General features: G+C 46.0%; 1 protein-coding gene across 1 annotated transcript; it reads left to right on the top strand.

Annotated features, from left to right (window-relative positions):
* The first annotated feature begins 16033 nt into the window (after positions 1-16033).
* On the top strand, positions 16034-19113 carry LOC119291164 (peroxygenase-like). The gene is made up of 7 exons (XM_037569876.1): positions 16034-16172; positions 16353-16495; positions 17165-17314; positions 17561-17646; positions 18197-18291; positions 18386-18511; positions 18719-19113. Exons 1-7 carry the CDS (start codon positions 16087-16089, stop codon positions 18855-18857), a joined length of 825 nt encoding a protein of 274 aa, XP_037425773.1. The 5' UTR covers positions 16034-16086; the 3' UTR covers positions 18858-19113.
* The last annotated feature ends 48502 nt before the right edge of the window (positions 19114-67615 follow it).

Genomic DNA, 67615 nt, shown 5'->3' with positions numbered 1-67615 from the left:
CCCTTCGTGCCCCGTCCGACCGCGCGCCTCCATGCGTCGCACCGGACCCGCGCCGTCCACGCCCCGTTCGGCCGGAGCTCCTCCGCCCGGCCGCGCCTCTCCCTCCCCGCCGGCAGGGGAACCGCGGCCCCGATCTCCCCGTCGGAGCTCCGCTCCTGCCGGACGCCGCCGCCGCCTTCCTTCGCCAGCGCCGCCCCGGCCTCCTCCGGCCGCCTCCCCTTCGTCTTCTCCGCCCAACTCCGGCAGAATCCCCGGTGAACCTCGGGTTCTGCGCCCCGGATCTGGATCGGAGAAGATTTGAGGTTGACCCCATTTTTTTCGTCCAAGTCCCAAAATATTTGCATATTTTTAGCTCATGTTCATCGCATCATAACTCTGTGCATACTGCTCCGTTTCGTACATGTAATATATCAAAATGTTCGTTGTGAGATGCTCTACATTTCATTCAATTGCATCATGTTCAATTGAGTCAATCTTGATGCCTGAATCATCGTTGCAAGAGTGCTATATAATGTTGTCTATTGTCTGTTAATAGAACATGTTCATTTGTCATTTTTGCCATGTTTGATGTGTGCATCCTATGAGCTTGATGTCTACATGTGTTTTGTGCTACATCATGCCATATTTATAGGGGTGTATGCCATGTATTTTTGTGATCAATGTGGTGACTAGAACAAGCATGCAAACTAGGCTTCGTGATGTTGCTGATTTCAGTCCTTGTTCTGCTGTTATTTTTATGCCATGTAAACTTGATGCTACAGAGAGATCCAAGCATATTTTGAGATACTTCAGTAAGGATGTTTTGAACAAATGGTTATTATATATCCATTCATGCCCCTGTTTGCAATTATGGAGTAGTCTAGCATGTCATTTTCTTGCTCTACATTTGCTATAAAATGTTTCCTGGCAGATTTTTTACATGTTATTCAACTTTGCCAAGGTTGTTGTAGTTGATCCTTGCATGCTATGAACTTGTTCTTGCCTTGGTTAGTTTCATAAACATGTCTTCTTGCTGATGCTATGCTTATCTTGTCATGCAATGACTTGTGATGAGTGAATCGAGCTCGTGAAGTAGTGTACTTGCTGTTACTGTTTTGCTAGGCTGAATCTGTTATTTTGTGATGCTATGTAAACCTGCTGCTACAAGTCATTCTATGCATAATATGGAGATGTTCCCTAAGGATGTTTTGTTATACATGTCATGCTATATCCATCCATGCCCCTGGTTGCATTTATGGCTTGTTGTAGATTGTTGTTATGTCTTGTTTGGAGTGTATGTGTTGCACCGTTGCTCCGTTTTGAGTGTGCTCTATATGAAACTTGCTTAGAATTGCATGTAGTTTCATATTATCATGTTGCATACTTGTTTTGAGGTGTTTTCTTGATGTTTGGGTGCATTTTGCTTCAATGCCATGTTTAACTTGTATTGCTCATATCTTCTAGGCCGTAGCTCCAAATCTAATGAACTTTATATGTAACTTGACAAGAATCTCGTGTAGATCATCTTGGTGCATTTTAACTTGCTGTTTAAAAACTTGAACATAAGGTTTATTCAGATCTGGACCAATTTCGAAATTTACATATGAGGACTTACCAAATTTGTTATATGTTGTTCCCGGCCTCATTTAAACTTGCCTTGATGTGTTGCTCTTGTATGCATCATCTCTTGCCATGAGTAGCCTCATCAGCATTGTCATGCATCATGCTTGTTGTGCATCAAGTCTTGTCTATGTGTGGTGTGTTTACCATGTTGTGTGTTTCTTCCTGATAGTTCCTGTTTCGTTGCGATCATGAGGATTCGTTCGTCTACGCTTGGTTCGTCTTCGTGGCTTCATCTTCTTCATGGACTCGTTCTTCTTCCTAGCAGGATTTCAGGCAAGATGACCGCTACCCTGGATCTCACTACTATCATTGTTATGCTAGTTGCTTCGTTCTATCGCTATGTTGCGCTACCTATCACTTGCTCTTCAAGCCTCCCTATTTGCCATGTCAGCCTCTAACCTTTTTACCCTTCCTAGCAAACCATTGCTTGGCTATGTTACCGCTTTTGCTCAGCCCCTCTTATAGCGTTGCTAGTTGTAGGTGAACTTGAAGATTGCTCCATGGTGGACATGTTTATGTTGGGATATCACAATATCTCTTATTTTAATTAATGCATCTATATACTTGGTAAAGGGTGGAAGGCTCGGCCTTATGCCTGGTGTTTTGTTCCACTCTTGTCGCCCTAGTTTCCGTCATACCGGTGTTATGTTCCCGGATTTTGCGTTCCTAATGAGGTTGGGTGAAGTATGGGACCCCCTTGACAGTTCGCTTTGAATAAAACTCCTCCAGCAAGGCCCAACCTTGGTTTTACCATTTGCCTCACCATCACCTACATTTCCCTTGGGAGTAATTAACCCGAGGGTCATCTTTATTTTAGCCCCCCCAGGCCAATGCTTGTCTAACTGTTGGTCCAAACCGAGCGATGTCCGACGCCCCCTGGGCAACCAGGGTCTATGCCAACCCGTCGTCTTGCTCATCCGGTGTGCCCTGAGAACGAGATATGTGCAGCTCCTATCGGGATTTGTCGGTGCATCGGGCGGTCTTGCTGGTCTTGTTTTACCATTGTCGAAATGTCTTGTAAACCAGGATTCCGAGTCTGATCGGGTCTTCCTGGGAGAAGGTATATCCTTCGTTGATCACGAGAGCTTATCATGGGCTAAGTTGGGACACCCCTGCAGGGTATAAACTTTCGAAAGCCGTGCCCGCGGTTATGCGGCAGATGGGAATTTGTTAATGTCCGGTTGTAGATAACTTGACACCAGATCTAAATTAAAACGCATCAACCGCGTGTGTAGCCGTGATGGTCTCTTTTCGGCGGAGTCCGGGAAGTGAACACGGTTTGGTGACGTAAGTAGGAGTTCAGGATCACCTCTTGATCATTGATAGTTTCACGACTGTTCCTTTGCTCTCTTCTCGCTCTCATTTGCGTATGTTAGCCACCATATATGCTCAGTCGCTGCTGCAACCTCACCACTTTACCCCTTCCTTTCCCTTTAAGCTTTGCTAGTCTTGATACCCATGGTAATGGGATTGCTGAGTCCTCGTGGCTCACAGATTACTACAACAACAGTTGCAGGTACAGGTTATGCGATGATCTTGATGCGAGAGCGATGTTTGCTTGTTTTGGAGTTCTTCTTCTGCTTCTTCTTCGATCAGGGGATAGGTTCCAGGTCGGCAGCCTGGGCTAGCAGGGTGGATGTCGTTTGAGTTTCTGTTTGTGTTTCATCCGTAGCCAGATGATGCTCTTATGTATTGTGTTGTTGTATTCATGTGGCATTGTTTGCCTTATGTATGTATCCCCATCTATGTATGTAATGTTGATGTAATGATATCCACCTTGCAAAAGCATTTCAATATGCGGTTCTATCCTTGGTGGGACCTTCGAGTCTCTAGGATAGTATCGCGTATTGGGCGTGACATGTGGTGTCCTTCATACACCTCTTTTTTGGCTACAGATCTGGGTGAAACTAGCTACCAAGCAATGAACACTGTGCCAAGGAAATGGAGCCATGCCTACGAACAACATCGATCAATTATATTTTTTTCTTTATTTGTACACCTTCTCACAACTTTGTCTTCAGTTGTGATGTGAATATTGGCGCTGATCTGCGAACCATTGTGATGCATTAGCCATGGTAGTTTCATTTGTATTTGATGGAATGTTGTAACGAGATAATCTCGAGGCAAGACACATGAATCCTAAGTTGAAACCATTTTTTTCCTGCGGGAACCAGAGTTGAAACCTTCATAGCATCACATTACAATTTCTTCAAAATTATGTGTACATATAAAAAAATCCTGAAGGATTGATAGCAATGCCAGAAACAATTCAACTTCGTTTCGTCGACATGTTGCACATCCTTCATCCGGCTCCACCTGCCATGCAGCAATATTGAGTGCACAACACAACTTCAGGGAAAGATTCACCCCGGTCGTTGTGCCGCAGTAGTAATGACTAGTGAGCAGTCAAATCACAAAGCCCCACCTTCGCCACAGTAAGTTGCTCGGACGAAGCAACCATCATTTCTCTATTCCTTGAATCCACTGGCACTCCCATATTCCCACAGTAAAGTTGCTCGGGCGAATCAACCATCACTATATCCGCTCACGTGTGATGACCACATGAGCTATCCATTCAGATTGCATGTTAAAAAAATAAAGGTCGATAACTAATGCGGGAAACTTTCAAAAAAAAACTAATGCGGCACTTCGGGCCAACACGGCCAGATCGCATTTTGCACGAGAAATTACACACCATGTTTCGTTGACATGTGATCCCGTTCCAACATATCAGTGAGACGACGGCGAGTAGTAGGAGTATTTCCGAACCGGCATGTAGGCCGGGGCGCCCCTTCGTGAACTGTGGCAAACTGGCAACTGTCCACCGACGCTTCGCCTTTCCCTCTCGATTTGGAACTGCTGTCGCACGCTCTTCCTCACCCTCCTCCATTTTCCTTCAGCCCTTCACGCTTTCTTCTGCCATTGTTCGATCGTCTTCTCCATGGAGGGAACAGGACGAAAACGACCACGTTATTCTTGCCCCGATCTGAAAGATGATGTGGTGGAGGAACTCATTGATCGGTGTGACGTCATCACCTCGGCTAGCATGGCAGGTTCGTTCAAGCCCATTCTTGACTCAACTAATAACATCATTACAAGGAACCCAAGAGTCAAGGAACGGTTTGATCTCCCCTATCTTCTTCGCCGTGACCCTGATGACCGGCGCCATCACGACGGAGGCCTCGCCCTGTGCAAGTTGATGCCACTTGATAATGATACGTATGATGTTAAGATGCCATCGCTTGAGGGCAAGGCCTGGGCAGGCGCAAATGGAGATTGAGTTGTTTACATTGGGTCCAATTGCGAGTGGGAACTTGTGAATGTGTACACTCGTGACCGGGTTCCACTTCCAAAAATCTCAGCAGACTGCCCAGAGGTTGAGCACACCGGTATTGTACGCACGTTCAAATGCAATCATGGTGACTTTCTTCTACGGAAGATAGCAATTTCTCGAGTTCCCACCCACTCTTGGAATTACAACAACTATGAAGTTGTTGCTATCTTCGATAAGCTTCTTGCCGTCGTTGCTGGTTTGACTCGATGGACATTGCTCAAAAATCAGTTTCTGTACACGGATGAGTACTGTGATGCAATTGAATATGAGGGCCTTGTGTTTGCTGCCACCACTCGTGGCACTGTTTTTGCATGGAATCGTTATGATTTCGGTATGTTTGTCTTCCACCGTAATTATAATTGCTTCATCCACATGCATGCGGGTTAGCAAGTTTCCCTTTACTAATTAACCTTCTTCTTGTGTTTCCAAGGTCCTGTGAAAATTCCACCACCTATACTTGAAAATTTTTATAACCAAGGGGGATATGACGATGGTGATGATCACGAGCATGAGGACGAGCAGCACCCATATACTCGTTGGCGCCTGGCAACTAATTCCGATGAAATGTGCATTGCAATAGGTTATCGGATGAGGCCAATCATCAACAATAGTAGTACACTGTTTGTACTAGCTTCACATGCTTCGCGCGTCGTGCGGGTGTTTTTACTGTAGCCATATTGTACTACGTAACCAGCACCTTGAATCCTCGATACTAGTAGTACTATATAGTAAGTAGTAGGAGTAGTAGGGTGGCATGAGCCAGAACAAGCATTCACGTCCAGGAGTATGGCACACACCACCAGCACGACTTCCATCTGACACCATATTTCTTGGAGTCCGTGCTAAAGCAATCTCTTCAACCTCATCGTTTCTCTAACTCAGCCATCGCGCGGCGAGCGAGGTGGGGGTTTGTCGATAGTCGGTTTCCTCAACTGCGGTCCCACTTGTAAGGCCAACTCCAACGCTTTATCAATATATGTATGTACTCTTCTTCCCAATACAAAAACTTGCATCCATTCTACTCCCTCCGTTCTACTACCTCCGTCCTAGTTTATAGGTCCCCTTTGTAGTTTGTGTCAAATTTTGACTAAAGATTTAACTAACAAAATGTTAATGCATGTCAAGAAAAATTATCTCATTGGATTCGTATTTGAACATAATTTTCAAAAATATAATGTTTGGTGACATGCGTAAACATTATGTTAGTTTAATCTATGGTCAAAATTTGGCACGAAATATAATGGGGACCAATAAACCCGGACGGAGGTAGTATTTGTCAAAATATATATGTATCTAGACATGTTTTAGTATATAGGCACATCCATTTTTGGACAAATGGAAGTCAAGTATTTTGGAACGGAGGGAGTACGCAATAAAAAAATTTAAGTTAGCACAACTAGTCTAATCTGAGAGCACAACCAAAGATTTGGTCGGGTTCTTCCTCCTTTTGCCGACACGTGGTACATCTAGCATCCAGGTCGTGTCATGAAAGAAAATAGAGTGGTAGTTGATAAGTTGAAGCCACGAGATGTGCATCTTGGGTTAAACTATAAATAGAATCTTACTACTCTTGAGTAACTCCAAAAGCTGGGCCGGCCCTTGGGGGGGCAGGGGGGGCGGCCACCCCGGGCCCCCAAAAACCAGCCCCCCCCCCGAGGTATGCATGTAGTAGGAGGGCGCCAGGAGTAGGAGGCCCGATCGGCAAAAAAAGAGAAAGAAACCAGGCCCAATTGGCAACAGCGATGCCCGATCCCAGCGGCCAGCGATCGCGAGATCGTTCCCAGGAAACAGTGAGAGATCCTCTGGAAAAAAAAGAAAGATAGCGAATTAGAGAGCAATCAGCGCCTGGACGCGATTCCCTTCCTGTTATGTTCGACGCCTTTCTTCCATCACGAAGAGTTCCCAGGTCCCAGCCCTACGCCCCTACCTGCTGGTCGCCGACGTCGTGCATGCACAGACGCACTCCGACCTCGCCGTCCCTGGTAATTTCCTTTCTAATTTGATTATGTTGGTCGTTTTTTCAGTTCTGGGGCCTCCATCTTCACCCCAGGGCCTGCTTCACCCTCCTTTGGTCTTTGCTCAATTGCTCTCCTCTCGGCAATCTGCAGACTCTAGACACGTACAGACTACTGAAGTTTGATCGTCAGGATTCTGGACATTAGGTATTGAGGTATATTATTCATACAAAAAATTCTTTGGACTTTGGTTTACAGCTAGCACCGTTCAACAATTGATTCAATATTATTTTTTTAGCATTGTGTTTGTTCTCATGGCGCCCAGCAAGAGGAACTATCCATCGGGTAGCCACAAAAGGAAAAAAGGAGAAGGAGAATAAACTTATAAAGTCACAGCGCGGAGGTATTCGCAATTTTTTCATGCCAAGTGATATTGGTGCCTATATTACTCCGCCGGACCCAGCTGATGCGTTGGCGATTGTTGCCATTGTGGAAGAGCAACAAACTAATGAAAACTCGGACTCTAATCAGCAAGAAGAAAATATCAACTCCAACATCGGCGATGACAATGTAAGTGGCTCCGAGAATGTAAGTAATTCGTCGGATGCACATGCCCAATCTGCTAGTGTTGATGAACAACCAGTTTATACTGCCAATATTTATGATCCAAAAAACTGGGATAATCTTGATAATAAAGCAAGAGATATCTTAGTTGAGAAAGGTCCTATCAGAGAGGAAAAAATGGAATACCATGTAGATGAAACAGGAAGACATTTTTTGTATGCTCATTATCATAGAAAATTAAGCAATGGAGAGGAACATGATAGGAAATGGCTAGTTTATCAAAAAATGTCAATAAAGTTTTTTGTTTCTGTTGTAAGATCTTCAAGTCTAGCACCAACAGGAGTCAGAGTTCCTTAGGACATGATGGACTAGGACATTGGAGGCATATTAGTGAGAAGCTCAAAGAACATGAAAATAGCATTGAGCATATTAATAACATGAACAAGTGGAATGAATTGAGAGTTAGACTGAGAAAACAGGAAACTATTGATAAGGATTTGCAACATCAAATAACAAAGGAGAAAGAACGTGTCAGGCAAGTTCTGTTAAGAATAATAGCAGTTGTGAAATATCTTGGTAAACGCAACTTGGCTTTTCGTAGAAGTAGTGAGCAGCTTTACAAGGATGATAATGGTAATTTCTTAGCTTGCATTGAGACGATTGCAGAATTTGATATGGTAATGCAAGATCACCTTAGACGTGTTGAGAACAAGGAAATCCATTATCACTATCTCAGTCATAAAATACAAAATGAGCTGATATCTCTTTTGGCTTCTGACATCACATGTTCTATCATAAAGGTTGTTAAAGAGGCCAAGTATTTCTCTGTTATCCTAGATTGTACCCCTGATGTTAGTCATCAAGAACAAATGACCTTTTTAATTCGATGTGTTAAGCTCTCTGATGGCAAAATAAAAATTAAGGAGTACTTTCTGGGGTTCTTGAAAGTGGATGACACTTCTGGCTTAGGGATTTTCAAAGTACTACTTGATTCTGTTGAGTCTTTTGGCCTAAATATTCAAGATATAAGGGGTCAAGGATATGATAACGGTTCTAATATGAAAGGAAAATACCGAGGGGTACAATCTAGGTTACTTGATATGAATCCCCATGTATGAAAACAAAGTATGGACTTTGACAGACTTGCCCGATGATCGGCGAGCGATAGAAAACAAATGGATCTTTAAGAAGAAGACGGACGCGGATGGTAATGTTACCATCTATAAAGCTCGACTTGTCGCTAAGGGTTATCGACAGGTTCAAGGGATTGACTACGACGAGACATTCTCTCCCGTAGCGAAGCTAAAGTCCGTCCGAATCATGTTAGCAATTGCCGCATACTATGATTATGAGATATGGCAGATGGACGTCAAAACAGCATTCCTTAACGGGCATCTTAAGGAAGAACTGTATATGATGCAGCCGGAAGGTTTTGTCGATCCTCGGAACGCTAACAAAGTATGCAAGCTCCAGCGATCCATTTATGGACTGGTGCAAGCATCTCGGAGTTGGAACATTCGCTTTGATGAGATGATCAAAGCGTTTGGTTTTATGCAGACTTATGGAGAAGCCTGCGTTTACAAGAAAGTGAGTGGGAGCTCTGTAGCATTTCTCATATTATATGTAGATGACATACTCCTGATGGGAAATAATATAGAATTTCTGGACAGCATTAAGGCCTACTTGAATAAGTGTTTTTCAATGAAGGACCTTGGAGAAGCTGCTTATATATTAGGCATCAAGATCTATAGAGATAGATCGAGACGCCTCATAGGTCTTTCACAAAGCACATACCTTGATAAGATTTTGAAGAGATTCAGAATGGATCAGTCCAAGAAGGGGTTCTTGCCTATGTTACAAGGTATGAGACTGAGCTCAGCTCAGTCACCGACCACGGCAAAAGATAAAGAAGATATGAGTGTCATCCCCTATGCTTCAGCCATAGGATCTATTATGTATGCCATGCTGTGTACCAGACCCGATGTAAACCTTGCCGTAAGTTTGGTAGCAAGATACCAAAGTAATCCCGGCAAGGAACACTGGACAGCGGTCAAGAATATCCTGAAGTACCTGAAAAGGACAAAGGACATGTTTCTCGTTTATGGAGGAGACGAAGAGCTCGTCGTAAAGGGTTACGTCGACGCTAGCTTCGACTCAGATCTGGATGACTCTAAGTCACAAACCGGATACGTGTATATGTTGAATGGTGGAGCAGTAATCAGAGTGCAGCTGCAAGCAGAGTGTCGTGGCGGGATCTACGTGTGAAGCGGAGTACATGGCAGCCTCGGAGGCAGCACATGAAGCGATTTGGGTGAAGGAGTTCATCACCGACCTAGGAGTCATACCTAATGCGTCGGGGCCGATCAAACTCTTCTGTGACAACACTGGAGCTATTGCCCTCGCAAAGGAGCCCAGGTTTCACAAGAAGACCAGGCACATCAAGCGTCGTTTCAACTCCATCCGTGAAAATGTTCAAGATGGAGACATAGAGATTTGCAAAGTGCACACGGATCTGAATGTCGCAGATCCGCTGACTAAACCTCTCTCGCGTGCAAAACATGATCAACACCAGAACTCTATGGGTGTTCGATTCATCACAATGTAACTAGATTGGTGACTCTAGTGCAAGTGGGAGACTGTTGGAAATATGCCCTAGAGGCAATAATAAAAGTATTATTATATTTCATTGTTCATGATAATTGTCTTTTATTCATGCTATAACTGTATTATCCGGAAATCGTAATACACGTGTGAATACTTAGACCACACTATGTCCCTGGTAAGCCTCTAGTTGACCAGCTCGTTGTGATCAACAGATAGTCATGGTTTCCTGACTATGGACATTGGATGTCGTTGATAACGGGATCACATCATTAGGAGAATGATGTGATGGACAAGACCCAATCCTAAGCATAGCATAAAAGATCGTGTAGTTCGTTTTGCTAGAGCTTTGCAAGTGACAAGTATCTCTTCCTTCGACCATGAGATCGTGTAACTCCCGGATACCGTAAGGGTGCCTTGGGTGTATCAAACGTCACAACGTAACTGGGTGACTATAAAGGTGCATTACAGGTATCTCCGAAAGTAGCTGTTGGGTTGACACGGATCGAGACTGGGATTTGTCACTCCGTATGACGGAGAGGTATCTCTGGGCCCACTCGGTAATGCATCATCATATTGAGCTCAATGTGACCAAGGTGTTGGACACGGGATCATGCATTACGGTACGAGTAAAGTGACTTGCCGGTAACGAGACTGAACAAGGTATTGGGATACCGACGATCGAGTCTCGGGCAAGTAACGTACCGATTGACAAAGGGAATTGCATAACGGGTTTGATCGAATCCTCGACATCGTGGTTCATCCGATGACAACATCGAGGAGCATGTGGGAGCCATCATGGGTATCCAGATCCCGCTGATGGTTATTGACTGAGAGCGTCTCGGTCATGTCTGCATGTCTCCCGAACCCGTAGGGTCTACACACTTAAGGTTCGATGACGCTAGGGTTATGAAGATATGGATATGCAGAAACCCGAATGTTGTTCGGAGTCCCGGATGAGATCCCGGACGTCACGAGGAGTTCCGGAATGGTCCGGAGGTAAAGAATTATATATAGGAAGTGCTATTTCGGGCATCGGGACAAGTTTCGGGGTTATCGGTATTGTACCGGGACCACCGGAAGGGTCCCGGGGGTCCACCGGGTGGGGCCACCTGTCCCGGGGGGCCACATGGGCTGTAGGGGGTGTGCCTTGGCCATCATGGGCCAAGGGCACCAGCCCCTATAGGCCCATGCGCCTAGGGTTTCCCCCTAGGAGGAGTCCTAGTGGTGGAAGGCACCCCTAGGTGCCTTGGGGGGGAGGGAAACCTCCCCTAGGCCGCCGCCCCCCCTAGTAGATCTCATCTACTAGGGCCGGCGCCCCCCCTGGCACCCCTATATATAGTGGGGGAGAGGAGGGACTTCATACACCAGCCCCTGGCGCCTCCACCTCCCCCCGTTACGTCTCTCCCTCGTAGTCTCGGCGAAGCCCTGCTGCTGTGACGCCCTGCATCCACCACCACGCCGTCGTGCTGCTGGATCTTCATCAACCTCTCCTTCCCCCTTGCTGGATCAAGAAGGAGGAGACGTCTCCCGTCCCGTACGTGTGTTGAACGCGGAGGTGCCGTCCGTTCGGCGCTGGTCATCGGTGATTTGGATCACGTCGAGTACGACTACATCATCACCTTGCAAGCTTCCGCACGCGATCTACAAGTGGTATGTAGGTGCAAACTCTCTCCCTAGACTCGTTGCTTAGATGAACTCATAGATGGATCTTGGTGAAACCGTAGGAAAAATTTTAATTTTCTGCAACGTTCCCCAACAGATACGTGCATGGCTCAGAGGATGGATCTGCGAGAGCAGCAGACATGCACGCCGCTAACCAAGCAACTGTGCCATCGTGACGTTGCTTAGGCTGAAAAATGCCACTTCGACTGCGCGTATGTGGACGTAGAGCAGCAGCAGGAGCCGGCGGAGGCGAAGGTGACGGAGACGTGACGGTCGCCGGAGATGCAGGAATCACCTCAGGCGAGCTCGGGACAGACGACTCCGGGCTGCATGGCAAAGACTGGCCCGACGACAGGGGCTCAGAGGCCATGGGCGAACCGAGGGTGGGCGAGGCCAGCTCCGGTGACACCGGCCCAGACGGCCTTGGCGAGGCGAGAGCAGGCGAGGCCGGCCCTGGTGAGAAGGGCCCAGACACCCTGGGCGAGGCAGGGGCGGGCGAGGCCAGGCCTGGTGATGACTGCCCCGACGCCCTGGGCGAGACGGGGACTGAGGAGGCCGGCCCAGTCGGCGGGGTTGCAGGGCGCGACGATGGCGAAGGCAGCCCAGAAGCCAGAGGCGACCGGGCCAGGACGTCGATCGGCCGTGCATGAGCACGGAAACCGAGGCCATGCAAGGGCGCCATGTGCTCCTCATGCACAACAGAAGGTGCCGAGGATGAAGGCGATGGCGACGAAGAGGAAGATGGCACTTCCAGAATCTCCAAACGAGCCCCACGACCAGTGCCTGCACCATGGTTAGGCAACAATAGAGGAGAATATGCAACATCATCAAATTGGTCAGAAGCAACAGAGGATGAATGTATGACAGGTGGCTCGGTAGTGGACACAGGGAGGTTGGCAAAGGGAAAAACATGCTCATCAAACACAACATCCCGAGAGATGTAGACACGATTAGTGGGAACATGAAGACATTTGTATCCTTTATGAAGAGAGCTATAACCAAGAAAAACACACTTCTTGGAACGAAACTCGAGCTTACGCTTGTTATATGGACGGAGATGGGGCCAGCAAGCACACCCAAACACCTTGAGAAAGGTGTAGTCCGGTTGTTCATTAAGGAGAACTTCAATGGGAGTCTTCATATTCAAAACACGAGTGGGAGTACGATTGATGAGAAAACATGCAGTGGTGAAAGCATCACTCCAAAAACAAAACGGAACAGATGCATGGGCCAAAAGAGTCAGACCAGCTTCAACAATGTGACGATGCTTACGTTCTACTGAACCATTCTGCTGATGTGTATGTGGACATGCTAAACGGTGAGTGATCCCAAGCGACTGAAAGAAGGAGTTGAGGTTGCGATACTCGCCACCCCAGTCCGACTGAACATGAACAATTTTGTGCTTGAGAAGGCGTTCAACATGTTTTTGGAACTGAACAAAAATGTCAAACACATCAGATTTACGTTTGATAAGATAAAGCCAGGTAAAGCGGCTGTAAGCATCAACAAAACTGATATAATAATTATGACCACTAACAGAAGTCTGAGCAGGACCCCATACATCTGAAAACACAAGTCCTAAAGGATGTTTCACCTCACGACTGGACTCCAAAAAAGGAAGTTGATGACTCTTCCCCTGCTGACAAGCATCACACACTGCTACATCTTTATTACTAGACACACTAGGAAGCTCATGACGACGCAAAACATGCCGAACAATAGGTGTGGCCGGGTGACCAAGACGAGCATGCCACTGTGACGGAGATACCCGAACTCCACTGAAGACGCGAGCGATGCCAGGATGCTCCAGACGATAGAGACCTTGGCAGAGCCGCCCACTAAGAAGAATGTCCCTCGTGCCCCGATCCTTAATAAAAAGATCAAAAGGATGAAATTCACAAAGCACATTATTATCACGAGTGAGTTTAGGAACTGAAAGAAGATTACGTGTCACAGATGGAACTCGAAGAACATTGCGAAGTTGAAGACTCCTATTGGCATGTCTAGTGAGAAGTGATGCTTGACCAATATGAGAGATGTGCATACCTGCTCCATTGGCGGTGTGGATCTTGTCGGAGCCATGGTAGGGTTCACGAGTGTGAAGCTTCCCCATCTCACTAGTCAGGTGCTCTGTCGCCCCAGAGTCCATGTACCAGTGGGGATCAATGGAGTAGGACTGAGTGTGTCCCTGTGGCTTCTGCGGCGGCGGACGATCAGCCATGGCGACCTGACGAGCAAAGTTGCGTGTATCCTTCCCGTCATTGCCAAGACCAAGAAAACCCTGCTGGAAGCGCTTGTGACACTTCGAGGCCCAGTGCCCATCGCGACCACAAAGCTGGCACACACGTGGACCGCCAGCCCCTGGTAGCGTCGCAGTAGGAGGAGGGGCCGAGGCGGGTGGTGGTGACTGCCCCGAAGGAGCCCTGGATGAAGCAGAGGAGCGACCACCCTTGATGGCGGCGTTTGCCGAGAGGGCGCCGTTGCCCCTGGATCGGCGCGTCTCGACTCGTTGCTCAGTAAGCAGGAGGCGTGAAAAGACCTCGTGTGCTGGCATGGGCGTGGAGTTGCCCCTCTCATTGATGATCTCGACTAGGGCGTCATACTCCTCATCAAGACCATTGACGATAAACGAGTTGAACTCGGAGTCGGTGAGGGGCTGTCCAATGGAGGCCAGCGTGTCGGCGAGACTCTTGACTTTGTTGTAGAACTCAGTGGCGGTGGAGTCAAGCTTCTGACACTCCCCAAGTTGGCGACGGAGCCCAGATACACGAGCCTGAGACTGTGCCGCAAACGAGCGCTCAAGAATAGTCCATGCCTCATGGGACGTCTTGGCGAAGACAACAAGCCCAGCAACGGCCGAAGAGAGCGACCCCTGGATGGAGGAGAGGTTCGCCTGATCCTGCCCTGTCCAGACACGGTGAGCCGGATTATAGACCGGACCATGCACGCTGTCAACCAGCGCAGGAGGGCAAGGGAGAGAGCCGTCGACATAGCCAAGCAGGTAGTGACTCCCAAGAAGCGGAAGAACCTGCGCGCGCCAGAAGATGTAATTGTCCGACGACAACTTGATGGTGATGAGATGGCCGAAGTGAAACGGCGGCGGCGGCTGCGATCCCATCGAGGAGACTGGCTGAGGTGAGAACACCGTGAAGACAGTCGGAGGGGCAGCCGGCGCGGTGACAGAGGGCGCGATGGCCGCGGTTGACGCCGCGAAGCCTGCCAGCGCGACGTCCTCCGCCACCAGCGGCGCAGTTGCCGAGGGCGCGACAGCCGCGGTTGACGGGGCGGCGGTGGTGTGGGCCACAAGCACCTGCCCGGGCGAAGTAGCAGCCGGCGGGAGCGCGAAGAGGGAGCCGACGCTCCGTGTCCCAATCGGCGCCTGAAGGGAGGCGGCATCCAGCGGCCTCGAGAGAAGTGCCGCGAGGGAGGCCGGCAGAAAACCGGTGGCGGTGGAGCCGGACGCAGCGGCGGACGTCATAGCAGTCGGGCGACGGCGGCGGCGGCGGCGGCGGCGGCGGCGGCGGCGGTTTAGGGTTTTTAGGCGGAAGCGGACGTAACCTAGCGTGATACCATGTAAGACAATAGGCTTTGGGGGGAACCGGCACAACCCTTTAGGGGTGGCCTATCACATATATATATAATGAGGTGGTATACAATGTTACAATATACACATGTAAATACAGTCTAACACTACTGTAGCAGTACGTGCTCGGATCTGCTAAATGTTCCCATCATCTACGCTGCACGAGAGCGGATCGCCCCGGATTTCCCGAATGGCACGGTTGTCCTCTGCGATCATAATGTAACTATAAGTAAAAAGGAGAGATAAATGGTGCGTGCACGTCCATCCGGCATTACGGTGTACGGGTCGGTGATCTACTCTTCGACCTGGGTGGCTGGGTACTTGGGTCGTCCGTGATAACGTGGCAAGTCGAGGTAAAAAGCAAGTCTGTTCGAGACCAAACTTGAGCTAGCATGCAGCTGGAACACGATCGATTTTGGCACGTTAACTCCATTTTGGCACGGTTCGGTGCGTTCCCGGAACACCTTTAACCTTCTTTCTTTTAGCCGAGAACACCTTTAACATTGGCTAATGGCATTCGCAGACGCCTTGCATCCATGATCCATCCAACAGAAAGCCACGTTTACACACGCACCCCGCTGCTACGAGTTTCTAGACAAAATTGAAATGCAGATGCAGCAGTACACGTGTAACCACCACACGCCTCGTCTCTCAGACGTCCACAGTACAGTACCATACCTCGATCGTGCGCAGTGTTTCTACAAACCCCCGTCTCCGCGCCAGCCTCGTCGTTACGAACGTTCCGCACGAGCAATTATAAAGAGAGCGCGGGCCTTCTTCCCATGTCGACCGTAGCACTGCTCGTACCACCACCAACTCTCGCGAGGCCCCCGGCTCTGCGCTCCCGTCACATCGGCTTTCTCTCAAGGTAATCATAGTCGTCGAATTCTTTTGCGAGTGCGCCTTGTGCTGCTGAGCCAGCAGTGTTGGATTCCCTCTCTCTCTCTCAGCAGCACTGCTCTGAAGCTCTCTTCTTCTGGGCCGGGGTTCACTCACGGACTCACAGTAACCCACAGTTCACAGATTCATTCGCTTGTTCGATCTGCAGATCCTGCAAGCTCGGCTCGTCGCGAGTAACCGCCATGTCGTCGTCGTCGTCCGATCCGTCGCTGGCGACCGAGGCGCCCCAGGCGGCCGTCACCAGCGAGCGCAAGCTCAACCGCGACCTGCAGGAGCAGCTCGCCAAGCCATGTACGTATCTATCCCTTCTTCACCTTGGGCAGCCGCTGTTCCGAATCCGAGATCCAATATTTCTCTCCCGTTCTTTCTTGCCGGCTTGGCTAGCGACTGAGCGAGGGGACCGTCAGAGCGGCTGGCCGTTGCCCGTTAGCGGGCGGCTTCGCGCGACGGCGCTTCCCGCTTCTCCGGTCGCTGCGTGGGATTTTCATTAGATACGGAGGAAGGGATAAATTTCCTGCAGGTGTTAACAACATAGACTGTCTTTCCGGGAAAAAAAAGAGCATAGACTGTCGTCCTCCATGATCGTCGCCTCTGCACTCTGATACTGTCACTCTATTGGCTGCCATGAAAGCTTAGACTAGTCAAGCAAGCCGTACCGTCGTCGCCTCTCTGATCCAAGAACCGTATTATATTCTAACATTCTAGCAATAAACTCGGCCGCATCGACCGTGTTTGATGAGGGAATATCGTCTCTGTTAGCGACCCGAATGCATTGAATACTTTCCGTTCTCTGATGAAGCGTTTCGTCGCCAGGACCATGTTGTATTAATTTTGTGTACTCTCAGTCCCATCTTCAATGGTTTAGCCAGCAGAAACAAGTGCTATCTACGTTTGCTTTATATAATAAATTCTTGCTGCTGTCTCTGAGCTGAACTCCTATTTGTACATATACATATGCAGATCTGGCCAGAGCAATGGCGGCGGTTGACCCGAGCCACCCGGAGGGCAGCAAGGGGAGGGACACCAAGGGCATGAGCGTGCTCCAGCAGCACGCCGCCTTCTTCGACCGCAACGGCGACGGGGTCATCTACCCATGGGAGACCTTCCAGAGTACGTATACGTAGCTCTGACGAGAGCGCGCATCTCGCTATCATTGCCAATTTTGTATCAGTCTCGTGGCTCTCGTTTTGGACAGGCCGTCAGAATCACACTTTGTTTAATCCCGATCCACCAAACGAGATTAGATTCGCCATTCCCAAAAGAGATTTGATTTGCCTTTAAAGTGGACATATTTTCTTCTCCAATCAAGGTTACTTCTGCAGCTGCAATAAGACCTTCTTTTGTGTGCTATTTCAGGCCTGCGAGCAATCGGGCTTGGGTCGCCTTCAGCCTTCGGAACATCCATACTCCTCCACCTCGTCCTCACTTATCCTACTCAACCGGTAAAAAAGTCGTGTTATCATTTGTACTAGTATTTTTGACCTGAATATCACGTCACTCTCTTTTGCAAGTGACAAGAATATCTCACTTTCTCTAAGGCCAACTCCACCGCGTGACCCATTTCTACCCCAAATCGTCTGTTTGTGTCCGTTTAGGATAAAACCGACAAACCGAACGACCCAACACATGGGAGCATACGGACGTTTCGTCCGGTGCCTCATTTCCAGACCAAAGTTGCTCTCGGTTTGGGTTTGGGGTCAAAGCGGACAGAAAGCGGACGTCTTCATGTCCTCCTCGTCCGTGTCCGCCCTCGCCCCCACCTGTCATTCTCTTCTTTTCTGTACCTGGCCCACCACGTGCACCCACCACGGACAAAATCCGGACAAAATATGGTGGGTGCAGCGAGTTTGTCCGACCTCTGTCCGGCGTTTGTTCTCCCTATTTCTACCCCATACGGACAAAATTCGAACAAAATGGGGTAAAATTTAGGGTCGTGCGGTGGAGTTGGCCTAAAGATACACACGAATTTATCCTCTGTTTCTTTGGACGCAGGGATGGATGCCTTCCCCTCTGCTGTCGATCCATATAAAGAACATCCACAGGGGCAAGCACGGGAGCGATTCTGAGACGTATGACACAGAAGGGAGGTATGTTTGCAAAACGCACCTATGCATGTCCCTCTGTAGGAAGATCACTTCCGGAAATGAATTTTGTAACTAGTTTTTCTTCCTCTGTGTGTAGGTTTGAACCAGCGAAATTCGATGCTATATTCAGCAAGTTTGGCAAAACTCGGCCAAATGCTTTGTCAGAAGATGAGATTAACGCCATGCTTAAATACAACCGCAATATGTATGATTTCCTGGGCTGGTAAGTGCGGCGACGAAGTGGCATTGGCAAGTTGTTCTTCATTTATTTTCGTATATATCCAAACTTTTCTAAAAAGACAGGCATGCCTAGTCAGTGGCTCAGTACACAAACACAGGACCAGATTTTTCATTCCTGCAAGTTCTGTTCATTTCAAGCCTAGCTGTCCTTCAGAAAATAATTTCTGAATACTTTATCTTCTTCACGCAGGGCCGCGGCCAACCTCGAATGGAAGTTGCTGCACAAGGTGGCAAAGGATAACGAAGGCTTTTTGCAGCGAGAAATCGTGCGGGGCGCCTTCGATGGCAGCCTGTTCGAGCGTCTGCAGGAAAGCAAGAAATCTACCTGAATGTGGCAGTGAGCCTCGTCTCTAAAATATCTGCACTTGAAATTTGAAAAGCCCCCCTGCATTGTAGTTTGAGTTGTGTACGTCAAATAAGAAGTGTTTGGCCCGTCTGCGGCGGCCTAAACATTTTCATTTGCATTGTTATTTTGAACTGGAATTTGTATTTTTATTGGTAGCGCACAGAAGGTGTACAGTGGAACTTGTAATGTGCACTCGTGAATCATCATTACCTCGCATAATATAGGCGTGTCTCTTTCTATTGTCGTGTGAAGACATTTTTTTCTGAGGAATCGTGCGAAGACTTTCTTAAACTGGGGCCATCACTATTGTAAGAAACTTAATCATTTCCGGTTCAAGTTTGAGAGATGTGATTTCTTGGGTTGTACTCAAATTTGATACACTAAAATATCCTAGGAACAAGAATATCATGTGGAGAATAAGAATATCTTTTCTTTTGAGCTCTCGTGGTTTGATAGAGAAGGGTTCTTTGAGATGGTTGCTAGAGAATGGGCGAAAGATTCAGGAGGAAGGTCTCCTATCGAGAGATGGTAGAATAAGATTAGGCATCTGCGAAGTTTCCTGCGTGGATGGGCTAAACATACGCATGGGATTTATAAGGCTGAGAAGGAAAGACTCCTTTTACTTATTCAGTCCCTAGACTTAAAAGCCGAATCCACTATTTTAGATACCAGAGAGCCGGAAGCTAAGGTAGAGGCGGAATTAAGGCTGAAAGATCTCCTTCGGGAGGAGGAATTGAAGTGGGCATTGCGAGCTAAGGTTCGCAAGATCGTCCAAGGGGATGACAACACTCAGTTATTTTATATGATTGCCAATGGCAAGCACCGCAAGAAGAGGATATTTCAGCTTGAGCAGGAAGAGGGGACGATTGTAGGTCAAGAGAATCTGAAAGTCTATATTACGAATTACTATAAGCAGCTGTTTGGGCCGCCGGAAGATAACTATGTGTCCTTAGATGAGACCAGATCTGAGGATGTACCTCAACTTGCGTCGGACGAGAATGGAGTCTTGACTGCCCCTTTTACGGAGAAAGAGGTGTTTGAGGCTATTTCACAAATGAAGAACAATAAGGCTCCCGGGCCGGATGGCTTCCCGGCGGAGTTTTATAAAAAATGTTGGCATATCATCAAAGGGGACTTACTCCCGATGTTCCATGATCTTTTCTCTGGACAGCTTCAGTTGTTTCAACTTAATTTTGGAACGATTACTTTAATCCCCCAAGAAGACAGAGGCTGTTCGTATTGAGCAGTTCAGGCCCATCTGTCCTCTTAATGTAAGTTTCAAAATTTTCACCAAGGTCGGAACTAATATACTTACGCAGATTGCGCATTCTGTTGTGCAGCCGTCCCAAACTGCTTTCATGCCAGACAGAAACATCCTGCAAGGGGTTATCGTTCTGCATGAAACACTCCATGAAATCCACTCAAAAAAACTAGATGGAGTAGTTTTCAAAGTGGACTTTGAGAAGGCATACGACAAGGTCAAATGGCCATTCCTTCAGCAGGCTTTGCGCATGAAAGGTTTTGATCAGGCCTGGAGACACTAGGTAGACTCCTTCACCCAAAAAGGGAGTGTTGGAATTAAAGTGAATGATGACATAGGTCACTATTTCCAAACACACAAAGGACTGAGGCAAGGGGATCCGATGTCTCCTGTTCTCTTCAGCATAGTGGCTGATATGTTGGCAATTCTTATAGGAAGGGCCAAGGATGCAGGTCAGGTAGGAGGCCTCGTCCCGCACTTAGTAGACAGAGGTGTATCCATTCTACAGTATGCCGATGATACTATCATTTTCATGAAGCATGACTTGGCAAAAGCTCACAACATGAAGCTCGTGCTATGCTTGTTCGAACAATTGTCCGGGTTAAAGATTAACTTTCACAAGAGCGAGTTGTTCTGTTTTGGAAGAGCTAATGATGAACAAGATGCGTACAAGCAATTGTTCGGGTGTGAATTGGGGGCTTTACCTTTTATGTATTTAGGTATACCAATTCACCATCGTAAGCTCACCAACAAAGAATGGAAGTGCATTGAGGATCGTTTTGAGAAGAAATTGAGCTGCTGGAAAGGTAAGCTGATGTCATACGGAGGACGATTAATTCTTATTAATCCAGTCCTCACGAGCATGCCCATGTTTCTTCTCTCGTTCTTCGAGGTTCCGGTGGGAGTCTGGAAGGGGCTTGATTTCTATCGATCACGATTCTTTTGGCAGAGTGATGAAGTTAAGCGAAAATACAGACTTGCTAAATGGGACATCATTTGTAGGCCGAAAGACCAAAGGGGCCTTGGTATTGAGAATCTGGAAGTGAAGAACAGATGTCTCCTTAGCAAATGGTTGTTTAAGCTTTCTGTCGAGACGGAGGCTACTTGGGCTCAGATCTTGCGGAACAAGTACCTTCACTCCAGAACCTTGTCCCAGGTGACAGTGAGACCGACTGATTCGCCTTTTTGGAAAGGATTGATGAGAGTTAAATCACACTTTTTCAATAGGACAAGATTCTTAGTTGGAAACGGTACTTCTACGAGGTTTTGGGAGGATACATGGCTAGGGAAGACGCCCCTTGCACTCCAATATCCTTCCTTGTATAACATTGTTCAGCGTAGAGATGCTAACATTGCAACAGTGATACAGTCCATTCCGCTTAATATCCAGTTTAGGAGGACGCTAGTGGGAACCCGTTGGGAAGCTTGGTCCATCTTGTTCGAAGATTAATGGATGTTCAGCTGTCTCAACTGGCCGATCAATTGTGCTGGAAATTATCCAAGAATGGCGAATTTTCGGTTAAATCCATGTATTTGGATGTTATCAACTCTAGCGTGATTCCTTGATCGAAACATGTTTGGAAAGTCAAAGTTCCTTTAAGAATCAAAGTGTTTATGTGGTTTGTGCATAAACAAGTTATTTTAACGAAGGATAATTTAGCAAAACGCAATTGGACAGGATCTACCAGATGTAGTTTCTGCGACCAACACGAATCCATCAAACATCTCGTTCTGGATTGTCCTTTAGCAAAAAATTTATGGCGGTCGGTCCACATAGCTTTTAACATTACACCACCGAATTCCATCAATACGTTATTTTGGACGTGGCTTGATGGGATAAATTTTGATACAGCGAGACACATTCGTGTGGCAGTGTGTGCTTTATTATGGGCAATCTGGAATTGCAGAAATGATTTGGTTTTTAACAGAACAACAAATATTCATTTTTTGCAGGTTATATTGAGAGCCACTGCGTTGATCCGTATGTGGTCGCTACTCACTTCGACAGAGGCCAGGGAGCGTTTGGTTACTGCGTATACCCGATGGGAGATGGTAGCACGGGGTATTTTCAACCGGTTTGGATGGCGGTCATGTAATAGGATAGGCATGTAGTGCTCTTATCTTTCTATGCCTGCCGGTTGTGGCTTTTCCTTTTTCTCTGTTCAGCTCTAGTGGAGCCTTTTACCTTTTTGTTCGAGACTTGGAGTCCTTTGTTGGATATTTTGCTCATTAATAATATGAGCCATATGCATCATTCAGATGCATAGGCTAGGGTATCCCCTTTTCGAAAAAAAGAAAAAAAAACTCCTAGGAACAACCATAGTGATTATTATTTTAATGCAAGTAAGGCCCTATGTTTATGATTATATTAAAGGCATCCAATGGTATATAACATCCGAGAAAGCAAGAAAATTACAACCATATCTTCAGAGTTCAGAGAGCCAAACAAACTCAACCTCTAGCATGAGTCGAAGGTGCGCCACCGTTCCACTCCAGTTTTGAAGTCAGCATGTTGACGGGAAGTTCTCGTGCTAAGGTCTGGATGGACCAATGCCCTCTAGAAGAAGCCATCATAGAAGCCTTGTGTAGATCCAAATCCAAAACTAAGCCATCTTTGGTACAAAACATCCGCCAAGTTTGCAATGACGAGAAGATAACGTTGTTGCGACAAAGAGGAAGATTGAACCACCAAGGAGTGGTCTACCGAGTCAGGGAGTCACCCAAGGGGAGAGAAAGAATTGACAACCTCGTCGACGCCGCAAAACAATCAGGGGAACATCGTCCCGATCCCCAAGGGCTAAGCGTCGATGGTTGGCCACAGCACCACCACCACAAACAACATGAAGAACAGGACCATTACTCAAAACCTATATGAAGACACATGAATTGCCCACGATGTCTGGATGACCTAAGACGATGCATGCACCTTCTTCTAAACCCAACAATGATGACATTCCAGAACCATCGAATTGATGGGAGATCTGGAGGAAACTTATTATATGTCGGTGCAGAAATCCGGCAATCCCTACATAGCTAGGGTTACTCATGGGGCGGAGCACGCATAAAGGATCAGAATAGGGTAATACCCTATATCATGCATGTCTGATTATATTGATGTGTTGGTCTTGTTGAGAGATTATATCTATTGGACGCCTCCTTGGGAGGGCCTACCTCCCCTTATATACATAAATGATGGGTAGGGTTACATGGCTTGTAGTACAACTAAGAGGTCTCCTCAGGAGGAGGCCCACTGTCATGCGAGAGTCCTAGGCCGTGGTGGGGCCTATGGCAGGCCCACTGTAGGTCTTCCCGCTAGGCAAATCACCCCCGGTAAAGTACACCATCATTACCGCTAAGACCGAAGCCATGGACAATCAAAGACCTAGCTAAGACACCTAGACTATAGAACACACACGTAACAGGGTCCTAGAATTCCTCTCTCTCCCATCGCCACTGTAGCAGCCAACAGAGCTAAGGGAACCCCATCGACTCCAGAGTTCATGCACCACTCCCTTTTCTCACTGGGTCGCCTTAAGCGGCTAGGGTTTCACGGGGTTGGGCAACTGTAGAGGGCTACACCAAACCAGGGTAATTCTACTATCTAACTTAAAAGAAATACACATGCATATACACTCAAACAAGCCATAATACCTCAAGACCAGCCTTTGCATTTGATGCATACTCGTGTAAGGCAGCTACAACCAGAGTTGGCAAATTCAGGCCCATCTACGTTCGTGGACATGCCTGGTCGCTTCCGCTGACAGTCACCGATCACACATCAAAAGTCGGCCTCACAACCGGCTCCCTTAAACCAAATCCTCAAATCCATACTAGTTTCATGCAACGTTAAATTACACACGTAGTTGAACACACATGTCATTTGGCTACCAAAAATTAACATCTTCTAGTAACTACGAATGCAACGAGAAGAAGCTCATCCATGGCCACACTTGCCCTTGTGCTTCTCGACTTCGTTGGAATTAGCGGTCCAAGACGCAAAACGGATCAGGGCGGATCTGCTCACTCCCGGAGTTGTCTGATCCATCATCGTCCTCCTCCTCGTCGTCGTCGTCCTCTTTGAGGGTAGTTCGACCATGGCACCGCCCGGCTTTGCTCCCTTGCTAGGGCGTGTGCCATCCTCCTTGTCGCTTCTCGACGATGCGGGCATGGAGGTCTTTCCTCGTCCAAGTGAAAGTATCAAAATGGACCTAGAGGGGGGGTGAATAGGTACAATTACAATTTTAATTATTACTTAGCAATTTTAGGCAATAATGCGGAAAATGAAGTTTAGCCTAACAATTGCAAGTATGATGTTATGAGCTAAGCAAGGTAACCAAGTACCACAAGTAAGAGAGTAAGCAAGTACAATATGATATAAGTAAGACTAAGAGACAAGAAACCACAAGTAGGGAGTTATGGTTAGGGATAACCACAACTCCGAGAGACGAGGATGTATGCCGATGTTCACTTCCTTGGAGGGAAGCTACGTCACCGTTTAGGGAGGTGGATGTTACAACGAAGGCACACCAACGCCACGAAGGCTCACCCTATTCTCCCTTTGACACAACACCACGAAGGAGTTTCTCAACCACTAGTGGTAGACCTTGGGGTGGTCTCCAAACCCTCACAAAATTTTCTGAGGGTAATCATAATGGTCGATTCCTCTCCGAAAGACTCCTACCGCCTAGGAGTCTCCAACCTCCAAGAGTAACAAGAATGTTGGGGAATGCTCAAAAACTTGCTCAAATCACGAATTCCTTGGGTGAGTAGAAGGAGAAGGCGTGTATCTATCACTTGATTGGAGAACTTCTCTCAAATGTTCCCAAATCCCTTAGAGATCTAGGATTTGGTGTAGGGTGTTAAGAGAGGGAGTGAGATGTGTTCTTAGAAAGCTCAAAGTGAATGGTCAACCTTATCCCGTGAGAGGGACAAGTCTATATATAGTGTGAGTGTAAAACAGACCATTGAGCCACTTAGTGCACAGGGGCTGACGGACGTCCGGTGGGTACCGGACGACCGGTGCCACAGATTAGACCAGACGTCCGCCCGGGCCGCCGGTCGTCCGGTCGCTGGAACATCTACCAGGGGCGCAGACGAGGTATCGGACTCACAGTCAGCGGACGCCCGGAAGGCACCGGTTGTCTAGAGGCCAGACGTCCGAAGTGGTCGAAAAACCGCATATAAACATTCTGTTGAAGTGCACCGGATATCCGGAGGTGAGCGGACGTCCGGTGGCCGGACGTCCGGTGAGATCGGTCTTCCGCTAATATCTGTTCTGTGGAGATGCACCGGACAACAGGGGAGAGCCGGAAGCCCGGTCGGCTGAGAGAGGTTCGAACGTCCGTAGACTTTCGGACGTCCGGTGATAGCTGAACCTCTTAGAAACATACCAATATTTGTGCATAAGCTAGAGGAAGAATCTTGAGATGATATGTGAGGGCATTTTGTGGGTTTGAGCAAGTTCTTTCACGAAATCCAACGATCCCCTCTTAATAGTGCGGGATCCCTATATTCAAGAACAAACCGAAAAAGAAGCCGAAGCTTTCTGTCTTTGTCTTGTGTCTCTGCTCTCGAGTGATATATGTATATATATATATATATATTTATGTCCGTAGTCATGATCCACACACCACCCTTGAGGCATAATCCTGAGATATACTTGATAAACATGATTAGTCCCAACATGCATGTTGTCATCAACATCAAAATATGATTAAGGGCATGATTGCACTTTCAATCTCCCCCTTTTGGTAGTTGATGACAACATATATGCACACACAAAAAATATCGAAACGATTTGTTGTGGAGCTCAATAAGTAAAGAATAAGCATGAAGAGAGCTCCCCCTCATATGATACCCTAAAGAATAAACATGAAGAGAGCTCCCCCTCAATATGATACCAACACAACCAAATCTCATACACAAGATAGTCAAGACAACATAAGCTTTAAAATAGGCTCCATATAGGTTCATCACTCATAGCATAGAACATAAGTCTATAAAATCTCATAACATGAGTTCTATACAAGCTAATAAAAACATAACAATGAGTTTGATACAAGCTAATATCATAGAATCACATAGTGCCTACTCCCCCTTGGCATCAAATACCCAAAAAGGGGGGTCATAGCAGGATCAGAGAGCATCATCATCATCATCATCATGAGCACCACTGCCACCAGCCTCGTCAAAGAAGTCAACCCACTCAGGACCCGAGGGAAAACCAAAGTCAGAAGGTGGCTCGTCAGGGAGACGTTCATCATCACTCACGTCGTAAACTCCGGAGTCTCTCAGACGAGCCTTCAGAGCATTCTTGGAAGTGACCATGCGAGTGACAACGTCGTGATTTTGGGAGCAATGAAAGGTGAACACCTTCATCATTGCAGAGTGAGCCTTCCCAAGAAAGCGAGCAATGCACCCAAAGGAGGCAGAACTAGAAGGAGTAGAACGAGCAGTAGGAGGAGGAACACTAGCTGCAGTGCGACGAGCAGGAGCAGAAGAGTCCTTGGGGACCCAATCATCCGCCATGTGAGGTGGAATGACCCATCGCTCATGCAAGTGCGTGCGGGCAATGGGAAATGGAGCAACACTTTCAATGAAAGCCTGAAGAAATGGAGCATGAGGAAAAGCCCGGTTGTGCTGAAAACAAGCGAGACGGATCTCATGCCACAAAAAATGAGGGACATTGATCTTCCCCTTTGGAGACGTATAGAGGCGATGCATGAGATCAATGCAGTAGCTATTGCAAGAGCCCTTGTCACCCATATTAGGATGAACGGTGTGAATGACACACTGATAGATGATGTAGAAAGGTGAGCGCTAGATGGAGACTTGGTTCAGGCCATTTTGTTTCTCATCCCTAGTCATTTCACCCAAAGGTTTGAGAAGATCCGCACAAACATCAATGCCCTTGGGCCTATGGTTTGGGGTCGTCCTTATGGATTTTGAACCCGGTGTCAGGGAAACCAAGGGCAGCAACAAACTTAGAATAAGATGTCGTGAGTACGGTGTCAGAGGTCATCCAAGTGACAGTGTTATTTGGACCAAAGTAACAGGTGGCATAGAATTGATGAATGGCAGCTTGGTTAAAATCATGCTGAAATGAAAATGGACCAGCAAGATTGCATGACTCAATGATCTCAATAGCCCCCGGATATTTCACCGGATGTGCACGAATATGCTCTAAGTCAATGCATAAATGCAGGGATAGACCCTTTGGAATGATGATAGTGGTAAAAATGTCTGCCTGGACATTAGTGCGAAAACGATTGTCCCGAGAGTCACTAGAAACCGTAAATTGATCAACATCACGACGCAACTTAAGATAGGAAGCAACGGGAACCTCGTTGAACCGCTTAACATTGCGGCCGAGTGGTAAAGGAGGTTCAAGAGAGATATGACGAGCATCACCTTGAGGTTGCACCGGAGGAGGAGGAGGCTTGAAGGTGGGCCTACGAGTTCCTGGCTTGGGTGCGGAGGTGCGAACAGCAACAAACTCGGGCTGCTCTAAATCATCCAGTTCATCCTCATAGTCGGATTCCTCCAAGGAGGAGTTGCTAGTAGAGCTGTGAGGACGGGCGGCACGCTTTCGAGGATGAGCCCGCTCCTGTGAGTCATCGGAGCCACCACAACAAGACATGCGAGATGGCCCACCGGTGACCTGCTTGCGCGCGGAGTGCTTGGTCTTGGACATCATGACCTAGGGGAGGAGGAAGACCCAAATCAACAACCCCACCATAGATCGAAGAATTGATGGACGAGGGGAGAAGAGATAGGTGCTACCTCATAGTGAAGAACGTGGAGGGAGACGGCGACCAGAGCAAATCAGGTAGTGGGCCGCGCAGGGGACAGGGGCGACCCGAGCGGTGTGGCATCGGCGAGGGGCACGGGCGGTGAGCGGTCGCGGTGAGGAGCCGTGAGACAGGGGCGGCGGCAGTGGGGAACAGAGGAGAGGGGGCGAACAGATTAGGGTAAACTGACCCGAACCGCACCCCGCGCTATATATATGTGCCTGAGAAAAGTCCGGACGACCAGCGTCAACATTAATAATGGGAGAAGAGTAGGCCTTGGCTAGAGTTTCAAGATAAGTAAGGTTGAGCGTCTCAAAACTCTTGTAAGAAGGGTGAGCTCTTCTTCCTTAGTCTTGAGGGACACGGATAGGAGCTCACAATCCTTAGAGAGAGAATCATGAGACTTCACATGCTTACTTTTATCATTCATCAACTCTACACAAGAGTCCTTAGCCTTTTTCAAGGAGGCAAGATCTTTAGCATGAACATCAATGTTTGCACCAATTTTCAAGCATAGTTCATCATTTTGTGTTTCCTCATATTGGACTTTCTGCTCGAGGATTTCATATTTTTCCTTTTCCTTGGTGATGAGGGTTTCGAGTTCCTTAATGGTGATGGTGTGCTTACTCACCATCTCCATAAGCATATGAGACATAGTGAGCTTCTTTCCTTTGAGGGAGCACATGAACTTATTAAGTTTAGCAAGCATAGGATCATCTATATCACCATCCTCATAACTATACTCTGCATCAAGATACTCATCACTAGGAGTAGAAGGAGTGAAGAGAGGAGGATTTGATCGCGGGGTTACCTTGACCTTGTCCGGAGAGCCTTGGACCTCTCCATCTTCTACCACTGCCTTTTCCATTAGGCACTTGTGAGCGTTGCCCTTGTAGTCTTTCATGTAGTTGTAAGTGACCACATCACCTCTCTTGTTCACTAGCCTCGAGGTATTTTGAGAATCTTGAGAAACTCCGGCAACGCCACTAACATCATCCGGATCAGATTCTTCATGAGCAACCATTGCTTTCCCATCTCTCTTATTGAGCTTGGAGTTCAAAGGATTTGGCAACTTCTTCTTGGGAAAGGTCTTGGGAAACCTTGGTTTATCTTCTCTCTTCTCATACGGGCACTCGTTGAAGAAGTGGTTGGTTTCTTCACAGTTATAGCATTTCCTCACTTTCTTCTTCTAGAACTTTCCCTTGATTTTTCCCGCACTAAACGTCTTGACAAAAAGAGCAATGTCTTCATATGACGGGCTCTCATCTGAGTCAATCTCATCACCATCCTCATCATCATCATATTCTTCTTCTTCACTTTGTTCTTCTTCACATACATGCTTGGCCTTCAATGCAAGATTGATCTTTGGTGTTGAGATTCCATGCATGGTAAGATGTTTTGTGGCATTTGCCTTTGACTCTTCAAATAGTTGGAAAGTGGATATGATGTCATCTGGAGTCATTTCCTTGAATCCATGGTGTTGTCTTATGTCCCACAGGATTTGATGATGATATGGAGCAAGAACATGAAGCAACTTATCCACGAGAAATCGCTTAGTCAAGTTGAATCCATCTCGAGTCTTGTCTCATTCACATGACTCAATGCCGGCGGTGAGAGTCATGAGATGCTCAAGTAGTTGCTTGGGAGATTCACCTTTCTCCATACAAAAGTTTTGCAATTGACCCAGAAAGGGCTAGTTATCGACTAGAGGGGGGGTGAATAGGTGATTTTTATGAAAGTCTTCAAAGCATGGGAGTTTCGAAGACAAACGATAGAAATGACACTATTCGTATGCAGCGGAAGGTAGACTACACTAGACAAGCCATAGTCAAGTACTCAATGAAGTGAAAACACAAAGACTATCAACAGCTAGGTAGTAAGGATCAAGATGGAAGATAGTATGAAGCCAATCAAACCAAGTAGTCATGCAGTGAAGTCAAACAGATAATGCAAGCAGGCAATGACTTCATGAAGACAAACTATAAGTAATGAGCAGTGAGAGATAGAACCAGTCGCTTGGAGGAGACAGAGATTTGTTTGACCAGTTCCAGTTGCTGTGACAACTGTACGTCTGGTTAGGGAGGCTGAGATTCAACTCAGAAGACCGCGTCTTCACCTTATTCCCCTTGAGCTAAGGACACCTAGTCCCTGCCCAATCACTCAGGTAAGTCTTCAAGGTAGACTTCCAAACCTTCACAGACTTAGTTCACCGGCAATCCACAGTGACTCTTGGATGCTCAGAACGTGACGCCTAACCGGCTAGAGGATTCACAGTCCTCAAGTGTAACAAGTCTTCAAATCACGCAGACAGAAAGACTTCAGTGATGCCAAACACTCTTTGGGCTTTGGGTGGTTTGGGCTTTGTCCTCACAAGGATTCTCTCTCAAAAGCTTCGGAGGTGGGTTGCTCTCAAACGACAAAAGTCATGCACTAACTCTGAGCAGCCACCAATTTATGGTGTAGGGGGTGGGATATTTATAGCCACTAGGCAACCCGACCTAATTTGTCCGAAATGACCCTGGGTCACTAAGGAACCGACATGTGTTCCAACGGTCAGATTTCAAACACATGCGGCAACTTGACTTGGGCTACAAGTAAAGCTGACTCATCCGACTCTGGATAAGATTTGCTCTCATTGTCTTTGCTCGAAGACATAGGATTTGGTTGAGCATCACTTCAGTCACTCTGACTTTGTTCACTTGGACCCCACTTAACAGTGCGGTGGTTCCTATGACTCAACAAAGAAGAAAAGGAAACAACAAAACAGCTAAGTCTTCACGCTCCATAGTATTCATGTGATGTCTTCTCATGTCATAGTCTTCAACATGAATAGCTTCACAGACCACCATTGTCTTCAATGTCTTCACACATTTTTAGGGGTCATCTCCGGTAGGTAAACCGAATCAATGAGGGACTACTACCTGTGTTATCCTGCAATTCTCACAAACACATTTGTCCCTCAACCAGGTTTGTCGTCAATACTCCAAAACCAACTAGGGTCGGCACTAGATGCACTTACAATCTCCCCCTTTTTGGTGATTGATGACAAACTGGTTGAAGTTTTCAACAGGGATAAAAGTATGTGAAATTGTAAAGGATTAAGATATTGTCTTCATTGCTAGCGAAAAGGCTCCCCCTGAAGATGTGCATATAAATGTTTCACGTTGGAATGCAAATGCGCATGGCATGTTGTACTTGTGAGATCCTCTTCACCATATTAAGACAATACATCATGCATGAACAGATATGCAAGAATAATGACATGCATAATGACAAATGGACGTCTGCGGAATGGCTTCATGCGAGATTTATCATCGCATCACAGAATATCAGAAAAAGTAGCAGACGGCCATCAAGTTTAAGTGTTACAACCCAGAGAACCAAATGTATCAAAAGCGAGAGTTGTAAACACTCAGCAAAAATATAGCAACCACCTATATGGACTCGCTTGAAGACTATCAACATATGCTTCTCCCCTTTTGTCAGTAAGGACCAAAAAGGTTTGAAGACATAGTCTCTACTCGTTCCCATGAGGAGTAGGTGAGGTAGCAGGGTCGTCGTTGAGGTTTGGTGGTGCAGAAGAACTTGGTGCAGTGTCGACGCGCGTCGAAGTTGGAGGTGGTGAAGTAGCATCATCGGCATCATCAAGAACTCTGGCATTTACCATTGCCGCGGAGGAGGAATAGTCAGAATCTTCGAGTGATGGAGTTCGATGTAAGACAACATTCCTGGGAGGAGTGGTATCGAACTTGTATCTCTCTGTGAAGCCATCATCTTGAAGATCAGCTTCAGCACTGAGCGATGTCAAACTCTTCCATGCCCGCCGACTGGTTTCATGAGTGACAAGTGCATTCTTGATGGCAAGGTTGCAAATGTGATTGATATCCATCAAGAGGCTTTGCATCTGACGCTTTTGCCAGTAATGATGCTTATCTTGTTTTTGATGCAAGGCCACGAGAAGCTCTCGGTCATTGAGCACACGAGATCTCCTACGAGGCCTTGGAGCAATGGTGCTATCAGTGGCTTTACTGCGAGCATGGCGAGTATTGCCAGCCAGCGGATAAACACGAGCAGTAGCTTGAACTCCTTCAACATTCTGAGAGAAACTCTGACGATTGACATTGTGAAGATAAATTGCCTCCTTGGCAGGCTCTGGGTATATGGCTTCGACGGACATATCAACCTCTGGCAGGAATATGAGATGGTTGCGTGCAGAGGGCTGATAGTTAACTGCGGAGTGAAGCTTGATCAGACGCATTACCCATGGAGCATAGAATTTCAGTCCAAATATGTCTGAGCCAGATGCAGCAAATTAACGAATGAAGAAATCTTGAGCATTAAAGCTTATGCCATTGAGAATATAGAAGACCAATGTCTTCATTGCACCTTCAAGCTTTGCTGAGGAAGAATGTCCTTTGATGGGCCATAGAGTTTTCCTGATAATGTGATAGATGGTGCGGGGCAGATACTCTAGGTCATCAACAAAGAATTCCTTGGGATATTCAGCATCATGAGACAGTGGCTTCATCATACTCAGCATTTGGCTCATATTGGGCTCTGGCTTCTGGAAGATGCTTTCCAATGCATTGCGGTGAAGCTGACAACCAGGTTCATATAGTTCACCTGGAGTGGACATGCCTGTAAGCTCAATGAGATCAAGAGCTTTGGCTTCATGGTGTACATTGCATGTCATCCACTCAAGGACCCATGTCTTCGGATCCCTGTTGTAGCCGCGAATGTGGAGAGTTGCATAGAATTGCAATAGAAGCTCTTCATTCCAATTCTCCTTATCAGTGACAAACTGGAGAAGGCCTACATCTCTAAAACAGTCAAGTGCTTCTTCTAAGCAGGGCAGGCCAGCAATGGCTTCGCAGTCCAGATGCATATGGGGAAATATGCGCCCTTGATTGTATAGAACACAGGAGTAATAGTTGCGCTACTGATAACTCTAGAACCAATCAAATGATATTCTTGGCTTGGAATATAGATTCTTGGATCTATCAAAGAAGGTGTTTTGTGCAATGAAGCCATTAACATTGAATGAGCCTGGTGCAGATGCAGTACCTGGGAACCTTGGCAACCTTCGCTTTGGCTTCTGAACCTGAGGCCTGTGCTCCACATGATAATCAAACTGAGGTCCGGGAGCAGGCGAAGGAACCAGAATTGGCCATCTTACCGTGACCAGCTCGCCTTGATAGAATGCTTGCTCAATGGTATGAGGCCTTGGAGGTGGTACAGGAGTAGAGGCATTTGCAATGGCGTCAGGCTGCACATTAGTGGCAGGTGCATCATTGGCTTCATGCATGGTGTTGACTGTAGGCGCCACATTAGCTTCAGCCATGACAACATCATTGGCGTCAGTAGTGTTGTTGGTGGTCGCCTCAGGATTTTCAACCTCCACTTGAGTAGCTGGAGGGTCGGGCACAGACATGTTTTCCTCGAGAACAACTTCTTGCTTGGTAGGGGGTGTAGCAACACGTTCTTCTTCTTGTCTTTCATTGGCTGATGCAGCCGGAATGTGTTCAGAAGCATTGGCTTCTGACACAGGAACCGTCACAGAAGGATTTTCTTCTGGGAACACTTGACGTGCCACTGAGCTGGATTGGTTTGAATCTTCTTCTAGGATGGTTGTCATGGAGACCGATGGCTTGAGGCCTTTGCGAAGCCGTTGGAACACGGGCGGCGCTTTTGGTGATGGTGTGGTCTCCATGTAATTGTCGTCGTTCACCATGGGGCTGGTGACACGCGCTGGTGGAGTACGGGGTGTACTTGGTGAGTCTTGACTTGGAGTTGCTGGTTGGGGGCGATCAGCCCATGAGGCATCCTGAGAGATTGTCGTCAAAGGACGACCAATACTGATGACTTCACTGTTCATGAGAACAGGCGATGATACCCTTTGGCGCTTGATCTGAGGAAGGACTTCATCATCGTGTACATTATCTTGGGGACCAATGTCTTCAGTCGTGATGGGGTCAACGACTGGAACTTCTTCAGCTTCAGGAGCCTCTGTGGAAGCAGGCTCATGAACTATCAACTGATGTTCTTGGTTTTCGGATGCACAACGAGAAAAAGAGAGGGGCTCGACAACGAGGGGCTCTTTGGGAGCAGCCCGATCTTTCTTCTTGATCTTTCTCTTCTTGGGCAATGGAGTGTCATCGGTGGTGTTTTTGAACTTGCGCTTTCTGGCTTCATCTTCAGCTGCCCTAGTTTTCTTCAGTTCTGAAGCCACTATGGGGACCTTAGGCTTCGAGCCTGTCATGCTGGCAGGGAAGACAATGCAAGGTCCTTCGTGCCTTGATGCTTCAAATGGGGCCACAGTAGACTTCTTCTTCTTGGCAGCCAGCTTGGGGTCAATGCTAGGACGCCCAAGTGCCTTGCGCTTTTCAGCTTCATTGTAAGCTTGAACACACTTGGCAGCAAGATTTTTCATTCACTCACGTGAACCTTTGGCTTCTTCACGTTTCTTGCGAAATGCCTCCTTGAGTTCATTCAGCATCAGCTTGAATTTTTGAACATCAGCCACACTAAGCTTGGCCATGTGCTTCTTGAACTGTTCTTTCTCATAGTCAATTTTGTTATTCAGTTCCACTATCTGCTGAGCCAAAGCCAGCTCAGGAGCAATGGAGCCTTGGAAGGAGACGCTGATGCCAATTGGGAGCTGAAGATCATCAAAACTTAGATCTGGGTTGTCAAACCACTCATCAATGAAATCGTCCAGAATGTTCACATCGAAGAGGGGAAAATCATTGAAGATCTCCGCCTCTTGCTTGATCTTAATAAGCCGCTCAAGAGTGTCATCACCAAACTCATCATCTGTTGACAGATCTATGACTTCAGTCTCATTCCTTAGAACGGCAGCTGGTGTCAGTGCTTGACTAGAACTCTGAACATTTTTCTTCTAGGGCTTCTCTTTCCTCTTGGAGACACGAGATTGATCTTCAGAATAACTTGGTGCAGGAGGAGCAGTTGCTAGTGGCTTCACTCATGAAGCCTTTGGTGCAGTAGTAGGTTTTGAAGCCTTAGACTTCTTTTGCTTTTGCGGCTTAGGAGGAGCTGGAGCTTCATCAAAATCTGCATCATCAGTAGAGTGATCCACAATTGCACCTTGGACGACAATGTGTGAGAGGAGGCCTTCGAAGTTGTAGAAGGGGCCTATTATGTTTTCATTGGCTTCACGGGTGCCATCTTCTCGAGGAGCAGAAGGACCAGGGTTGAAGTCTAGTCCAAATGCCTTCTTGTTCTTCACAGCAGAATCTTTGGCAAACTGGAAGTTGCGTTTGAACAGATTGTCATCACAACACCACAGCAGAGAAGAAGGGTCGGCATTCTCTGGTTGTGGGCCGCGTACCATGCAAGAATAGAATTTTTGTTTAATGGCTTCAGAATGGGACTAGGGTTGAAGATTTTTGTATAATATATCTCCCCAGGGCTGCTTGATGGCATTCTTCTCAGCATACTCAGCCGTGACAAATCTGTACTTGAACCATTCTTCAGCCCAATATCTTCGAATCCATTGGATTCGAGTTTTGTGTTCACCATAGGTTTCTTCAGGGTTTGTCTTGTACATCTCATGCAGACCTGGTGGCAAATCCTTGGAGGTATTCCCATGGTGTTGTCTGTCGCCCTTTCTAGCTGACTTTTTAGTAGCCATGAAGCCTAAACTGAATGGCTTCAAAACGTGCAAAGGCTTCCGACGACTGGTCAGACAAGAACTGGCTTCAGGAGAATTTATGTGACTCTGTAAGAACTCTGCAAATGAATGCAGACTATGAGAACCAAGGGATTCTACCACGGACATGTACCTGTGACAGCATTAGAGGTGCGAATGAAGGGGAAGAGGTCATATGCATTCTCAGAAGATTTTGAAGATAAATCAGTTTGAAGACATTGACCTCATAACGCGAATACATTCACTTATTTGTTGTGAGTTGGTTCCAGATTTGTACGAATCCAAGAATAAGTACAAGTGAGGAATCTAACTTGTAGAGAAGCATAAGTGAACAAACTAGGCATAATATGAGATGCAGAATGGGATAGATTCAACTTGGAAGGGTAGAAACCACTTTTGGTAAACAAGGATGAATCTATCAGATTGAAAAGACGGTAAAAAGTAGGTTTTAATTACCACACGAAGAACTGCTAGATGGAGCGAAGTTGGAGGCCGAGCAGTTCGATCTCCCATGCCCTAACTTGGTGACGGAAGACTCCTATGGCGGCGACGGAGAAGACGAGGTCCGCGGCCGGCATGAGGACGGTGTCGTTGAGGTCGTGGCAGCTAAGCGCTTCGTCACCGGCGTCGTCGTGAGCTAGCGGTGGCGCTAGGGTTTGCGAGAGGTGGCAAGGTGGAAGAAAGATTTTGACCGTGATGGGATGGGTATTTATAAGGAAAGGGACAGCACAGCGCAATTATGCAGGTGCCCCTGGCGGTTCACATTTGAAGGGCACGTGGCAAGCATGCAACACCTTGGAAGTTGTTCCATGTTCCCACACACGCCTGGATTGTCGAGGTGGTCGTTTTGAATTCTTCGGATTTCAGGCAATAAAGATATAGCATTAAAAGCAGATATAAATGTTTGTCAAATTGACTTCAGCTGACAAGGTTTCAGTGAAGACAATCGACAGTTTTCAACAGAATGCATAGGATTTGGACAGATAGAGTTGAGGTAGAAGCATAGATAGGTTAGGGTCCGATCACATTCACTTAGATCAAAAGATTCAGCAAGAAACCATAGCTATAAGTGAATGATGTAGAGGACGGAACATAAATATGTATATAATCAGTATAAGACCAAATCAAGAAGATGAAGATAAATCAAATATGAACTTAAATCAAGAATGAAGACAAATCAAGTACGAAGACTTTGCAATCATAACACCAAGAGAAACACTTCAAACAAAAGTTTGGTGGTGGCGTTACCCACCGTATAGGAAGTATTAGACCTAGACATGATGCACAATTATTGTGGCGCTCCGAAGTCAAATTCCGCATTAATGTCTTCACACTTAGAGTGTATGTCTTCATTGATTGAAGATATACATTACTTCGTGTGTTGCACATATAAGTCATCAAAATGCATAAGTGTTAGGATGTGTGTCCAATCACAGGACATTTGTGGATTCCAAGATATTTAGCTCACACCGCAACTTGCAAAACATTTTCTCATCCAAGGGCTTTGTGAAGATATCAACCAATTGCTCTTCAGTGTTGACGTGAATGATATCAATATCTTCCTTCATGACATGATCTCTGAGAAAGTGATGATGAATCTCAATGTGCTTTGTCTTCGAGTGCTAAACTGGGTTGTTGGCAATCTTGATGGCGCTTTCATTATTGCAGTAAAGTGGCACATTCTTCAGGTGAATGCCATAGTCCTTGAGAGTTTGCTTCATCCAGAGAAGCTGAGCACAGCAAGATCCAACAGCAATGTATTCAGATTCAGCAGTGGAGAGAGATACACTGTTTTGCTTCTTTGAAGACCAACAAACAAGTGATCGTCCTAAAAGTGACATGTCCCTGATGTGGACTTGCGATCAACCTTGTCACAAGCATAATCAGCGTCTGAGAATCCAACTAGATCAAACTCTGAGCCCTTTGGATACCATAATCCTAGTGTTGGGGTGTAAGCCAAATATCGAAGAATTTGCTTCACGGCTAAGTGATGCGATTCCTTTGGTGCCGCTTGGAATCGGGCACACATGCAAACACTAAGCATTATATCAGGCCTAGATGCACATAAATAAAGTAAGGAACCAATCATGGAGCGGTATACCTTTTGATCGAACTCTTTACCATTGGCGTTGGGACTCGGATGACTTTTGGTTGGCATTGGCGTCGTGTATCCTTTGCAGTCTTGCATTCCAAACTTCTTCAGGCAATCTTTGAGATATTTTTCTTGAGATATGAAGATGTCGTTGTGTTGCTGACGGATTTGGAGACCCAGGAAGAACTTCAGCTCGCCCATCATGGACATCTGATATTGCTCTTGCATCATGTGACCAAACTCATCACTGTATTTCTTGTTGGTGCAGCCGAAGATAATGTCATCCACATAGATTTGGCACACAAACAGTTCACAATCATATGTCTTCGTGAAGAGAGTAGGATCTAGTGAACCAGGTTTGAAGCCTTTGCTCTTCAGGAAGTCTTTGAGTGTGTCATACCAAGCACGAGGGGCTTGTTTGAGGCCATACGGTGCCTTGTTGAGCTTGTATACCATATCAGGATGTTTTGGATCTTCAAAGCCAGGAGGTTGTGCAACATATACTTCTTCTTCAATCTTTCAATTGAGAAAGGCACTCTTCACGTCCATTTGATACAGAAGGATGTTGTGATGATTTGCATAGGCTAGTAGTATGCGAATGGCTTCAAGCCTAGCCACCGGAGCAAATGTTTCATCGAAGTCAATCCCTTCCACTTGAGTGTATCCTTGTGCAACGAGACGAGCCTTGTTTCTGACGACTGGACCATGCTCATCTTGTTTGTTGCGATATATCCATTTTGTGCCAATGACATTGTGCTTACGAGGATCAAGACGGTTGACCAGTTACCACACATTGTTCAGCTCGAACTGTTGAAGCTCTTCTTGCATGGCTTGAATCCATTCAGATTCCATGAAGGCTTCAACAACTTTCTTGGGTTCAGAGATTGAGACGAATGCAAATTGCCCACAAAAGTTTGTTAGCTGAGTTGCTCTTTGCGTTGCCCTTGAATGAGTGAGTGGACCAAGTGCATTGATGCTGTCAATTATCTTCTCAATCTGTACTTCATTAGCAACACGGGGATGTACTGGACGAAGATTTTTCCCTTGCGGATCATTATCTTCAGCTTCAGTATTGACTTCAGGCCGAGCATTGTCTTCTGGTTGACTTGGTGCAATGATGAGTTCATCTTCAGCCTGAGGTTCGGACGGTATGATCTCTCAAGTACCCATGAGCTTGATAGATTCACTTGGAGGAACTTCATCTAGCACATTTGGCAGGTGCTCTCTTTGCGAGCCATTAGTCTCATTGAACCGCACATCCATAGCTTCAACCACTTTATAGTGAAAGAGTTTGAAGACTCTGTAGGAGTGCGAATCCTTTCCGTAACAAAGCATAAAACCTTCATGTGCTTTCGGTGCAAATTTTGAAGTGTGATGTGGATCCTTGATCCAGCACCTAGCACCAAATACTCTAAAGTAGCTGACATTTGGCTTCTTACCAGTCAGGAGTTCATAGGACGTTTTCTTCAGAAGCTTGTGAAGATAAACACGGTTGATGATGTGGCACGCAGTGTCAATGGCTTCAGGCCAGAACTTCCGTGGAGTCTTGTACTCATCAAGCATCGTTTGGGCCATCTCAATAAGGGTTCTGTTCTTGCGCTCCACGATGCCATTCTGCTGGGGTGTGTAAGGAGCAGAGAACTCATGAGTGATACCCAAGGTATCCAGGTAAAGGTTGAGGCTGGTGTTCTTGAACTCAGTGTCATTGTCGCTTCTGATATGCTTGATCTTGACGCCATAGTTCGTCATGGCATGATTTGCAAAGCATTTGAAGACATCCTACACTTCAGTCTTGTAGAGGATTATATGCACCCAAGTATATCTAGAGTAGTCATCAACAATGACAAAGCCATAGAGGCAAGCATTAACATTGAGAGTAGAGTAGTGAGTAGGGCCAAACAAGTCCATGTGTAGCAGCTCGAAGGGTTGAGATGTAGTCATGATTGTCTTCGAGGGATGCTTGGCTCTTGTCATCTTTCCAGCTTCGCAGGCACCACACAGATAATCCTTCTTGAACTTGACGCCCTCGATGCCCATAACATGCTTCTTCTTCAAGAGAGTGTGCAAGTTCCTCATGCCAGCATGCCCTAGCCTTCGATGCCAAAGCCAGCACTCTGAAGATTTTGCTAGAAGACATACGGCCATCTTCGGTCCTGCTGAGAAATCTACCATATACATATCATCTTTTCTATACCCTTCAAAGACTAGAGACTTGTCAGATTCCATCAGTACAAGGCAACGATATTTTCCAAATAACACAATCGTGTTTAAGTCACAAAGCATTGAGACAGACATTAAGTTGAAACCAAGGGATTCAACAAGCATCACTTTATCCATGTGCTGATCCCTTGATATTGCAACTCTACCTAGACCCAATACCTTGCTTTTACCAGTGTCAGCAAATATGATGTGACTCTCGTCTGATGGATGTAGCGTTGAATCCATCAGAAGACTTCGATCGCCAGTCATGTGATTAGTGCATCCACTGTCCATAGTCCATTCTGAAGTACGAGGTGTCATAGCCTACAGTACAATTTGGGGGATAGGCTTCACCAAGCGAGTTGTGAAGCAGAAACATTCGACGAACAAGTGGAACATGGAAATTTAGGTCTTGGTTAGGATAGATAGGATGAGTGTCAAGGAATCCCAGAACGAAATACATAGTAAGTGTTGGGTTCTACGGTAGGGTGCGTCGATTGCAAATTAAAATTTTCCTACGCACGGAACATCCAGGAACATGCTAGGGGACATGGATCACAGTTCGTTACCACTAGACGCGCAGTGCCGTGCAGCGGAAGAAGAGTTGGGGCAGCGCGTCCACGTGGATCGTCTCCTCCTCGTTCGATCTCCCTCGAACAGCCGGTCGTCCGATCCCACGTACAAGTTTGCCGGAGCGGCGCAAGTGCACCGCCACTAACGGTATCCGCGCGTGCAGGAGGAACACCATGCGGCAGACTGCTAGGTCCGATCACACAGTCGGCGGCGAGTGGAGGTGGCTATTCGCAACACATGCAAACCCTAGTCGCGGCGCCGAAGCGATCAACAACCCGAGTGTGCTGCACCTCCACTTTATATAGGTGTCTGTCGCGGGCTAAACACTTGGGCCTCGCACGGACCCTAAAGCCCAAAGTCCACTCGGTCACGTTCCTAGTCCAGTTTGGATCACATCCGACCAGTGTCCTACGAACCGACCTTGTAGGTTCCTTCCCTTAAGCGCGCGACCCCTTAGGTTCAGGCCGGCTTGGTCGCAGTTCGGGTCACCTCCGGACTATATGGCTGGTAGCGGCCTCTAGCAAGGCGTGCCGACCACCAAGCAGACGATGAAGCTGGTTAGGCAAACCTGTACAACGTGTCACACTTCTGTTCCCTTTGCCGCACGATATATGTTGTCGGGTTCAAGGCGAGACTGTCATCCTTGTGCTAACCCGACCTCTTTCTCGTTCCAGTGATACCGACCACTATCCGGATTATCTCATAATCCTTGTCACATGGCCATGCTGTTCCTGGTCGGATCACACGAGGGGCCCAGAGTATATCTATCCTGATCGGAGGGGCAAATCCCATCTTGCTCGACCATGTCTCGCAGCATGGGACTGGACAAACCCGAAACCTACCTTTGTAACTACCCAGTCACGGAGTAGCGTTTGGTCGGCCCAAAGCAAGTCTGTCACCATCTCGAATACATGCGTCAGCTCAGGTCTTAGGACATAGAACGTATGTTGTACTAGAGACTCACAGATGACATATCGCTGCGTCTCATAGTTGGGTCTCTCCGACTCGGACCTTATCTCGACTCAGATCCGACTATGTTGAATCCGACCAGACCTTTCCAAGTCCATATTATCCGGTTAGCATCCAATGCTCCATGGCTAGTGAGACCGAGCCATCGACCGTGTCATATGCTAGTCTAGTCGGCTACGCGTCCACACAGCCCTTTCGACTAGGAACCTTTTAGGACAATCATCATACAATGCATAGTCCCACAAACAAGTCACGTACTTGCTGATACACATCATTGATAATGTCCAAGGACTATCTTTATTCATAAACACATAGGAAATATCATCATACATGATTGCCTCTAGGGCATATCTCCAACAGTAAGACCATTTGGGCATTTTATCTTGCGCCCTACAAGATTTTTAAGGTCTCCAGCATTAGCTTTGGACACCTTTGATTTCCGGCTGGAGACCTTTCCTTGCAAAAGAGAGTTAAGTTTTCTTAACCACCCACATTTTCAGGGGTGGCTTAGAAGCAATGAGTCTAAGTGCAGCATCTGAGAACATCGGCTTCGGAGCCCTAGTAAATAGCCTTGTAGGGGGTGAACAATACTCATAGGAATAAGCAGAAAAATTCTTAGTTCTACGAACATAGCGGTTTGATGAAACACGCTCATATGCATGGGTCTGAGTATGATTTCCCTGCAAAACATTGACGTTAGGGTGACTCAGATGAGTCTTCGGTCTGTATGAAGCTTTTGGACTATATGAAGCCTTTAATATGGGGTTTGTCTTCTTCACAGGTGGTGTCATGATGACATTCACTGGAAGATTTTCAAGACAGTTTTTGGGTACCCATATCTTCTTCATAGGTGCCCATTCCTGCAGTTAGTACCAACATACCTGGCAAACACTTTGCCATTCTGATTCTTGAACAGTTTATAGTTTGCATCAAGGATTCATCAATGATAATAGGGTTAGCACAAGTGAAGCCAGATAGGGTGGATGGATCTACTGAAGGTTCCTTTGCAGCAACCCATGTGGTTTTGGGGTATTGCTCAGGCTTCCAGTAAGACCCAACAACATTCATTTTCCTCTCGAACCCAACACCCTCTTTCCTAGGGTTTCGGTTCAGAATCTGCTTTTTGAGGACATCACATAATGTCTTATGCCCTTTGAGACTTTTGTACATCCCTGTCTCAAGCAGTGTCTTCAACCTAGCATTCTCATCAGCAATAGTAGTGGTGTCCTCAACAGAGGGGTTAGTTACCACATTAGCAGTTGAAGATATTGCAACATGGGTAGTAGTAGGACATTCAGCAATAGAGGCAGTGTTACCACGCTCAATGCATTTTAAACATGGTGGTTCAAATCCTTCCTGAGCGGGATTGATCTATTGGGCGCGGAGTGACTCGTTTTCCTTTTGAAGATCTTCATGATCCGATCTCAATTTCTCAAGTTCCTGCTTCCTTTGAAGATAATCATAGGAAAGCTTTTCATGAGAGGTTGAGAGCGATTCATGTCGACCTTCAAGTTCCTGGTACTTAACATGAAGATTTTTTATGTCTTCAATTAAGGACCGAGTCTTAGTCATTCCCGCGTCCAACAGGTCATCACTTTTGTCTAATAATTTTTGAATATGTTCCATAGCTTTCTGTTGTTCAGTTGCAATTTTAGCAAGTGTTTTGTAACTAGGTTTGGATTCACCATCAGAGTCATCTTCACATGATGTTTGAAAGTAAGCATCGCGTGAGTTTACCTTGGCACCACGTGCCATGAAGCAGTAGGTGGGAGCTGAGACGTCCTTGTCATTGTCATCAGTGTTGGTGACGGAGCCATTGTCTTCAGAGTTGAAGATGGACTTGGCGATGTAAGCTGTAGCTAGAGCCAGACTCGCAATACCAGAGTCGGACTCCTCCTCAGACTCCACCACCGCCTCCTCAGAAGTAGACTCCTCCTCTAAATCCATCTCCTTGCCAACAAAAGCACGAGCCTTGCCAGATGAGCTCTTCTTGTATGATGAAGACTTGGAAGAATACTTTGAAGATTTCTTCTTCTTCTTGTCATCAGAATCATATTCTTTGCTGTTCTTCTTCTTCTTCTCATTGTCCCACTATGGACACTCAGAGATGTAGTGACCAAGTTTCTTGCACTTGTGACGGGTTCTCTTCTTGCTGTCATGGGTGGAAGCTTCATCATTTCTTGAGATGGATCATGAAGACTTTCTGAAGCCTTTCTTCTTGGTGAATTTCTAGAACTTCTTCACAAGCATAGCAAGCTCCTTCCAATGTCTTCAGGATCACCAAAACTGCAGTCAGATTCTTCTTCAGACGAGGAAACAACCTTTGCCTTCAAAGCACGAGTTCGGCCATAGTTGGGGCCATAGATATCTCGTTTCTCAGATAGTTGAAACTCATGTGTGTTGAGCCTCTCAAGTATGTCAGACGGATCGAGAGTCTTGAAGTCAGGGCATTCTTGTATCATCAGGGCTAAGGTGTCAAATGAGGTATCAAGTGATCTCAGTAGTGTCTTGACAATTTCATGCTTCGTGATCTCAGTGGTGCTGAGTGCTTCAAGCTCATTTGTGATATCAGTGAGGCGATCAAATGTGAGATGAACGTTCTCATTGTCGTGTCGCTTGAAGCGGTTGAAGAGGTTGCGGAGGACACTGATCCTTTGATCTCGCTGATTTGAGACGCGCTTCATTGACCTTGGAGAGCCAGTCCCAGACTAGCTTCGAGGTTTCCAGAGCACTCACATGACCATACTGTCCTTTGGTCAGATGACCACAAATGATGTTCTTGGCGGTAGAGTCTAGTTGAATGAACCTCCTGACATCAGCAGGGGTGACACCTTCACCAGTCTTGGGAACGCCATTCTTGACGACATACCACTGATCGACATCAATGGCTTCAAGATGCATGCGCATCTTATTCTTCCAGTAGGGATATTCAGTGCCATTGAAGAGGGGGCATGCAGCGGAGACTTTGATTATCCCTGCAGTCGACATAGCTAAAACTCCAAGTGGTTAAACCGAATCACACAGAACAAGGGAGTACCTTGATCTGATACCAATTGAAAGGGCTAGTTATCGACTAGAGGGGGGGTGAATAGGCGATTTTTATGAAAGTCTTCAAAACATGGGAGTTTAGAAGACAAACGATAGAAATGACACTATTCGTATGCAGCGGAAGGTAGACTACACTAGACAAGCCATAGTCTAGTATTCAATGAAGTGAAAGCACAAAGACTATCAGCAGCTAGGTAGTAAGGATCAAGATGGAAGATAGTATGAAGCCAATTAGACCAAGTAGTCACACAGTGAAGTCAAACAGATAATGCAAGCAAGCAATGACTTCAGGAAGACAAACTATAAGTAAAGAGAAGTGAGAGATAGAACCAGTCGCTTGGAGGAGACAGAGATTTGTTCGACCAGTTCCAGTTGCCGTGACAACTGTACGTCTGGTTAGGGAGGCTAAGATTCAACTCAGAAGACGCATCTTCACCTTATTCCCCTTGAGCTAAGGACACCTAGTCCCCGCCCAATCACTCAGGTAAGTCTTCAAGGTAGACTTCCAAACCTTCACAGACTACATTACCGGCAATCCACAATGACTCTTGGATGCTCAGAACGTGACGCCTAACCAGATGGAGGATTCACAGTCCTCAAGTGTAACAAGTCTTCAGATCACACGGACAGAAAGACTTCAGTGATGCCAAACACTCTTTGGGCTCTCGGTGGTTTGGGCTTTGTCCTTGAAAGGATTCTCTCTCAAAAGCTTCGGAGGTGGGTTGCTCTCAAACGACAAAAGCCGTGCACTAACTCTGAGCAGCTACCAATTTATGGTGTAGGGGGTGGGCTATTTATAGCCACTGGGCAACCCGACCTAATTTGTCCGAAATGACCCTAGGTCACTAAGGAACTGACACGTGTTCCAACAGTCAAATTTCAAACACACGCCATAGCTTGACTTGGGCTACAAGTAAAGCTAACTCATCTGACTCTGGATAAGATTTGCTCTCATTGTCTTTGCTCGTAGACATAGGATTTGGTTGAGCATCACTTCAGTCACTCTGACTTTGTTCACTTGGACCCCACATAACAGTGCGGTGGTTCCTATGACTCAACAAAGAAGAAAAGGAAACATCAAAACAGCTAAGTCTTCGCGCTCCATAGTCTTCATGCGATGTCTTCTCATGTCATAGTCTCCAACGTGAATAGCTTCACAGACCACCATTGTCTTCAATGTCTTCACACATTTTTAGGGGTCATCTCCGATAGGTAAAACGAATCAATGAGGGACTGCTACCTGTGTTATCCTGCAATTCTCACAAACACATTGGTCCCTCAACCAGGTTTGTCGTCAATACTCCAAAACGAACTAGGGGCGGCACTAGATGCACTTACAGACCCTTGGCAATTTCATATTGAGCAAGCCGGAGAGTGGAAGTACCGGTCTTGGTCCTCACAATGCTATCCCATAGTTCCTTGGCACTTGTGATATGTATGTATGGTCTCCTTTGCTTGTCAGTCATACCTCTTCTTATGCACATGGTTGCTGTGTGGTTGAGATTCTTGTCATAGACCTCTCTTGGAGTAAGATTCTTCGGGTCAACAGCTTGGTAGCCATACTCCAAGATCTCCAACATCTCATCATTTCCATAACGAAGATGATCCTGCATAGCAACTCTCCACAAAGCAAAGTCGGTAGTGTCATCAAGTAGATGAGGTTTGCCTTGAGGGTTATACTTAGATTTCTCTATTTGAGGTCTTGCATAAAGCCAAGGAACACTGGAGTGTTCATTACTAGGAGGTTGTTGACCAAGTGGTGGAGTAGCCACAGCTGGCCTCGAGGCCGCACCACCAGAAAGTGGTGCAAGAATCATGGTTAGTGTGGCTATCCTCATTTGGACCAAGGCCTCAAGAGAGGCATCATGCTCCTCCTTTTTCTTAGAAAGAGCTCGTTCCAGATCCTCTGAAGTGAAGGACTTGGCTTCCGTGGAAGCCACGCCCATACTCTTCGGATTTGCAACAAGGGGAGTCCCATCAGGGTTCATCTCGCTCTAGGGCGGTTAAACCACAAGAATAGAGCACGAGGCTCTGATACCAATTGAAAGGATCGAAATGGACCTAGAGGGGGGTGAATAGGTACAATTACAATTTTAATTATTACTTAGCAATTTTAGGCAATAATGCGGAATATGAAATTTAGCCCAACAATTGCAAGTATGATATTATGAGCTAAGCAAGGTAACCAAGTGCCACAAGTAAGAGAGTAAGCAAGTACAATATGATATAAGTAAGACTAAGAGACAAGAAACCAGAAGTAGGGAGTTAGGGTTAGGGATAACCACAACTCCGAGAGACGAGGATGTATGCCGATGTTCACTTCCTTGGAGGGAAGCTATGTCACCTTTAGAGAGGTGGATGTTACCACGAAGGCACACCAACGCCGTGAAGGCTCACCCTATTCTCTCTTTGAGACAACACCATGAAGGCGTTTATCAACCACTAGTGGTAGACCTTGGGGTGGTCTCCAAACCCTCACAAACTTTTCAGAGGGTAATCACAATGGTTGATTCCTCTCCAAAAGACTCCTACCGCCTAGGAGCCTCCAACCTCCAAGAGTAACAAGAACATTGGGGAATGCTCAAAAACTTGCTCAAATCACGAATTCCTTGGGTGAGTAGAAGGAGAAGGAGTGGATCTATCACTTGATTGGGGAACTTCTCTCAAATGTTCCCAAATCCCTTGGGGATCTAGGATTTGGTGTAGGGTGTTAAGAGAGGAAGTGAGATGTGTTCTTAGAAAGCTCAAAGTGAATGGTCAACCTTATCCCGTGAGAGGGAGAAGGCTATATATAGTGTGAGTGTAAAACAGACCGTTGAGCCACTTAGTGCACAGGGGCTGACAAACGTCTGATGGGTACCGGACGACCGGTGCCACAGATTAGACAGAATGTCCGCCCGTGCCGCCAGTCGTCCAGTTGCTGGAACATCTACCAAGGGCACAGACGAGGTATGGGACTCACAATCAGCGGACGCCCGGAAGGCACCAGTCGTCCGGAGGCCGGACGTCCGGAGTGGTCGGAAATCCGCAAATAAACATTCTGTTGAAGTGCACCGGATATCCGGAGGTGAGCGGACGTCCGGTGGCCGGACGTCCGGTGAGATCGGTCTTCCGCTAATATCTGTTCTATGGAGATGCACCGGACAACTGGGGAGAGCCAGAAGCCCGGTCTGCTGAGAGAGGCTGGGTGTCCGTATACTTTCGGACGTCCGGTGATAGCTGAACCTCTTAGAAACATACCAATATTTGTGCATAAGCTAGAGGAAGAATCTTGAGATGATATGGAGGTAATTTTGTGGGTTTGAGCAAGTTCTTTCACGAAATCCAACGATCCCCTCTTAATAGTGCGGGATCCCTATACTCAAGAACAAACCGAAAAAGAAGCCGAAGCTTTCTGTCTTTGTCTTGGTGTCTCTGCTCTCGAGTGATATACATATATATATATATATGTCTGTAGTCATGATCCACACACCGCCCTTGAGACATAATCCTGAGATATACTTGATAAACATGATTAGTCCCAACATGCATGTTGTCATCAACATCAAAATATGGTTAAGGGCATGATTGCACTTTCACCAAGGCGGCGTGCAACTTCGCCTCCACCTTGAGGGCCGCCGCGGCTTTCCGCGCCATATGCCTTGCATGGCGGGCATGCCACACGACCTCAAAGGATGGCGCGTGACACATGCCAACATTGACCTCCAACTCAAAGCCCGACGCAGTGGAGACGAGGCACCAGCAAAGGGATTGCGCCCCCCGGGGGGTTCTAGTCGATGGTCGTCGTGTTCGGCGAGGCCTCGATCATGCGCATGAAGCCACTAGCCCCGATGGATCCAAGAGCCATTTGTGCATGCACAATGGATTCCTGCAACATTGAGTCCGATAGTGGTCGGGTGCACTCCTCTCGGGAGCAGCGGAGAGGCATGCAAACAACCACCTCCTCCTCGTCCCCGCATGGGACGAGGTTTCAGTAGACGGATCGGAAGATCTTGGAGTCAGATCTGTTGACCGCCATGCTGGTGAAGGCCGGAGATCACCAGATAGGAGCTTCAGAATAGAGTGGATGGAGTGGCTAGGGGTTTGTTTGGAATGCGGATGGAGACGAATATATGTGGGGTTGGAGCGGAGCATAATGAGCCGAATTTGTAAGTGCATCCAGTGCCACCCCTAGTTGGTTTTGGAGTATTGACGACAAACCTGGTTGAGGGACTAATGTGTTTGTGAGAATTGCAGGATAACACAGGTAGTAGTCCCTCATTGATTCAGTTTACCTACCGGAGATGACCCCTAAAGATGTGTGAAGACATTGAAGACAATGGTGGTCTGTGAAGCTAATCACGTTGAAGACTATGACATGAGAAGACAATGTCTAAAGACTATGGAGCCCGAAGACTTAGTTGTTTTGTTGTTTCTTTTCTTCTTTGTTGAGTCATAGGAACCACCGCACTGTTAAGTGGGGTCCAAGTGAACAAATTCAGAGTGACTGAAGTGATGCTCAACCAAATCCTATGTCTTCGAGCAAAGACAATGAGAGCAAATCTTATCTAGAGTCGGATGAGTCAGCTTTACTTGTAGCCCAAGTCAAGCTACCGCGTGTGTTTGAAATCTGACCATTGCGACACGTGTCGGTTCCTTAGTGACCTAGGGTCATTTCGGAGAAATCAGGTCGGGTTGCTGATGTCTACTACACAACCTTCTTCTTGTAGACGTTGTTGGGCTTGCAAGTGCACATGTTTGTAGGACAGTAGCAAATTTCCCTCAAGTGGATGACCTAAGGTTTATCAATCCTTAGGAGGCGTAGGATGAAGATGGTCTCTCTCAAACAACCCTGCAACCAAAGAACAAAGAGTCTCTTGTGTCCCCAACACACCCAATACAATGGCAAATTATATAGGCGCACTAGTTCGGCGAAGAGATGGTGATACAAGTGCAATATGGATGGTAGATAAAGGTATTTGTAATCTGAAATTATAAAAACAGCAAGGTAACTAATGATAAAAGTGAGCTTAAACGGTATTGCAATGATAGGAAACAAGGCCTAAGGTTCATACTTTCACTAGTGCAAGTTCTCTCAACAATAATAACATAGATAGATCATATAACAATCCCTCAACATGCAACAAAGAGTCACTCCAAAGCCACTAACAGCGGAGAACAAACGAAGAGATTATGGTAGGGTACGAAACCACCTCAAAGTTATCCTTTCTATTCTATCTATTCAAGAGTTCGTAGTAATATAACATGAAGCTATTCTTTCCGCTCAATCTATCATAGAGTTCATACTAGAATAACACCTTAAGACACAAATCAACCAAAACCCTAATGTCACCTAGATACTCCATTGTCACCTCAAGTATCTGTGGGCATGATTATACGATAGGCTTGCGGCGGCGGAACTCCCGACCAATCTTGATATTCGATGTTTTTAGGGTACGTAGGCTTATATAGGCGAAAGAAGTCGGTTGGGGGAGCCTCGAGCGGCCCACGAGAGGGTAGGGCGCGCCCAGGGGGTGGGCGCGCCCTCTTGTCTCGTGGCTTCCTCAATGACCCCCCGGCTTGCACTCCAAGTCTCCCGGATCATAATCTTTCCAAAAATCACGCTGCCGAAGGTTTCATTCCGTTTGGACTCCATTTGATATTCCTTTTATTCCAAATACTAAAACAGGCAATAAAACAGCAATATGGGATGGGCCTCCGGTTAATAGGTTAGTCCCAAAAGTAATATAAAAGTGTATAATAAAGCCCATAATCATTCAAAAGAGATAATAAAATAGCATGAATGCTTCATAAATTATAGATACGTTGGAGACGTATCAGTTGCCCAGTGGCTATAAATAGCCCACCCCCTACACCATAAATTGGTGGCTGCTCAGAGTTAGTATACGGCTTTTGTCGTTTGAGAGCAACCCACCTCCGAAGCTTTTGAGAGAGAATCCTTGCAAGGACAAAGCCCAAACCACCCAGAGCCCAAAGAGTGTTTGGCATCACTTAAGTCTTTCTGTCTGCGTGATCTGAAGACTTATTTCACTTGAGGATTGTGAATCCTCCAGTCGGTTAGGCGTCACATTCTGAGCATCCAAGAGTCATTGTGGATTGCCGGTGAACGAAGTCTGTGAAGGTTTGGGAGTCTACCTTGAAGACTTACCAGAGTGATTGGGCGGGGACTGAGAGTCCTTAGCTCAAGGGGAATAAGGTGAAGACGCGGTCTTCTGAGTTAAATCTCGGCCTCCCTAACTAGACATACAATTGTCACAGCAACTGGAACTGGTCGAACAAACCATTGTCTTCCTGAAGCTACTGGTTCTATCTCTCACTTCTCTTTACTTACAGTTTGTCTTCGTGAAGTCATTTGCCTGCTTGCATAATCTGTTTGACTTCACTGTGTGACTACTTGTCTTGATTGGCTTCATACTATCTTCCACCCTGATCTTTACTACCTAGCTGCTAATAGTCTTCGTGCTTTCACTTCATTGAATACTTGACTATGGCTTGTCTAGTGTAGTCTACCTTCCGCTGCATCCGAATAGTGTTGTTTCTACTGTTTGTCTTTGAAACTCCCATGTTTTGAAGACTTTCATAAAAATCGCCTATTCACCCCCCTCTAGTCGATAACTAGCCCTTTCAATTGGTATCAAAGCAAGGTACTCCCTTGTTCTGTGTGATTCAGTTTAACCACCTGGAGTTTAGCTATGTCGACTGCAGGGATAATCAAGGTCTCCGTTGCGTGCCCCATCTTTGATGGCACTGAATATCCCTACTGGAAGAATAGGATGCGCATGCATCTTGAAGCCATTGATGTCAATCTGTTGTATGTCGTCAAGAATGGCGTTCCCAAGACTGGTGAAGGTGTCACCCCTGCTGATGTCAAGAAGTTCATTCAACTGGACTCTATAGCCAAGAATATCATCTGTGGTCATCTGACCAAAGGGCAGTATGGCCGTGTGAGCGCTCTGGAAATGTCGAAGCTAGTCTGGGACTGGCTCTCCAAGGTCAATCAAGGCGTCTCAACTTAGTGTGATCAACGAATCAGTACTCTTCGCAACCTCTTCAATCGCTTCAAAAGACACGATAATGAGAACGTCCAGCTCACATTTGACCACCTCACTGATATCACAAATGAGCTCCATGCACTCGGTGCAACTGACATTACGAAGCATGAGATAGTGAAGACACTACTGCGATCTCTTGACAGCTCATTTGACACCTTAGCCCTGATGATACAAGAACGCCCTGATTTCAAGACACTCGATCCGTCAGACATACTTGAGAGGCTCAACACACATGAGTACCAGCTATCTGAGAAATGAGATATCTATGGCCCAAACTATGGCCGAACTCGCGCTTTGAAGGCAAAGGCAACCGCTTCCTCATCTGGAGAAGAATCTGACTGCAGTTCCGGTGATCCTGAAGACATTGGAAAGGAGCTTGCTATGCTTGTGAAGAAGTTCCAGAAATTCACTAGGAAGAAAAGCTTCAGAAAGTCTTCATCATCCAGCTCAAGGGGTGATGAAGCTTCCACCCATGACAGCAAGAAAAGAACTTATCAGAAGTGCAAGAAACCTGGCCACTACATCTCTGAATGTCCACAGTGTGACAATGAGAAGAAGAAGAAGAAGAAGAAGAAGAGCAAAGAATATGATTCTGATGACAAGAAGAAGAAGAAATCCTCAAAGTATTCTTCCAAATTTTCCTCCAAGTCTTCATCACACAAGAAGAGCTCATTAGACAAGGCACGTGCTTTTGTTGGCCAGGAAATGGATTCGGAGGAGGAGTCTGCTTCTGAGGAGGCGCTGGTGGAGTCTGAGGAGGAGTCCGACTCTGGTGTCGCAAGTCTGGCTCTAGCTACAGCTTACGTCGCCAAGCCCATCTTCAACACTGAAGACAATGGCTCTGTCACCAACGCTGATGACGAGAACGACTCGACTCCCACCTACTGCTTCATGGCACGTAGTGCCAAGGTAAACTCTCATGATGCTTACTTTCAAACATCAAGTGAAGATGACTCTGATGGTGAATCCAAACCTAGCTACAAAAAACTTGCTAAAATTGCAACTGAACAACAGAAAGCTATGGAACATATTCAAAAATTGTTAGACAAAAGCGATGACCTGTTGGACGCGGAAATGACTAAGACTCAGTCCTTAATTGAAGACATGAAAAATCTTCATGTTAAGTACCAGGAACTTGAAGGTCGTCATGAAATGCTCTCAACATCTCATGAAAATCTCTCCTATGATTATCTTCAAAGGAAGCAGGAACTTGAGAAGTTGAGATCGGATCATGAAGATCTTCAAAAGGAAAATGAGTCACTCTGCGCTCAACAGATCAGTTCCGCTCAGGAAGGATTTGAACCACCATGTCTAAAATGCATTGAGCGTGATAACGCTGCCTCTGTTGCTGAATGTTCTACTGCTACTACTGTTGAGATATCTTCGACTGCTGATGTGGTAACTAACCCCTCTGTTGAGGATGCCACTACTGTTGCTCATGAGAATGCCAGGTTGAAGACACTGCTTGACACAGGGATGTACAAAAGCCTCAAAGGGCATCAAACATTATGTGATGTCCTCAAAGAGCAGATTCTGAACCAAAACCCTAGAAAAGAGGGTGTTGGGTTTGAGAGAAAAATGAATGTTGATGGGTTGTACTGGAAGCCTGAGCAGTACCCCAAAACCACCTGGGTTGTTGCAAAGGAACCTTCAGTGGATCCATCCACCTTATCTGGCTTCACTTGTGCTAACCCTATTATCATTGATGAATCCTTTGATGCAAACTATAAATTGTTTAAGAATCAGAATGGCGAAGTGTTTGCCAGGTATATTGGTACTAACTGCAGGAATGGGCCACCTATGAAGAAGATATTGGTACCCAAAAGTTGTCTTGAGAATCTTCCTGTGAATGTCATTATGACACCACCTATGAATAAGACAAACCCCATACCAAAGGCTTCATATGTTCCAAAAGCTTCATACATACCGAGGACTCATGTGAGTCACCCTAACGTCAATGTTTTGCAGGAAAATCATACTTAGACCCATGAATATGAGTGTGTTTCATTAAACCGCTATGTTCATAGGACCATGAACTTTTCTGCTTATTCACATGAGTATTATTCACCCCCTGCAAGGCTATTTACTAGGGCTCCGAAGCCGAAGTTCTCAGATGCTGCACTTAGACTCATTTCTTCTAAGCCACCCCTGAAGATGTGGGTGGTTAAGAAAACTTAACTCTCTTTTGCAGGGAAAGGTCTCCAGCCGGAAATCAAAGGCGTCCAAAGCTAAAGCTGGACACCTTAAAAATCTTGTAGGGCGCAAGATAAAATGCCCAAATGGTCTTACTATGTATTTCACTCCAGATTTCCTTGACACTCATCACAACTCGCTTGGTGAAGCCTATCCCCCAAACTGCATTGTAGGCTACGACACCTCGTGCTTCAAAATGGATTATGGACAGTGGATGCACTAATCACATGACTAGCGATCGAAGTGTTTTGATGGATTCAACGCTACGTCCTTCAGACAAGAGTCACATCACATTTGCTAACACTGGTAAAAGCAAGGTATTGGGTCCAGGTAGAGTTGCAATATCAAGGGATCAACACATGGATAAAGTGATGCTTGTTGAATCCCTTGGTTTCAATTTAATGTCTTTCTCAATGCTTTGTGACTTAAACATGATTGTGTTATTTGGAAAATACCGTTGCCTTGTACTGATGGAATCTGACAAGTCTCTAGTCTTTGAAGGGTATCGAAAAGATGATTTGTATATGGTAGATTTCTCAGCAGGACCACAGATGGCCGCATGTCTTCTAGCAAAAGATTCAGAATGCTGGCTTTGGCATCGAAGGCTAGGGCATGCTGGCATGAGGAACTTGCACATCTCGCGAAGAAGAAGCATGTTGTGGGCATCGAAGGTGTCAAGTTCAAGAAGGATCATCTGTGTGGTGCCTGGGAAGCCGGAAAGATGACAAGAGCCAAGCATCCTTCGAAAACAATCATGACTACATCTCAACCCTTCGAGCTGCTGCACATGGACTTATTTGGCCCCACTCACTACTCTACTCTCAATGCTACTGCTTGCGTCTATGGCTTCGTCATTGTTGATGATTACTCTCGATACACTTGGGTGCATATAATCCTCTACAAAACTGAAGTGCAGGATGTCTTCAGACGCTTTGCCAATCGTGCCATGATGAACTATGGCATCAAGATCAAGCACATCAGAAGCGACAACGGCTCTGAGTTCAAGAACACTGGTCTTAATCTCTACCTGGATACCATGGGTCTCACTCATGAGTTCTCTGCTCCTTACACACCTCAGCAGAATGGCATCGGAGCGCAAGAACCGAACTCTTATTGAGATGGCACGAACAATGCTTGATGAGTACAAGACTCCACGGAAGATCTGGACTGAAGCCATTGACACTGCATGACACGTCATCAACCGTGTTTATCTCCACAAGCATCTGAAGAAAACCTCCTATGAGATCCTAACTGGTAAGAAGCCAAACGTAAGTTACCTCAGAGTATTTGGTGCTAAGTGTTGGATCAAGGATCCACATCACACTTCAAAATTTGCACCAAAAGCACATGAAGGTTTTATGCTTGGTTACGGAAAGGATTCGCACTCCTACAGAGTCTTCAACCTCTTTCACTATAAAGTGGTTGAAACTGTGGATGTGCGGTTCGATGAGACTAACGGCTCGCAAAGAGAGCACCTGCAAATGTGCTAGATGAATTACCCCCTAGCGAGTCAATCTAGCAGATGGGAACTGGAGAGATCATGCCCTCTGAGAATCAGACTGAAGAAGAACTAATCGTTTCTGCATCCACTCAACCTGAAGACAATGCTCAATCTGAAGACAATCCCCCAAATGATGACATTGATCAAAATGAAAAAAATCTTCGTCCTGCCCATCCTCGTGTTGCAAATGAAGTACAGATTGAGAAGATGATCGATAGCCTCAATGCACCTGGTCCACTCACTCGTTCAAGGGCTACACAAAGAGTAACACAACTTACCAATTTCTGTGGGCATTTTGCATTCGTCTCAATCTCAGAACCCAAGAAAGTCACCGAAGCCTTTATGGAAGCTGAATGGATTCAAGCTATGCAAGAAGAGCTTCAACAGTTCGAGCTAAATAATGTGTGGGAACTGGTCAAGCGTCCTGATCCTCGGAAGCACAATATCATTGTCACCAAATGGATATATCGCAACAAGCAAGATGAGCATGGTCAAGTTGTCAGAAACAAAGCTCGTCTCATTGCACAAGGTTACACACAAGTGGAAGGAATTGACTTTGATGAAACATTTGCTCCGGTGGCAAGGCTTGAAGCCATTCGCATACTGCTTGCCTATGCAAATCATCACAACATCCTTCTGTATCAAATGGATGTGAAGAGTGCTTTTCTCAATGGAAAGATAGAAGAAGAAGTATATGTTGCACAACCTCCTGGTTTTGAAGATCCAAAATATCCTGATATGGTATACAAGCTCAACAAGGCATTGTATGGCCTCAAACAAGCCCCTCGTGCTTGGTATGACACGCTCAAAGACTTCCTGAAGATTAAAGGCTTCAAACCTGGTTCACTAGATCCTACTCTCTTCATGAAGACATATGATGGTGAACTGTTTGTGTGCCAAATCTATGTGGATGACATTATCTTCGGATGCACCAACAAGAAATACAGTGATGAGTTTGGTCACATGATGCAAGAACAATATCAGATGTCCATGATGGGTGGACTGAAGTTCTTTCTAGGTCTCCAAATCCATCAGCAATGCAACGGCATCTTCATCTCTCAAGAAAAATATCTCAAAGATTGCCTGAAGAAGTTTGGAATGCAAGACGGCAAAAGATACACGACACCAATGCCAACCAAAAGTCATCTGAGTCCCGACGCCAATGGTAAAGAGTTCGATCAAAAGGTATATCGCTCCATGATTGGTTCTTTACTTTACTTATGTGCATCTAGGCCAAATATAATGCTTAGTGTTTGCATGTGTGCCCGATTCCAAGCGGCACCAAAGGAATCGCATCACTTAGCTGTGAAGCGAATTCTTCGATATTTGGCTTACACCCCAACACTAGGATTATGGTATCCAAAGGGCTCAGAGTTTGATCTAGTTGGATTCTCAGATGCTGATTATGCTGGTGACAAGGTTGATCGCAAGTCCACACCAGGCACATGTCACTTTCTGGGACGATCACTTGTCTGTTGGTCTTCAAAGAAGTAGAACTGTGTATCTCTCTCCACTGCTGAATCCGAATACATTGCTGCTGGATCTTGCTATGCTCAGCTTCTCTGGATGAAGCAAACTCTCAAGGACTATGGCATACACCTGAAGAATGTGCCTCTCTACTGCGACAATGAGAGTGCCATCAAGATTGCCAACAACCCAGTTCAGCACTCGAAGACAAAGCACATTGAGATTCGTCATCACTTTCTCAGAGATCATGCCATGAAGGAAGATATTGATATCATTCACGTCAACACTGAAGAGCAATTGGCTGGTATCTTCACAAAGCCCTTGGATGAGAAAAGGTTTTGCAAGTTGCGGTGTGAGCTAAATATCTTGGAGTCCTCTGTCTTGTGAATTGGACACACATCCTAACACTTATGTATTTTGATGACTTGGATGTGCAACACATAAAGTAACGTATATCTTCAATCAATGAAGACATACACTCTAAGTGTGAAGAAATTAATGCGGAATTTGACTTTGGAGCGCCACAATAATTGTGCGCTGTGTCTGGGTCTAATACTTCCTATACGGTGGGTAACGCCACCACCAAACATTTGTCTGAAGGGTTTCTCTTGGCGTTAGTTTTGCAAAGTCTTCATAATTGATTGTCCTCATCCCTGGCTTATATTCAAGTTTATTTTCATGTGGTTGATTTGGCCTTATACTAGTAGTACACTTATGTTCTGTCCTCTACAACATTCACTTATAGCTATGGTTTTGCGCTGAATCTTTTGATCTAAGTGAATGTGATCAGACCCCAACCTATCTATGCTTCTACCTCAACTCTATCTGTCCAAATCATATGCATTCTATTGAAAACTGTTGATTGTCTTCACTGAAACCTTGTCAGCTGAAGTCGATCTGACAAACATTTATATCTGTTTTTAATGCTCTATCTTTATTGCCTGAAATCCGAAGAATTCGGAACGACCACCCCGACAATCTAGTCATGCGTGGGAACATGGAACAACTACCAAGGAGTTGCATGCTTGCCAACCTACGTAATTGCACTGTGCCATCTCTTTCCTTATAAATACCCGTCTCATCACGGTCAAAAATTCCTTCTTCCCCCTCGCCACCTCACGCAAACCCTAGCGCCACCGCTAGCTCTCGACGACGCCGGCGACGAAGCGCTTAGCTGCCGCAACTTCTCCGATGCTGTCCTCACGCCGGCCGCGGACCTCATCTTCTCCGCCGCAGCCGTAGGTGTCTCTCGTCGCCAAGTTATGGCACAGGAGATTGAATTGCTCGACCTCCAACTTCCCTCCGTCTAGCAGTTCTTCTTGTGGTAATTAAAACTCACTTTTTACCGTCTTTTCGATCTGATAGATTCATCCTTCTTTACCAAAAGTAGTTTCTACATCTCTAAAGTTGAATCTATCTCTTTCTACATGTCATACTGTGCCTAGTATATTCACTTATGCTTCTCTACAAGTTAGATTCCTCACTTGTACTTATTCTTGGATTCGTACAAATCTGGAACCAACTCTCATCAAATAAGTGAATGTCTTCGCGATATGAGGTCAATGTCTTCAAACTGATTTATCTTCAAAATCTTCTGAGAATGCATATGACCTCTTCCCCTTCCCTCGCATCTATAATGCTGTCACAGGTACATGTCCGTGGGAGAATCCCTTGGTTCTCATAGTCTGCATTCATTTGCAGAGTTCTTACAGAGTCATATAAATTCTCCTGAAGCAAGTTCTTGTCTGACCAGCCGTAAGAAGCCTTTGCAAGTTCTGAAGCCTTTCAGTTTAAGCTTCATGGCTACTGAAAAATCAGCAAGAAAGGGTGGCAGAAAGCATCGTAGGAACACTTCCAAGGATTTGCCTCCAGATTTGCACGAGCTGTACAAAACAGCCCCAGAGGAAACCTATACAGGACGCAAGAATCGAATCCAATGGATTCGAAGATACTGGGCTGAGGAATGGTTCAAGTATCAATTTGTCACAGAAGAATATGCAGAAAAGAATGCCATCAAGCAACCATGTGGAGATATACTGTACAAGAATCTTCAACCCAGGTCCCAGACTGAAGCTATTGAGCGTGGCTTCTATCCGTGCATGGTTCGCGGGCCGGAGCCAGAGAATGTTGACCCCTCTTCTCTGCTGTGGTGCCGTGAAGATCATCTATTCAAGCGCAACTACCAGTTTGCAAAAGACTCTGCTGTGAAGAATAAGAAGGCATTCGGACTTGACTTCAACCCAGGTCCATCCTCTCCACGGGAAGATGGCACCCGTGAAGCCAATGAAAACAGGATCGGCCCCTTCTACAACTTCGAAGGCCTCCTGTCGCACATTGCCGTTCAAGGTGCAAACGTAGATCATTCTGGTGATGATGCTGACTCTGAAGATGCACCAGCTCCTCCTCCTAAACCGCAGAAGCAGAAGAAAGCTAAGGCTTCCAAACTAACTACTACACCAAAAGCTTCTCGAGTGAAGCTGGCAACTACCCCTCCTGCTCCAAGTAACACCTCTGAAGATCAATCTCGTGTCTCCAAATGGACCGAGAAGCCTCAGAAGAGAACTGCTCAGAGGACAAGTCAAGCACTGGCACCAGCTGCCATTCTAAGGAACGAATCTGAAGCTATTGATCTGTTGTCAGATGACGAGTTTGGTGAGGATGCTCTTGAGCAGCTGATAAAGAGCAAGCAAGAGGCGGAGATCTTCAATGATCTGCCCCTTTTCGACGTAAACATTCTGAATAACTTCATTGATGAGTGGTTTGACAACCCAGATCTCAGCTTTGATGATCTTTAGCTCCTGATTGGCATCAGCGTCGCCTTTCAAGGCGCCATTGCTCCTGAGCTGGCTCTGGCTCAGCGCATCGTTGAACTAAAGAACAAAATTGACTTTGAAAAGGACTAGTTCAAGAAGCATGTGGCCAAGCTTAGTGTGGCTGATGTTCAGAAGTTCAAGCTGATGTTGAATGACCTCAAGGAGGCGTTTCGCGCAAAGCGCGAAGAAGCCAAAGGCTCAAGAGAACGCATGAAGAATCTTGCTGCCAAGTGTGTTCAAGATTACAACAAAGCTGAAAAGCGCAAGGCTCTTGGGCGTCCAGGCATTGACCCCAAGATGGCTGCCAAGAAGAAGTCCATTGTGGCCCCAACTGAAGCTCCACGGCAGGAAGAACCTCACATTGTCTTCCCTGCTAGCATGACAGGCTCAAAGCCTAAGGTCCCCAGAGCAGCTTCAGAACAGAAGAAAACCAGGGCAGCTGGAGCCGAAGCCAGAAAGTGTAAAACCAAGAACACCACAGATGATGCACCACCCCCCAAGAAGAGGAAAACCAAGAAGAGAGATCGGGCTGCTCCCAAAGAGCCCCTTGTTGTCGAGCCCATTGCTTTTGCTCCCCCTGCATCGAAAAATCAAGAGCGTCAGTTGATAGTTCATGAGCCTGCTTCCACAGAGGCTCCTGAAGCTCAAGATGTTCCAGTCGTTGACCCCATCGTGATTGAAGACATTGGTCCTCAAGACAATGTAGAAGATGATGAAGTCCTTCCTCAGATCCAGCGCCCCATGGTATCATCGCCTGTTCTCACGAACATCGAACCCATCAGCATTGGTCGTCCTTTGATGCCAATCTCACAGGATGCCTCATGGGCTGATCGCCCCCAACCAGCAACCATAGTTCAAGACTCACCAAGTACTCCCCGTCCTTCACCAACACAAGGTCCCAGTCCAATTGTCAATGACGAAAATTACATGGAGACCACACCATCACCGAAAGCGTCGCCCGTGTTTCAACAGCTTCGCAAAGGCCAGAGGCCATCGGTCTCCATGACAACCATCACAGAAGAGGATTCCCACCAGTCCAGCTCAGTGGCACATCAAGTGTTCCCTGAAGACAATCCTTCTGTGACGGTTCCTATGTCCAAAGCTAATGCTTCTGAAGAGATTCCAGCTGCTGCAGCCGACGAAAGACAAGAAGAACATGTTGCCACACCCCCCACCAATCAAGAAGAAGATATTCTCGAGGAGAATGTGTCCATGCCCAACCCTCCAGCTACTCAAGTGGAGGTTGAGAATACTGAGGCGGCCACCAACAATGCCACCGAAGCCAATGACGTTGTCATGACTGAAGCTAATGTGGCGCCTCAAGTCAACACTATGAATGAAGCAAATGTTGTACCTGCAACCAATGTGCAGCCTGACGCCTCTGCTAATGCCTCTGCTCCTGTACCGCCACCAAGGCCACACACTATTGAGCATGCATTCTATCAAGGCAAACTAGTTCCTGTCAGATGGCCTATTCTGATTCCTCCGCCTCCTCCTGGTCCCCAGTTTGATTATCATGTGGAGCACAGGCCTCAGGTTCAGAAGCCAAAGCCAAGGTTGCCGAGGTTTCCAGGTATTGCATCTGCACCAGGCTCATTCAATGTAAATGGCTTAATTGCACACAACACCTTCTTTGACAGTGCCAAGAACCCACACTCTAAGCCAAGAATATCATCTGATAGGTTCTGGAGTTATCAACAACGCAGCTATTACTCTTGCATTCCGTACAACCAAGGGCGCATATTTCCTCATATGCGTCTGGATTCCGAAGCTATTGCTGGCCTGCCATGCCTAGAAGAAGCACTTGACAGTTTTCGAGATGCAGGCCTGCTGCAGTTTGTCACTGATAAGGAGCATTGGAATGAAGAGCTTCTGCTCCAGTTTTATGCCACTCTCCACATTCGCGGCTACAACAGGGATCTGAAGACACGGGTCCTTGAGTGGATGACAGGCAATCCATCATGAAGCCAAAGCCTTTGACCTCATTGAGCTTACCGGCATGTCCACTCCAGGTGAACTCTATGAACCTGGTTGTCAGCTTCACCGCAATGCATTGGAAAGCATCTTTCAGAAGCCAGAGCCCAACATGAGCCAAATGCTAAGCATGATGAAGCCACTGCCACATGACGCTGAATATCCATAGGAATTCTTTGTTGAAGACCTAGAGTATCTGCCCCGAACCATCTATCATATCATAAGGCGAACTCTATGGCCCGTCAAAGGGCATTCCTCCTCAGCAAGGCTTGAAGGTGAAATGAAGACATTGGTCTTCTACATTCTCTATGGCAAAAGCTTCAATGCTCAGGATTTCTTCATTCGTCAGTTTGCTGCATCTGGCTCTGACATCTTTGGTCTGAAATTTTATGCTCCTTGGGTTATGCGTCTGATCAAGCTTCACTCTGCTGTTGACTATCAGTCCTCTACACGCAACCATGTTATATTCCTGCCAGAGGTTGATATGTCAGTCGAAGCCATCTACCAAGAGCCTGCCAAGGAGCCTATATATCTTTACAATGTCGATCGTCAGAGTTTCACTCAGCATGTTAAAGGTGTTCAGGCTGCTTCTCGTGTCTATCCATTGGCCGGCAACACTCGCCGTGCACATACTGAAGCCACAGAAAGCACCATTGCTCCAAGGACTCGAAAGCGATCTCGTGTGCTCAATGACCGAGAGCTTCTAGTGGCCTTGCATCAGAAACACGACAAGCATCACTACTGGCTGAAACGACAAATGCAAAGCCTCTTGGTAGATGTAAATCGCATTCGCAACCTTGCCACCAAGAACGCCTTTGTCACTCATGAAACCTGTCAGAGGACTTGGAAGGGTTTGACATTGCTCAGTGCTGAAGCTGATCTTCAAGACGATGGATTCACCGAGAGATTCAAGTTTGACTCCACTCCTCCAAGGAATGTTGTCCTGCATCGAACTCCATCTCTTGAAGACTCAGATTACTTTTCCTCCGCAGCCACGGTAAACGCCAGAGTTATTGATGAAGCCGATGATGCTACTTCTCCACCTCCAACATCAGCGCGTCTCGACACTGCACCAAGTTCTTCTGCACCACCAAACCTCAACGACGACCCTACTGTTTCACCTAATACTCATGGGAACGAGTAGCAACTATGTCTTCAAACTTTTTTGGTCCTTACTGACAAAAGGGGGAGAAGCATATGTTGATAGTCTTCAAGCGGGTCCATATGGGTGGTTGCTATACTTTTGCCTAGTGTTTACAACTCTCATTTTGATACATTTGGTTCTTTGAGTTGTAACACTTAAACTTGTTGGTCGTCTGCTACTTTCTCTGATATTCTGTGATGCGACGATAAATTCCGCATCAGCGATGATAAATCCCGCATGAAGTCATTTTGCAGACGCCCATCTTTCATTATGCATGTCATTTTTCCTTGAATATCTATTCATGCATGATGTATTGTCTTCATAAGTAAGGATGATCTCCACAAGAACAACCTGCCATGTGCATTTGCATTCCAACGCAAAACATTTATATGCACATCTTCAGGGGGAGCCTTTTGCCACTTATGAAGACAATACCTTAATACTTTACAATTTCAAATACTTTTATCCCCGTTGAAAACTTCAACCAGTTTGTCATCAATCACCAAAAAGGGGGAGATTGTAAGTGCATCTAGTGCCACCCCTAGCTGGTTTTGGAGTATTGACGACAAACCTGGTTGAGGGACTAATGTGTTTGTGAGAATTGCAGGATAACACAGGTAGTAGTCCCTCATTGATTCGATTTACCTACCAGAGATGACCCCTAAAAATGTGTGAAGACATTGAAGACAATGGTGGTCTGTGAAGCTAATCACGTTGAAGACTATGACATGAGAAGACAATGTCTGAAGACTATGGAGCGCGAAGACTTAGCTGTTTCGTTGTTTCTTTTATTCTTTGTTGAGTCATAGGAACCACCGCACTGTTAAGTGGGGTCCAAGTGAACAAAGTCAGAGTGACTGAAGTGATGCTCAACAAAATCCTATGTCTTCGAGCGAAGACAATGAGAGCAAATCTTATCTAGAGTCGGATGAGTCAGCTTTACTTATAGCCCAAGTCAAGCTGTCGCGTGTGTTTGAAATCTGACCGTTGCGACACGTGTCAGTTCCTTAGTGACCCAGGGTCATTTCGAACAAATCAGGCCGGGTTGCCCAGTGGCTATAAATAGCCCACCCCATACACCATAAATTGGTGGCTGCTCAGAGTTATTATACGGCTTTTGTCATTTGAGAGCAACCCACCTCCGAAGCTTTTGAGAGAGAATCCTTGCATTGACAAAGCCCAAACCACCTAGAGCCCAAAGAGTGTTTGGCATCACTTAAGTCTTTCTGTCCGCGTGATCTGAAGACTTATTTCACTTGAGGACTGTGAATCCTTCAGCCGGTTAGGTGTCATGTTCTGAGCATCCAAGAGTCATTGTGGATTGCCAGTGAACGAAGTCGGTGAAGGTTTGGGAGTCTACCTTGAAGACTTACCAGAGTGATTGGGCAGGGACTGAGAGTCCTTAGCTCAAGGGGAATAAGGTGAAGACGCGGTCTTCTGAGTTAAATCTCAACCTCCCTAACCAGACGTACAGTTGTCACAGCAACTAGAACTGGTCGAACAAACCACTGTCTTCCTGAAGCTACTGGTTCTATCTCTCACTTCTCTTTACTTACAGTTTGTCTCCGCGAAGTCATTGCCTGCTTGCATAATCTGTTTGACTTCACTGTGTGACTACTTGTCTTGATTGGCTTCATACTATCTTCCACCCTGATCTTTACTACCTAGCTGCTAATAGTCTTCGTGCTTTCACTTCATTGAATACTTGACTATGGCTTGTTTATTGTAGTCTACCTTCCGCTGCATCCGAATAGTGTTGTTTCTATTGTTTGTCTTTGAAACTCCCATGTTTTGAAGACTTTCATAAAAATCGCCTATTCACCCCCCCTCTAGTCGATGACTAGCCCTTTCAGGATCCTACGTGGTGGACGCATCCGAGCATTCCATATCCACCCCAAGTATGGGTTGGGTATGGGGGTTGACGGTCAACCCAGGCATTTGGGCTGCGTGTGGGTCGTCATTCTTGGCAAGGTTGTATGCCTTTTTTTAACCTACTCAAGTCCAAAACGTTGGAGCCCGTTTAGGTGACTTATTTTTTCTGTCCGGGCAATGTTCGGATAGGCCGCCCGAGCGTTTGGGGTGAATATGGGCCGTTTGGTCGTTGATACTCTAACGGTTCTTACAAAAATTTAGCATGTCGATGGTTGCTTCCAGGTCCATGCCATCGCGGATTTGCGGCAAAGACCCAACTAAGGACGTCATTTTGGCTCCCAGGCTTTAGGGACCCTAGAATTTTATTTCTTTTCAAAAAAAATGAGTATATATGCAATACTTAGAGCACATCGAGATGTGCTTTAGCAAAACTAATAGTTTTTATTGTAGGACATATAGACAATGGCGGAGGCAAGGGGGTCAATAGGGGCCCTGACCCCCCTAACATCAGGGATTCAAGTTAGTGATTATTTGTTGCTAAAAAGCCTATTCTACTCTAGCTTGGCATTCCCTAACCTGTTTTAACAACAGCCCCCCCCCCCACCCCTAATATGATTTTTCTGGCTCTGTCGCTGCATATAGATGTTTGTATGTATCTTTAAAAGGATGTTTAATGTTTATTTATAGGCCACACAAAACAATTTTTTTGCCAAACAACGACATAAAGTCGCATTTGTTTTTCTGTGTACACCAGATATATAGAATTATATATTGATTTAATTCTTATGCATATACCAGAAATCTATATGTATATGTATACTATTTTTAGAAAATTTTGGGTCTAAATATAATGTTTTCGATAATGCTATTCAGCTGACGTTCACCGAGAGGGGATGGCAAATCGAACATTTTGTTATCTAATTTATATTGCCGCGAGGATGGCAATTTTAGTTGGTAAGCATAGTAAATCCAAGAAAAAAAAGAACCAGAGGCGAATTTGACATACTTGTCAATTAGACTTGTTATCTTCGGTCAACATAAAGTGTCATGCAAATTGCTCGCAGTTTCCTTGCGTCCTAACTGGCATTCACTATGTTAAAAAAAACTGGCATTCGCTGGTTAAAAGGGTGCAATGTTTTTGAAAAGAATATTTTTTTTGAAAGAAAGGGATCTTTTCCCCGATTTCATTAAAGAAACCAAGTAGTTTGATACATCCAAAACACAACACCGTCCTCCTCAACGCCCTTTTTAGAAGCATGCCCTATTGCACAAGCGCATAGCATACCCTCCATCAGACCCATGCACCAAACACAGCACATAAGGCGAGGAGGAAAAGACCACCGTCAATTCCCAGACTACCTTATTACATCGAGAGACAACACAGATAACCACCAGACAACAAAATCAGCAAACTATCCAAACTCGATCTCAACCATTTTCCAGTCTTGGCACCCAAGTCGCCCATCCTCTTCTTGATTGAAATACTTCACTGGCGACTCGATCCAGCAGCTTTGCACCCCGTTGCAACTCCATTTTTGCATCCGCCTTCACTTGCAAACAACTCCAATTATTAATCCAATGCGACATCTTGAACAACAAGATGCTAGGATCATTCGGCCAGATATGCTAGAAACACGCTGAGTTTCTAGCTTTCCAAATGCTCCATATAAGCGCTACTACCCCGACGAAGACTTTCTTTTTATTCTCTTTCCCAAAGTCCTTTAACCAGATATGTATGCACGTGTCCATGTCATTGAAATTGCATCTGAACCCAGTGCAATAACTGACTATGTTCCACATATATCTGGCAAGCGGACATCGGAAAAAAAGATGATTGATTGATTCTTTTTCGTTGCAAAAAAGGCATTTCTCCTCACATTTCCCTCCTCTATGTAACACAACATCTCTTGTTAGAATACTTTTATTCAAGACTAACCAGACAAAAGTTTTGATTTTCGGAGGAATTTTTACTTTCCAAAGACAACTGTCAGGCCATTTGTCCCCTATTTGAAGACCAGAGTAGAAGGATTTCACACTAAACACCCTTGTTTTATCAGGAATACAGTGTAGTTTATCATTCTCATCGGTTAACTTCACTAATCTACATAATTCAACCATGTCATGCCATTGATTTTCTCTTTCCCCCACCAACGCTCTTCTGAACTGGAGAGTAGACATCTGGGAGGAGATAGCTTCATGAACTGTAATGTGTTGATTTAAGGAAACATTATATAGACGAGGGAAAGTGTCAGACAACCTCTGCTTCCCTATCCATATGTCTTCCCAAAATCTAGTTTTCATTCCATTCCCCACCTTAAATCTGCAACAGTTTAAGAACAAAGGTTTGCATTTTAGCAGCCCCTGCCAAAAATGCGAGTCACCTTGTTTTTTATTAACCTGTCCGAAGGTAGAGTTCTTGACATATTTGTCCCATAACAATCTTTGCCATAAGCTTTCTTCATTAAAAAGTTTCCAAACCACTTAGACAGCAGTGCGATATTCATGAATTCCAAATCTAAAATCCCCAAACCGCCTAAATCTTTTGGTCTGCACACTTTTTCCCAGGCAACTAGATGATATTTATGTTTGTTCTCTTCACCACTCCAAAGGAAATTGGCTCTAGGTATGTCCAATCTTTTTTTGACTCCCTTTGGTAACACATAAAAGGAAAGCATGAAGAGGACTAGGCTAGTCAAGGAGGAGTTAATCAAGGTCGTACGCCTGGCCATGTTAAGAAACCTCCCCAGCCAGCCTCCCATTCTTTTCTCAGTTTTGTTAACAGGAGGATTCCAATCACTATTCTTCAGCCTATGATCGTCAACTGGGATTCCCAGATATTTGAACGGGAGTACCCCTCTCTTGCAAGTGAGGATCTCCTCAAAAAGTTTAGCTCTATCATCCTCTAAACCCACACATATCGCTTCACTTTTATGAAAGTTAATTTTCAGTCCCGACATGATTTGAAAAATGCTCAGAATTCTTTTGATGTTTCTAGCCTATTCCAAGTCATTTTGAAAAAGGAGAATAGTGTCGTCTGCATATTGCAGAATGCAAATATCATTTTCTTTATGATTTTTGGCCAGGCCACAGACCAGGCCCCCTTCAAAAGCTCTATCCATCATAA

Source organism: Triticum dicoccoides, chromosome 4B (genome assembly GCF_002162155.2).
Source record: "Triticum dicoccoides isolate Atlit2015 ecotype Zavitan chromosome 4B, WEW_v2.0, whole genome shotgun sequence".
Classification (NCBI taxonomy): Eukaryota; Viridiplantae; Streptophyta; class Magnoliopsida; order Poales; family Poaceae; genus Triticum; species Triticum dicoccoides.
The sequence above is the reverse complement of the archived record's forward strand: the minus strand, read 5'-3'. Positions and strand labels throughout refer to the sequence as shown.

What these genes read in the sequence shown, in the direction of transcription:
- LOC119291164 (XM_037569876.1), top strand. Translation starts at nt 16,087, where the DNA reads ATGTCGACCGTAGCACTGCTCGTACCACCACCAACTCTCGCGAGGCCC. An exon ending in TCACTTATCCTACTCAACCG is followed by an intron (nt 17,647 to 18,196) that starts GTAAAAAAGTCG and finishes CTTTGGACGCAG; the next exon opens with GGATGGATGCCTTCCCCTCT. An exon ending in ACGTATGACACAGAAGGGAG is followed by an intron (nt 18,292 to 18,385) that starts GTATGTTTGCAA and finishes CTCTGTGTGTAG; the next exon opens with GTTTGAACCAGCGAAATTCG.